Source organism: Cololabis saira, chromosome 23 (assembly GCF_033807715.1).
Source record: "Cololabis saira isolate AMF1-May2022 chromosome 23, fColSai1.1, whole genome shotgun sequence".
NCBI classification, from domain to species: domain Eukaryota; kingdom Metazoa; phylum Chordata; class Actinopteri; order Beloniformes; family Belonidae; genus Cololabis; species Cololabis saira.
In genome coordinates this window covers 8,220,785-8,291,195 of record NC_084609.1, presented here as the reverse complement: position 1 = coordinate 8,291,195, position 70,411 = coordinate 8,220,785, and the positions used below count along the sequence as shown (strand labels likewise).

At 43.6% G+C, this 70,411-nt stretch overlaps 4 protein-coding genes across 6 annotated transcripts in view; all 4 read right to left on the bottom strand.

Moving 5' to 3' along the window:
• Positions 1-797, bottom strand: part of si:ch211-244b2.4 (uncharacterized protein LOC541512 homolog) — a gene marked incomplete at its 5' end in the record, with an annotated part of 4,412 nt that extends 3,615 nt beyond the window's left edge. Inside the window, 2 exons of the mRNA XM_061715246.1 lie at positions 243-387; positions 620-797. Coding sequence (XP_061571230.1) covers positions 243-387; positions 620-797 — 323 coding nt within the window. The remainder of the gene's footprint in view (positions 1-242; positions 388-619) is intronic.
• A 9,049-nt stretch (positions 798-9,846) lies between these two features.
• Positions 9,847-37,746, bottom strand: epyc (epiphycan). 2 transcript variants are annotated; one of them, XM_061714735.1, is made up of 10 exons: positions 37,473-37,746; positions 31,052-31,247; positions 23,442-23,610; positions 20,832-21,302; positions 19,615-19,821; positions 15,799-16,023; positions 14,077-14,235; positions 13,792-13,994; positions 12,438-12,533; positions 9,847-10,600 (listed from the first exon to the last, which is right to left on the bottom strand). In XM_061714735.1, the coding sequence occupies exons 2-10, from the start codon at positions 31,238-31,240 to the stop codon at positions 10,430-10,432; spliced, it is 1,890 nt and encodes a 629-aa protein (XP_061570719.1). In that variant the 5' UTR covers positions 31,241-31,247; positions 37,473-37,746; the 3' UTR covers positions 9,847-10,429. The 2 variants fall into 2 exon arrangements, with proteins under 2 accessions (XP_061570719.1, XP_061570720.1); XM_061714736.1 differs by lacking the exons at positions 15,799-16,023; positions 19,615-19,821; positions 20,832-21,302.
• A 6,585-nt stretch (positions 37,747-44,331) lies between these two features.
• kera (keratocan) lies at positions 44,332-53,613 on the bottom strand. Of its 2 annotated transcripts, none has more exons than XM_061714303.1 (3): positions 53,467-53,613; positions 45,681-46,555; positions 44,332-44,526 (listed from the first exon to the last, which is right to left on the bottom strand). In XM_061714303.1, exons 2-3 carry the CDS (start codon positions 46,540-46,542, stop codon positions 44,357-44,359), a joined length of 1,032 nt encoding a protein of 343 aa, XP_061570287.1. In that variant the 5' UTR covers positions 46,543-46,555; positions 53,467-53,613; the 3' UTR covers positions 44,332-44,356. The 2 variants fall into 2 exon arrangements, with proteins under 2 accessions (XP_061570287.1, XP_061570288.1); XM_061714304.1 differs by lacking the exon at positions 53,467-53,613 and adding an exon at positions 48,944-49,032.
• A 9,340-nt stretch (positions 53,614-62,953) lies between these two features.
• Positions 62,954-67,807, bottom strand: lum (lumican). Its single transcript, XM_061714964.1, has 3 exons — positions 67,658-67,807; positions 65,259-66,137; positions 62,954-63,641 (listed from the first exon to the last, which is right to left on the bottom strand). The coding sequence occupies exons 2-3, from the start codon at positions 66,130-66,132 to the stop codon at positions 63,487-63,489; spliced, it is 1,029 nt and encodes a 342-aa protein (XP_061570948.1). The 5' UTR covers positions 66,133-66,137; positions 67,658-67,807; the 3' UTR covers positions 62,954-63,486.
• Between the last annotated feature and the right edge of the window lie 2,604 nt (positions 67,808-70,411).

Here is a 70,411-nt window from a genome sequence, read left to right as displayed (position 1 = left end):
CTTGAGTTCCAGTACACAGAGGTCCGACGGGAGGATTATGATCGTATAGTGTGAGCAGACGGGTCGCATCAGAGCATCGGGTCGTACAGTGTGAGACCATAAATCGTGGGCTCGGAACTTTTGAACTCAGCGATCTAGTCGTGCAGTGTGAGATGGGGCTGAATCAAACGATTTAAAATATCACACAGTGTATGCCCAGCTTTACGGTTTCCCTGGCGCCGGCGAAGCGAGGGACGTCTTACCCGTACGGCGTGTTGTAGATCTTGATGCTCCGGTTGTGCGGCAGCGAGAACTGAGCCTCGATGATGTGATCGTTGCTAATGTCCTTCCAGCCGCCGCTGGCGTAGAGCTGCCACTGGAAGAACCGGCCGTCCGTCAGCTTCGGGTCTGGTCCAGAGGAGACACGAGCTCAGAGGGACGACAAGACGGAGGACGAGACGGAGGACAAGACAGATGACAAGACGACCTCAGGCGGAGGACAAATACGAACTCAGATGGACGACAAGAAAGAGGACAAACACAACCTCGGATGGACTAACACGACGGAGGACAAATACGACCTCAGACAGGGGACATATACGTCAGACACCCTGAAACTTCGTTGCCAACATCTGCTCACCGCTGGCCGCTGCTCGGTCCGGACCGGTTCTGGTTGCCCCCGGTGACGGGCCGCCCTCCAGCGAGTGGCTGAGTTTGCACCCTGAGCCGTAGCGGCAGCTGCCAGACAGGAAGTACTTGCAGACGTGGGGGTAGCGACAGCTGGACCCGTCCCTGCAGCCGCGGCTGCTGTTGTAGTACTTGCAGGGACTCCCGCGGACCTGCAGGGGGCGACAGAGACCACCGTTAGAACCAGCACCGCCCCGGATCAGCGGTTTCACGGGAGGTTGTCATGGACACGGACCGTGTACTCGGCGGCGTCGGCCTCCACGTCGGAGTCATCGCTGTCGTCCGATCCACTTTCAGAGAAAGATTCCTCGTCAGATTCTGGAAGAGAGAATGAAAAAGCCGGAGGTCGGAGGTCAGCCAAAATAAGCTGCTGGTATCCGCCCCCAGACCCAGCGTTTTCTGGCGTCGACCTTCAGAAACACTTCAGACCTTTGTTAAAAAAGACCCGCGTTTCACTGCTTTTCCTTCAGTTTTTATTTTATTGTGTACAAAAATCAAACATTATTCAATTTGTGTTTTATCATTTTATTTTAATATTGTTCTTTCAGTTTTAGTAGACGTTGTTGTTATTCTTTTATTGTGCTTGATTAGATATATCTAATAAGCTTAATTTAATGTTGATTTGAGAGACGAAGACGGTTCTTAGGTTGACATTTATAGAAGTTATTACAGTCCCGTCTGCGGCACACAGAGATTTCTTCGGATTCTCTGAATCCTTTATCGATATTTATATTTATGTTATTGTGCTGCAGTTGAATACAAGCTCATATGGAAACTAGCTGAACTAGGATGCTGCTGATGTTTTACAATCACGCAGGATCAGGAAACAACTAAGTTTCTTTTTGGTCTTGGTTTAGACGGTCTTGACTACAAGTCTACCTATCAACGATGAGATATTTAAATTCTCAACAGTTTTACGTCGAGGAAACCGATTATTCTGCATTTTTTAGCCACAGTTCAGCCCGGATCGATGAACCGCGTTTCACTGCTTTTCCTTCAGCTTTTATTTAATTGTGTACAAAAATCAAACATTACTCCATGTATGTTTTATCATTTTATTTTAATATTGTCCTTTCAGTTGTTGTTATGCTTTTATTGTACTTTATTCGATATATCTGCTTCGTTTATTATTGATTTGAGAGATGAAGAAGGTTCTTAGAAGGACATTTATAGAAGTTATTTCCATCACAGTCCCCAGAGAGATTTCTTCAGATTCTCTGAAGCTTTTATCAATATTTTGTCCTATCAGTGATGAGATATTTAAATTCTCAACAGTTTTAGGTCGAGGAAACCGATTATTCTGCAGTTTTCAACCACAGTTCGGCCCGGATCGGTGAACCTCCAACCATCTTTACTTTAGAGACTCCGCCTCTCTAACCTGCCGTTTTTACACCCAATCATGAACCAGAACCAGGACCGGTCTGGTTCTGGGAGTTCTGGGTGTCTTTGATCTGTCCAGGTCCAATATTTTTTTATTTTTTTCTTGAAACATAGATACAAACAAACAAGGCACATAATAGTCGTATCAGAATTACAAACTTTTGCCTTGGGTTGAGCAACATCACTATTACAAAATATATACTGAGAATCTAATTATTGTACAACATGAAATAAAAATAAAATAAGAAATAAATAAAAAATAACTCACAAGGGCCATCTCATATTAAATCATATCATTCAAGTAAAGAAAACAGTTTAAGGGCTTTCTTTTCTCTAACAAGAGTCAAGGACTTACTCAAGAGCTTTAGGTAATTTCTCCAATGGGTCAAACACAGTTTGGTCTTAAAAAATCTACATTTGTGAATGAAGAACTTTCCCAATAGCACCAAATTATTAAGGACGAAGTCCAAATTCTTGTGCTCAACAAAAACACCAAATATAATCAATGTCTCAATGTCCTTGGACTGTAGCAGCTCAGCATCTCACTCCAGAAATATTGCACTGAATCACAATGAAAGAAAAGATGTTGCAAAGTTTCAATTGCCCTTTCACAAAAAAACACAATTATTCAATTCAAAATTAAATTTTAATCTTAAAAACTCGTTTGTTGGGTAAATGTCATTTAAAATTTTGAAGTTTACCTCTTATTTTCGGTGGAAGTGGAAATGAAATATAATTTGTTCTTATTTTCCTAATCTTTTCCACTTCAAATTCCTTTAGGATGTACCATCTTTTTATTGGTTAGGGTAATATTCTTCTAGCAAAATGTTTCCCTCTGCCGCCCCCTGCTGGTGTATTTATGTAAACGCTCATGAACTCGCGCCTGGACCGTCAGGGATCAATCAAAACTCGGTTCTGTCCTTGAAATGTGTTTTTAAATGAAAGGTTAGAAATAAACGACTTTGCAGTAAATTAAATAATTGATTTGAGCTATAAAACCTCAGAAAAGCAGGTAAGAGACGCTTCTTAGCTAAGATGCTGTGAATAGTTTCACTTTCAGTCATCTAGTGCGATGATTGTACAACTTTTTAAACATGTAAAGTACTTTGTGCCACATATATGTATGAAAAGTGCTTTATAAATAAAGTTTGATTTATTGATTGGTAGCATTAAATACAATAAAATAAATCAATAAATCATATGTCGGATGAAAGTCATTTATAAGACATATTTAGTGTACTCACGAAAAGCGGCCGCCATGGTGTATTTAATACATTTTCACTTTCGTTTTCATGAATATTATACTTAGAAGCCACGCCCACAAGTGACGTCAGACGCGAGGGCGGAGAAACTCTGTGGAATTTATTATTTTTTATTGATGAAGGAAGTCCTGACCTCAGGCTTCCTCTCCCTGTTCTCCAAATAACCGGCCTCTGTTTGCAATCTGGTCCTTCTTTATTTTACTTTTGCAAAGTTTTTCTGCTCAATTGCCAATTTTCAATTAGAATAAACACAGATTTCTATTTTTGTTGATCAGTTCTTCACCAAAAAAGATTTTAAATCCACTCATGAAGCATTTTTGCATCATGAGATCCTGTCACCCAGAAAGGTTTTGACGCCGTTGTTGTGCCAAGCCCAAGCTGATCATATTTTGTTAAATGATTTGTATAAAAGTAAAAAATTGACCCGTTATGGTGTCTGTTTATTTCCTGTTTCTTCATATTTTACGAAGTCAGTTTTACAACCACAGTTCTGAGGAAATGAAACAGAAGAGCAGCAGGCGGCTCCGGAAGCGTTGAACCGACAGACTTTTGTTCTTTATTGTTGTGGTTTTGCTTTCCTCTTTACAGACATTTTAAGTAAATCATGTCCTTAAAAGTATTTGTAAATATACCCACAAATCTAAGACTTGCATGAAAATCGTTTGCAGTGCAATGATTATGTCTGTGGTCCATGGACCTCTGCAGATCCTGTCCTCCTTTATCTTCACTTAAACAAATAATTCACTATATACCAAGTAATTACATCTATTTCAGTTTGGCTTATTTTCTACATTCACAGATTTGTTCATCATCAGTTTTTCAGAATCAGATTCAGACGACTTTATTAATCCCTTTGGGAGGTTCCCTCGGGGAAATTGACATCTCCATCTCACTCATACAGTACTGTCATATACCAATCACACACCCCAGAAACCAAGCACCCATTTAAAGGAGCATGAGGCAGGATTGAGGCAGGATTTATAAAAGAAATTTGTAAACGTTTTAAGTTTTCTAGTAATACTGTCAGATGAAGCGTTCCAAACCAAAAAGAATGAGCCCTCTAGCGCAGGGGTTCTTAACCTTTCTGACATTGGGGCACAATTTTTTCAGTACAGAGGGGCCCGGGGCCCATTAAATATTAACACTGTATAGCAGGGGTATTCAACTAAAACTTTAAGAGGTCCATTAGAGAAAATTTACTCAAGCGAAGGTCCAGAACATCATATATATATACATATATATATATATATACATATATATATATATATATATATATATATATATGTATATATATATATATATATATATATATATATATATATATATATATATATATATATATATATGTGTGTGTGTGTGTGTGTGTGTGTGTGTGTGTGTGTGTGTGTGTGTGTGTATTCAAGTAGCCTCATAGTTGTATCAACATCTGCATCTGACTGTTATATTGAAAAAAGTATATATTTGCCACTTAACATGTGTAACTTGAATTACACATATTTTTTTCTCTTAAAAATAAAATAGATTTTATTTTATTTTTCAAATGCTATCTTATTTTATTTCTTTACCAGCAGTTTGAATTTCCCCTTTTCTTTGTTAATTTTCTCAACACATTTTTATAATAAATGAATATAAACACATCTTAACAATTGAACAGTTTTGCAGTTTTTCTTTCTTCCCCTGTTATAATCTTATGCCCCCACTTTCTGTCGTTCAGTGAGAGAGGTGGATGGGACACGCACCTGTGTCCCATCCACCTGAGTGGCTGCCGCACCTCCACCCTGCCTGCCTTATAAGGCAGAGCTGGACAGCAGCAAGGGGTCCCTGGTATGCTGATCATGAGGTGCTGCTGGCGTGAGGTGCTTGTGCGCTGTGTCCTGGGTGATTTGCTGGAATAAAAGGGTCTGCACAAAACTCTGTGTCCTCTCCATCCTGTCAGGCCCCACGTTGGGAGCTAGTGTAGCAGTGTGAGTGCCACGGGGGCCCGACCAACAGGATGGAGAGGACACGGAGTTTAGTGCAGAACCCTTTTTATTTCACCCAAATCACCGCCAACACGTGCACAAGCACATCAGCATACCAGGGACCCCTTGCTGCTGTCCAGCTCTGCCTTATAAGGCAGGCAGGGTGGAGAGCGGCAGCCACTCAGGTTGATGGGACACAGGTGCGTGTGTCCCATCAACCTCTCCACCCTGCCACAAAAACTTATTTAGATTTTGCTTTATGTTATTTACATTAATAAGTTGTCAGGACTGCGCGTGTCGGATTTCATCCGACCCTGATCAGATGAGACGGGCAGAGCCCGCAGCTCTCATGGCTGTGCTGCAGCCGTGTCACTTTCCAAACGCTTTTGCGAGCCCGAACAACAGTCCAGTCCAGCAGACACGTCAGCCCACGCATCTACATCTACAATCCTTCAGCAGTAACGACGGAGCCCGCCGCCCGAGCGGCACCGACTTCCCCGGCCGCGGGGACACGTCGGGATAAATGAGCACGCCGTGCTCGCTCGCTCGCTCGGGGCACAGACCCAAGTAATCGATCCCTGATCCTGGCGGATCTAAACGTACTCTGTGCAAAATGAAGGATTTACTCTGTAACTACACACCATTTCTCTTACCATTACACGTACAGCTAGCTGAGTGTCTTCTTCTCCTCATTTGGTCGGGAGTTGCTATGCAGTCCCGCGGCCCCCGCGGCCCACATGTACAAAACTGATTTTTTTTGCGGCCCACTAGATGGCGCTCGCGGCCCAAGTGTGGGCCGCGGCCCTATGGTTAAGAATCACTGCTCTAGCGTATCTTTCCGTTGCCTTGAACAGTCTGTGTGCTGCAAAATGTGCTGCAGTGCTGGGCCCGAATTTCCCGCGCTGTCCTGCAGATGTGATGTCAAATGACGCTGCATGCGCGTTCTCCCCGTTCTCCCGTGCCGGCTTCACTGTTGGCTGCAGTACCCCCAACGGCCGTCGTGGCGAAGGGTGGCGCTAATGAGTCTCATTTCTTAAAAGGAGCCTCATGCTCCTTTAAAGATGAAAAGATAAAAAATAAAAAAAAGATAAAAAATAAAAATAAAAAGATAAAAACAAAAATGGAAATAAAAAGATACAAATAAAAATAAGTTTGCTACATGTTTGGGTTCAGTTTCTCTCTCACCGAGTCTTTGGTACCATGCAAGATCAAATTAAAAAGATAGAGACCAAATAAAGGAGTAAAAAAGGCTAAAATTGAATGAATTTGAATAAATAATGATAATAGGCCATATAACCTAACAGACAGGATGCTTTAGGAGTGACGATCGTGCAATACTGCATAGCAACAGTTCTCAACAAAACATCTTTAACTCCAGATAACCAGACAACAGAATCCAAATTCAAAGTTTGTTTGTGTAAATTCACAAAAAAGAGAAAAGAAAAAAAACAGCTTATAAGGAATAATTCAGTTAAAACTGAAATAATTTTTAGGGCGACGCAGCAGGTGGCAGCAGGTGAACTGCTTCCGCCGACGGTGACACGTTTTCTTTAAGTCGCGAAGAAGAATACTTTTTTAAAGCTTTTTTTAATCTTGAATTTATTTTGTTTTAATTGTTATTTTTCTGCCTATCTTGTCAACACAGTTACTTTATGTGAATTTAGTTTGAACGTGGCTCTTTTATGGTTTACACCGTTTCGTTGTTCGACGACAAACCGCCAATAAAACAGAAGAAGAAGAAGCACCTCAACAGAAGAACCTCGGAGGGAACATCAACATGACTTCACATGAAACGATTGCTAACATAGTTACATTTCATTTAAAAAACTGAAATTGTTCCTCAGTTACTGTATCTTCATTTAATGTAATTTCCTTTTACTGTAGATGTTTTACTCAAATAAGATGCGAAAACTTCACTTTTTAAACTTATTTTATTCATTTATTTTCTTCTCGTACTGCACTTTTATTTTTATTCCACTGTATATACTGTTTATATTTTGTAATCATATATTTTTTACTTTTTTATCCTTCTCTCGCTGCATGTCTGTGTTGTGTCTAGTGCTGCTGCTCAAAGCGAATTTCCCCACTGAGGGAAATCTAATCAAATTTTTTCAATTTATAAACATTTTTTTTTTTTAACTCTTATTATTTCAGTGAGCTATAAAGAAGTCGAAGAATTATGTCTTCCCCTTGTGGCATTTAGTAACACAGAAATACATGCTAAAAGCCATCAAACTTTAGAGGTCTACACACCTGAAGATGATCAATTGATGAAGCGCTGTTGCTTAGCAACGTCTGACTGGAACCTACCGTCTTAAATCCTGAGGATTTTTTTTTTTAATGAAAATGTATTTTTTTTTTTTTTTTTTTTTTTAATTACGTTTAAGTGTTTTTTTTTTAATTGCGTAATTTTTTTTTTATTATTACATAAATTGAAATTTGATTTCTTAGGAAAAAGGGACAGATACAATAAGCGTCTTGTTTCTGTTCCCTTTCATTTAAGGAAAGAGATTTGTTGTAATTATATTGAACTGTTTTGTTTTTCTTTTAATGAATGAAAGAAAGAATAAAATAAGATAAATAAAATAAAATAAAGGATGCTGTGGGGGGGGGGGGGGGGGGGGGTTTCTTGGGACTACCCACGTGATTACTTTTTTGGGGGGGATTGGTTTCTGTTAAATGAACAATGTCACAGTGAAATACTGTTTAAAAAAAAAAAGAGAAAACATGAAATAGGGCTTGGCCGTCTTGACGTCATCACCTGGCGGAGCCGCCATGTTGGAAGCTTCCTTAGCTGCTCTTCGGACCACTGCGCGCTGTGGAAGACGTGCTCCCTCTTCGTTGTGTCTTACTTGTAATCGCTACTTTCCGTTATTTCGTAAGCCATGGTAACCCGTTGCTGTGTTGTGGGGTGCAACAGCTCTACACATAACAGACGTGGGGAAAAGATCGCTAATGGTTTAACTTGTTCCCACTGTTTGCCGGCTTTTTGATCTGAAGCTCCTGCACCCATCAATTTGTGAACTGCACATGAGACTCCAACGACATATAACAACGGAACTGCTCCGAAGTGTAGGCGCTCACACCGCAAACAAGGCAGCCGAAGACGTCGGTTGTGCACAACTGAGGCAGTAAATCCTCGTCGGAGCTCCACTCTTTAGTAGGGATTTAATATGGACCCAAACTGTTAATAATCATTATTTTCTCCATATACCGGTCCCTGGCTTCCTTGTTTAAGGTATCCCGGTAAATTCCAGTTCCTTTCCGGTATTTTAACATATTTTTTTTTGCGTTCCGTCTGTTCACTTGGTGCTACTACACTGCTGTTTGTTTACACTCACGAGGCTGCCAACATGGCCGCCACGTCCCAGAATGCAACTTGGCGACCAAGCCCTATACGAACTTTTGCACTTTTGTTTGGTTCCAAAAACGCTTTTGCTCGCGGCCGCGTCCTCGTCAGAGGAGTTACATTTACTCCGTTACATTTACTTGAGTAAGTTTTGGGAAATTTTGTACTTTTAGGAGTAGTTTTGAATCACTATAGCCTACTTTTTACTTTTACTTGAGTAGATTTGTGAAGAAGAAACTGTTACTCTTACTCCGCTACATTAGGCTACGTTGAGCTGTTACTTTTCTTTTATCCCTTTTATCCACGTACGCGTCAATCTCATGACATCACTGAGTGATTCTTTGGGAAAGATGTTTGTTTTTGCATGTTTTGTCACATTTACACAGACTCAAACACACACAGAGTTTCTATGAGTTCATGGGCTTGTTCTAGTTCTGCCTAGTTAAAAAAGAAAAGTATAAAGGCTTGAAATTTTGTGCTACTTGTGCTAAATTTATTTTTTTATTCTGTTATTATTTTATTATTTATTAAAGTACTTGAATTTACTTTAAGCTTATTTTAATGTAAGCTATTTTTTATTTTTTTATTCATTTCAATTTATTTTATCTTATTGATTTAATTTGCCTGAAGATGATTATTTTGTACTTTTGTCTGTTTGAATGGTTGTGTTAAAAAAATAAATCAGGCGTTACTCAACAGTTACTCAGTACTTGAGTAGTTTTTTCACCAAGTACTTTTTTACTTTTACTCAAGTAATTATTTGGATGACTACTTTTTACTTCTACTTGAGTCATATTATTCTGAAGTAACAGTACTTTTACTTGAGTAAAATTTTTGGCTACTCTACCCACCTCTGGTCCTCGTGCACACGGAGGTCGTCGGGACGAACTGCGCATGCGTCTCTCTTGTTCCACCTCCACCTTTTAAGTCATCAATAAAAACGTTGAGCCACTCCTGGTTCAGAGAGGTCTTCAAAACGACTTTATTCACTTGTGGTTATTCCATACAGAGCACACAATAGCATTGATCTCAACCCCGCCCCCCCCTAAATACAACCCCCCCCCTCCCAACTTAAACAATAGTCTTCCTGGCTTTAGGCTATTGTGCACGATTAAAACACCTGTTTTTAAAGTGTAATATATCAGTTATTGCAGTTCATGTAAAAAAAAAACAATCTCATCAGAATATATATATTTTTATATTACAATACAGACTTTACAACCAATGATTGTGTTTAAATGCGTCTTTTATTGCGTCAGATTTACCTTTTGTTAAGCTCCAGCTTCAATAATGCAACTATAGGTCATATAAAAGGATTCGTCGTTAATCTTGATGTTAGTTGGTGTTTTTACAAAAACAATCATATTGTAAAACATTTAACTGGTTACTGGTTGGTTTAAGTTTCCAGTCACGAAAGACACTGAACAGGAAAAAAAAAGGATTTAATAATCAGTTTTCTCTCAAGTTGTGGAAGAGTTCGGCCTTTTGAGGAAGTTGTGTGTGTGTGTGTGTGTGCATGTGTGCATGTGTGTGTGTGTCTGAGTGATGGTTTCCGTCTGTAAACTGCACATCAGGAAGTAGATGACGCGGCGTCTACATGCTCTGTCTCCGTAATCGCGGTCGTATGTGGTTTTTAGGTGAAAAGTGACACAAATTTCTTAACAGTTTTGTACAGTTTTGTCCCCAAAGTCAGCAGCGTTTCCGACAGTTTTCTTACAAACACACTAAAATGCAGCTGAGGTTTGAGCTGTGAGTCTGCGTGTCAGTATGTACAGGTACGTTAGCGTGTGCGTGCAGGGGGTTGTGCGCGGCTAAATGAGGTCCCCGACCGGTATGCGGGGCAGGCAGATGTAGGCCTGGGGGGTCCGGCTGAGGTTGATGGGGTTCCCGTCCAGACGGATGTCCTCCAGCGCGTTCCGGATGTAGTTGAAGTCGTTGAGGTTGCAGAACGTGTCCTGGTGCATCGTTTGAATGTTGTTACGCTGCAACAGAAGAAGAAGAAGATGCTTAACGAGCTCTTTACGCTGCAGGGTAATTAGCACCTCTAGTGGGGGAAGACACAGAACCAGAGACCGTTACTTGTAGGTTTTCTGCTGTGACTGGTTCTGGACTGGACTTGTAGTCAAGACCGCCTAAACCAGGGGTCGGCAACCCAAAATGTTGAAAGAGCCATATTGGACCAAAAACACAAAAAACAAATATGTCTCGAGCCGCAAAAAATGACCGAGTCTTGTATAAGCCTGAGAATGAAGGCAACACATGCTGCATGTAGCTATATTAGTTATAACTGGGAGATGTTTTTTTCATTATGCACTTCGAGAAAAAAGTCGAAATGTTGAGAAAAAAGTCGAAATGTCGAGGAAAAAGTCGAAATTTCAAGATTAATGTTGAAGTACAATCTTGAGAAAAAAGTCAAAATGTCGAGAAAAAAGTCGAAATGTTGAGAAAAAAGCTGAAATGTCGAGAAAAAAAAAGCCCTCCTACCCAACCCCCCCCCCCCCCCCCCCCCCCCCAAACGTGCACACTCTTATCTCCGTCATAAAGCCTCCGGGTTTGTTTTTTTCACCGGATGAGACGAAATCTCGTCCGCCATTTTGAATCACGTGAGCCATCGATTTATCTTTTCCTAGACACTTATTAATAACTCTCTAATATCTCAACCAGCACACCCTTTGTGGCACAACAGTATCCAGACCAAGACCAAGACCAAGACTAGTTCAGCTCAAGACCGAGACCAAAGATAAACCTAGTAATGTCCTGATCCTGCGTGATTGTAGAACATCAGCTCCATCCTGGTTCAGCTAGTTTCCATATGAGCTTGTATTCAACTGCAGCACAATAACACAGAGAAGTGGATGATGATGTTGAACTCACTATAAATGTTTCCATCCATCAGCTGAGATCAGACATGTGTGGCGACTGCACTACCGCTATTTCTACACTATTGGAGGATTGACTCCAGTGCTTTTAAGGATTGACACGACGACTAACTAGTCCCAAAGTCCTCTAGCAGAATAACCAGCACCAACACCCCCCTCACCTCAGAAAAGGAATGAATAGTAAATGTTACTGTAAATTGTTACTGTAAATTGGACTTAATTTGGAGATGAAACCTGAATTTTAGATATTAAAGATTGAAATTACATTATGTACCATTAAAGTAAACAGATTACACTGAAGAACTGCTGATCACAGAATTATGTCACCTTGGTGTGTGCAACGGCATCTCAATTAGGCCGAGACCTGGCTAAACCGAGAGACCCAAGACCGAGACAAGACCAAGACCGAAGACTGTTGAGACTGAGACAAGACCAATACCACAAAAAAGTGGTCTCGAGAACTACAAGTCTACTCTGACTGGCCCGAAAGGCTCTGTGGGTGAGGCTTAGCCAAGACGCTGCCAGACAAAAGCTATCCAGAGGATAGGCAACTCAATAGCTTTTTAGCTCGTTAGCCACCAGCGCCGCCAGTAGCCGGAGCCGCCAACACCTCCGGGCGAACCTCCTTTGACGCCTTCAGGTTGTCTAACTGGACCCATAACCAAGACATAGCTGAGAACTGCTGGCTGCGATGCCATTGTGCACATCTGGGTTGAGCGGAGTCAGCTAACGCTAACATGGTGTTCCACAGAGGTTGTTGTTCAGTTCTTTTTTTTATACAGAATACACACACGGACGGACAGCGTAATCCCGGACATCTTATTGTGAAGGAGGGTCTCTGAGCCCTGATGTTGAAGTGTTAGCCATGAATTTCCTCCCACGGGACTAGTAGGCGTGTCCACCTGCGTTGTCTGCAGGTGAGCTGTCACAGCAGACGTACCTGTAGGTGTAGAGACCGCAGGCTGTCCGGTAGAGGCACCGGGATGTAGTCGATGTTGTTGTCCGTCAGGTACAGGTACAGCAGGCCAGTCATGTCCTGCAGTACAGAGAGAAGAAACACAAATCACTCGTGGCCGTTGGAGGCCGGGACACACCGATCCGACGGCCGACCATCGGCAGAAAAGCAGTCGGACTGAAATCTGAGTCGGTCAAAAACATACTCCCGAACACACCAACCCGATGTCGACTGGAGCATACGTTCTGCGCGTGCACAAGGCGTTATACATCCCCATAACTGGAAGCGGCGCTAATCTGTGATGTCGCCCAGAAAGAAACGAAAAAAAAACAACTGGGAATGACGTATAGCTCTAGTCTCGAGTTCTGAACTCAGCTGTTTTTACATTTTTTTCTTTTCACGAAAATAAGATGCTAATAATGAAAATGTAATACAATCAAATGGAAGCCAAATCCAAACCGATGCGATGATAGTGTAGTTAAGCATTTTTACCATCGCTGTTTATCTAGTAAGTTTACCATCGTCATTTCCGGTTAACTCTGATTCGCTAGTCGAGGGCTAGTTCTCCACCAGATTGGTAATAGAGGCCGACGGCTAGTGGTATATTGTACATGTTGAATCGGCCGAAATGAACGCCAACGCAGACGCCAACGGACAACAGCACGGGACGCACCAACCCGAGTCGAGTCACCAACGCCATCCGATGGCCGATAATCGGGTAGGTGTGTACCGGGCCGGCTGTTAGAGGCTGCTTTCATGACATATGACATATCTGAGGTACAACAAGGAAGTGAACAAAAAATAAGCTAAGAAAATTCTATTAGAGACCAAAACAAACAAGTTTAAGCAGCAACTCGAAGATCCTGTACCTAGGTAACTCGTGTAGTTGCTGTTTCTACAGATGTTCAAAGGGATGTTTGATCAAGATTTAGAGAAGGACACTTCAGAACGGTCCAGTGTATTTCTTAGCTGGTTTTTGTTGTGTGTTTTGGGTCGTCATCTTGTCGGAGGACCCGTGACCAAGCTTTCTGATACTTGTGGGGCACATTTGTCTACAGAATGTCTTGATGGTCTTGAGATTTCTTTGCAACCTGGACAGATTCAAGACCCCCGGTACCAGATGCACAGGATCACCGGAACCGTTTTGTTTTTTGTTGTGGCATATCGGCCGCCTGGTTCTTAGGAGAGTTTCTGTCTTAATTCTCTTTTAAATCATACTTAGAGCTTTATGCAGTTCTTGCATCTGGATAAAGTTGGTATATAATTTGACTGAACCAGACTAGACAACACCCTTAACAATAAAACTTGGGCGTAAGTGCGGTAGTTCAGCTTAACTCACCTTGAACGCCTCTTTATGAATGCCCTTCGAGGCGATGTTGTTCTGGCTGGCGTCAATCAGGGTCATGGTCTCTGGGAGAGACGGCAGCTGTGGGATGTGGTTTTCTCGGATCACCAGCTCCTCCAGCTCGGGCAGACCCATAAACGCTCGGTCCTCGACGACGGTTATCTCGTTGGCCGTCAAGTCGATCCTCTTCAGCTTGTCTGCAGGAAGGCGAGGAAACCACGTTCAATACACCCGCCTGCTCTGCTCGTCACTCCTTCACATTAAAAAGAGCAAACATACTCATGGAGGCGAAGTCGGACTTGTTGATCTTGGTGATTCTGTTGTAGCGGGCGTAGAAGTGAGTGGTGTCCTTGGGCAGCGGCGGCACGCTGTCCAGCCTCAGGTCGTCACAGTAGACCGAGCCACCGAGGCACGTGCACAGCAAGCAAGTGGGCATACCTGGAAAACAAGCCAAGAGAGATGTCAGCGGGATCCAAGAAATGGGAAGATGAAAGGCAGTAGCTTTGGTATGGAGAGGTGAAAAAGTCAGTATCTCCTCTGTTACCGTTTATCCAAGGTTGTAAGTTTGGATGCAGTTCATAGTTTTTACACTAAAACACATTATTTACTTAACAAAGAAGCCAAAAAGAACAAAAAACCACATGACCAACACCCAGTAACCCCTAACTGCCTTCATGAAAACTAAGACGATGAACTGGCCATCAGTAACCGTACAGACCTCTATAAAAGCTGAATGTAGAAGATTACAAGTGTGTGTTACGAAAACGCCAAGAAGGGACGATGTAAACAATGGTGTTGTGTCGCTCTGGGTTGTCAAATTATTTTCAAAACACTTTAAAGTTTAACGTTCTGCAGTGAAACATTCATGTTTCAACATCCACTTCCATTGTTATGCAGACGACACCCAGCTCTACCTCTCCTCTAAACCCACCTCCACCTTCCCGCCCCCTTCGCTTTGTGTCTGTTTACAGGAAATCAAATCCTGGCTCTCCTCCAATTTGCTTAAACTCAACACTGATAAAACTGAAATCCTCTATTAGTCACTATCAATCTTCAAATCCCATTTAAAAACCCACCTGTTCAAACTGAGCAACTCACTTTAATTTCTCCCCCTGTAGGCTACTGCTGATTCCTGATTTTATTTACGATTTTATTGCATTCATATTGTTGTCCTTTTTTAATCGATGTAGTGTGCACTGTGAAGGTGACCTTGAGTACCCTGAAAGGCGCCTTAAATACATTTAATGTATTATTATTAAGCACGACTGAGGTTCACAAGGGCAATGGAGTGTCAGTTTGCTTATTCAGTAGATCCTACCGGGTCAGTCACCGAGGAGAATGTCCGTCCTATCACAGTTCCAGCCTCCTAATTGTTATAAAAGACCCTTATTAATAGAAACCTGCCAATAATCTTGCTGCGGTGGGACCTAAGTTGAGCTTTGAACAAGTGAATGTCCAAAAAACCGCAATAAACTGAAGTAAAAGAACAGAAGAAGGAACAGAAGGAATATACAGGACTGTCTCAGAAAATTAGAATATTGTGATAAAGTTCTTTATTTTCTGTAATGCAATTAAAAAAACATAAATGTCATACATTCTGGATTCATTACAAATTAACTGAAATATTGCAAGCCTTTTATTATTTTAATATTGCTGATTATGGCTTACAGTTTAAGATTAAGATTCTCAGAATATTCACATTTTTTGAGATAGGATATTTGAGTTTTCTTAAGCTGTGAGCCATGATCAGCAATATTAAAATAATAAAAGGCTTGCAATATTTCAGTTGATTTGTAAAGAATCCAGAATGTATGACATTTTTGCATTACAGAAAATAAAGGACTTTATCACAATATTCAAATTTTCTGAGACAGTCCTGTATAAACTTTTGCATGACTTCAAGAAACAAAAATTGCAATGCATATAATCAAGGTCAGTATCCAGGACATCAGGTTTGGCCAGAGGAAAATAAGATTTGACATCTCGATCTTCAGTACTGACCTTTTCTGTCAGGCTCATCAGGCTCCTCTGGCTCTAGAGGCTTTACAGGCTCCACTGGTTGTACGGGTTCTACTGGTTCTACAGGCTGAACAGGCTCAACGGGCTGAACGGGCTCAAGGGGCTCAAGGGGCTCAACGGGCTCTGGCAGCCCAGAGCCCTCTGTCTCCTCTACACTGCCAGCCCCCTCGTGAGGGGCTTCTGTTGAGGTTGGAAGCAGCTCTTCCTCTTGTTAGAGACAAGATTAGGTGTTAGAGACACAGGTTAGATCAGCATGGACACAGGACGGGCAGTCGGCGACCCGCCGCCCGCCCAGGCAAGGTATTTTAGCAGGGTTATGGGTTTAAACACTTAACTGGTGTTAAATGAAAATGACTTTAACAACATGAAATCTTATTGGTGGAGTGGTTATAGGCAACAGGGTTGTTAGAAACACGTCACATTAGAACACAAATCAAGACTTGACATACACAGTATACACAACAGCAGATTTAGCAGAAAATAAGTAAAATCACTTCCTAACTGTCCGGCCCTTTTAGAGGACATGTCCCAATCATGTGAATCAAACTAACTACCCAATTGGGGAAAAAACATTTGCATATTAGTCGATTTGAATCGGGCCCAATCAGACAAAGTTAATGTGTCCTGCAGACAGAACATGGATCTACTCAACAGACAACCGCTGTTGGTCGGTTGTCCTCTGAGTTCACCTCCAGAGGGGTCCGGGACAACCAGGAGTTGTCCTGGACAACCCTTCCAGGTTGGAACCTGCCAGATAGGCTGGCTGGACCACAAGCTCAGGCTAACCATAGTGACTAGCGACAGGTTCTGTTGGACCTTGGCAGGGAGCTGCATGAACAGATTCAATCAGATGGCGCTTTTCTACTAGTACCTACTCGGCTCTACTCGACTCAGCTCGACCCGGCAAAGTTTCTTTTCCATAACAATTCAGCATCTGGAGAAGTGGGCGGGTTGGAGTGAAGCTGCTGTGACGTATTTGATTGTGTGATCTAAACGAAGAAGACAACAACACTGAAGATGTAGAACCAGGAGGAGATGATAAATGTGCTGCTGGGTCTGGGGCTTGTGTTCGATATCAAGTTAAAAAAATGAGGGTGAGAGAAGCTTCAAGCAGTGACGCTTTTTGTTTTTTTAGTTTGTCTCAGCGCTGCTGAAAGTCAGCTGGAGCCGCGAGCAGCTATGAAGTGACAGAGCTCCTGGCAGATCTGGTCGTTCCTTATCGCCCGTCTACATCCCTTTTTAATTCTCTCCTCAGCAAACACACTTCTGCTGCCGTTGCTGGTGGAATAGAATGAACAAGAAGCTGTCGTCACAGTGCTCTTTCGCTGATTTCCCAGACGTCTGACTCCAACCCCCCGACTAATCGGTGGCCTGTAGTGTGATGACGTCAGATGCCACCCGACTCAGCCGCTTAGAAACTCGGCAGAGTAGTTATGGAAAAAGTACCTACTCGGCACGTTAGACCCCTACTGGAATAGCGCAAAACCGAGGCGAGGCGAGTTGAGTCGGGCTGAGTAGGTACTAGTGGAAAAGCGCCATAAGAGAACGAAGCATTGAAGGTTAGCCGCGCTCAAAAAGAGATTGTGGTAGATGAAGGTCCAATCAAGGAGCAATTCGTTGGAGTTCATTGTCTGCGTTCAAACAGCATCCAATCTTATACGACCTACGAAATTTGGTTCGGGGAGATTGGAGTTGAAGTGGCCTTCAGTCTGGCCTGTAGCTGCGTTCAACCCCAAGCTGACCTTCAGCTCCCCACCTTCACCCCCAGGCCATTCAAGACCAACCTGGAAGGGTTCGAGTAGCATTTGGCTACCAAAGGCTACCAGAGGCCAGAGTTCCTGTGGTTCACGTTTCAGACTTCGTAACAGAAACGACTTCTGAAACAAGGACTGATTCAGTAAGAATCACTATGAGATAACAACATGGCTCCTGACTGTGATGGAAGTGTGCAGACTGGTAGTCTGCCCCAAAAAGATAGAAAGAAACACTGACCATAACAATGTTTTTGTCTCCTCGAATCGTAAGAATGAATCATCTTTTGATGCCTACGCAGGATAATGCATACTCACAATAATCTTGGGACTGGAATAACCTCACTATTGCACTTTACTGTTGTTTTATGTATTGTACTTGGTTATGTTTTTGATTGATTGCCATGTTTTTATTGTCCTTTTGTACGGCGACCTTGAGTGTCCTGAAAGACGCCTATAAATAAAATGTATTATTAGGGCCCGAGCACTTACAGTGCGAAGGCCCTATTGTATCTGTAGGAATTCTTATTTAATATTTAATGGTTTGCATTAATGGGCGTGGCAAAATGGCTCAACAGCGCCCCCTAGAAAACTTTGTGCCTCAAGCCCCACGATATCGTTTGACGTACATGCACGAAAATCGGTACACACCTGTATCATGGCGCAACTTAAAAAAAGTCTCTTGGCGCCATGGCCGAAACCGAACAGGAAGTCGGCCATTTTGAATTAATCGTGTCATTTTGGCGAAATGTATGCCATTCCTTCGGCAGTTAATACGGCCCGAACCGTAACGGGCACCCAGGTGTGTCTCCATCCTGCGACTACATGCATTACTTTTCTCTTTCAAAAGCGTTACCGTGGCGACGCTAGACGCCAAAAAGCGCGCCCCCCCTTCATCTGATTGGTCCATATTTGATAGTTCCCCAAAAGTCACCAAATTTTGCATGCAAGCCAGGCCTGGCGATAAATTTGATATTTCATGGTTTGCATTAATGGGCGTGGCCTAACGGCTCAACAGCGCCCCCTAGAATACTTTTCTCTGCCATAACGTTTGAATGGTTTGACATAAAGAGTCGTGGGTGGTGTCATGGGACTCAGTATTGAGTCCTTGACCATAATTGGTAAAAATTAGCCCCGCCCCTTCTTCTGATTGGTTGTCCCTATTTTCTGCTATAACTTTTGAATGGTTTGACATAGAGAGTTGTGGGTGGTGTCGTCGGACTCGGTATTGAGTCCTTGACCTTCATTGGCCTGCATTAGCCCCGCCCCTTCTTCTGATTGGTTGTCCCTATTTTCTGGCATAACTTTTGAATGGTTTGACATAGGAAGTCGTGGGTGGTGTCATTTCTGATATGCTTATGGGGGACGGTGGCCGTGAGTGCGAGGGCCCGTTCATCGCTGCTTGCAGCTTTAATTATTATTATTATTATTATTAATGTTGGCAGTAATCTGACAAAACATCCGACGATGTACCTTCGTTGTTGCCAAACATGTTGTAAAAACCCATTAAATGCTCTTTATCACGTTCTTTCCAACCGAGTGAAAGTCTGGACTGAAACTGAGTGTCTAAGTTACCAAGAATAAGATAATGATCCAGATTTGAGTCGATTTAATTAAACAATTGCATGCAAAAAGGACAAAACATACATGAGGCGTGTCGATGCAGAATGACAACGTAACAAAGGAAGCTTACTGATTTTAAGGCATAGAGAATGATTCATTCTTATATGATTCAAGTAGATTTTGCTGCTGTCAGCAGTTTTGGTTTAATCAAGTGGCCAAGGTTAAATTTTCCATCACACTGACTTTTTTGAATCTGGAGTTGTACTTTATGCTACATTGATGGTCTTATCTAACCCTAGTTAAGTAAAAAAAATAGGGATTAGTTGATGGAGCATTGACCCTGATCTTTTTGTTCTCCAATTTTTCTAACAAATATCTGCAAAATCAAGTTTTCTAATGATTCAGTATCTGAGATACAGGCTCGAGCTTCTACCCTTCCTTCAACATGTCTTTTTGTGTTTCCAGATTACGAACTGACCCTTACCAGGTTTAGGGATCAGAGTTACCACAGGGACATCGATGTCTCCGGAGGCAGAGACACCAGAAATCCCTGAGGTTCCAGAGATCTCTACATCTACAGAGGCTTCCGGATCCCCTGAGGCCCCTGAGATTCCCGAGGCTCCCGAGATCTCCCCGGAAGCTCCTGACACCTCCTGGGGGGTGGTGTCGGGAATGAGTTGCAGCTCCTCCTCTTGTTAGAGCCAAGGTTTGGGGTTAGGACGTGAAGGTTAAGAAGGACAATCAATCAATCCATGGACGATCAACATTTAACCACATTTAAAAAGAAAGCAGTTAAATGGAATTTAAGACAAACATTAAATCACATACAGAATAAAGCCGGGCATACACTGTGCGATTATCGTGTGCTCGCAAGAAAATCAAACGTGTTTGAAATCCTGGTCGCTCCTTGTGAAGGTATCGCACAGTTGAAGCAGCTACGACCCGATTTGCCTCATCCTTTCGCAGAGAGCATGCGCAATCTCTGATGTCACGTCAAAAACTATTATTTGTAATTTAAAGTGTTGCAAATTCACATTACAAATCATGTTTTAATAGCACAAAAAAAAGACTGCATTTCCCACGTCTGCCCAGCCAATTTCTTGTCCAATCACGACGTTGTCTAATCTTTTTTCATTTATCGCCACACAGAACGGCACAAATTGCTAAAGGCTGATTTATGGTTCCGCGTTACACCAACGCAGCGTACGGTGTGCGTCGCCGCGTACCCTACGCCGTAGGCTCTGCGTTGGTGTAACGCAGAACCATAAATCAGCCTTTAGTGTGCGCTCTGTTGTGCTCATTTTGCTGGGACGTCGGGTCCCTCCTCCGCCGAGACACAACTTTTGCGGTATGCGTTCATTGTTGTGTCTAAAAATTGGGTAGGCAGGACGCACGTTTGGTTGGGCACAGCCCACCCCTGCCCCAAAACCAGCCTCGAGTTCCAGTACACAGAAGTCCATCGTGAAGATTATGATCGTATAGTGTGAGCAGACGGGTCGCATCCGAGCATCGGCTCGTACAGTGTGAGACCATAAATCGTGGGCTGTGAACTTTTGAACTCCGCGATCTAGTCGTGCAGTGTGAGATGGGGCAGTCTCAAACGATTTAAAATATCACACAGTGTATGCCCAGCTTAAGTCATTGACAGATGGAAAAAAAGTAGTTGTAAGCTTTTACCAATAGCTCTGTAGAAGTACTAACCTCCAGGTAACAAAGTTGCCCCTGAGAGTCCGGACTCACCCGAGTCCCCGGACTCCCCGGAGCCTCCAGAGGCCCATGGGATCAAATATTCTCCAGAGGACCCAGAGCCAGACTGGTCTCCAGATTCTCCAGAGCCAAGGGGGATTTCTACGCTGATCCCAGAGCCGCCGGAGACGAAGTCTCCCGAGGCCCCAGAAGCAGCGGAGCCCATGGCATCTCCAGATCCAGAGAAGTCCCCAGATATCAACACGTCTCCGCTTAACAAGAACTCTGAGGGCTCCCCAGAGGTGAGCAGCTCCTCAGAGGCCCCGGAGATCAGGATAATGTCCCCAGAACCCCCAGAGGCTCCAGAGACCAGTATGTCTCCCGAGGCTCCGGACCCAGAGGCCCCGGAGGCTCCCGAGGCTCCCGAGGCCTCAAGATCCCCGGAGATAGGAAGAATTTCAATGGGCGTCAGACGCAGCTCCACCTCTTGTTAGAGACAAGATTAGGCATCAATAAACAGACGGATGAGACTGAAACATATAATTAATAAGGTTTGAGGACAGTCACAATGATGATTCAGGTAAGTGGACGAAGATGGACACAGTCAACATACAACATTGAACTGATTAAAAACGAGTTCGTTAAACACGTGACATGCACACGGAGAGGACGATGATGTTAGAGGACAGATGATGATGTTTGTGGTCGTTTTGGGCAATGCTGCTTTCACAACTCCAAAGACTAAAGGATGTGTTTGACCCTCGCAACAAACTGGCTGAACACCTTTACAGTCATGTGCCAAAGTTAGTTCCCTCTCAGTTAATCCCACATGGGAGGTTTTATAAATATGACTTCAGACAAATATATCTGATTATCACTGAAATGGTTTGGACCAAGCTTTAGCTATAGGACAGACGGCCTCACATAAGAGTCTCGAAGAGAGATAATTATAAACACTGTCATAAAAGCCCTATCATCCTAGTTAAATAAAGTGTTTGCATTTGGTGTATTTTCTATTTGCAGTTCCAATTTGCCTAATTTTAAGGGTCATGAAAACACACCCGATGTGAGACAACAGAAACACTATTTTGTTACCACCTCATGATCAGATAGTCTGCTACTTATGAACATTTGAGTTGTATCAGGAAGGAAAGTGATTAGGGTGACACGCTTGGTAACGTTTGTGTAATTTGTATGTTCAAGTTACCATTAAGTGCTGTCAAAATCTTTACTGTCCAAGAATCCTTGACAGTTTAAGAAACCATAACTGTCTAAGAAACCCTGATGTCTAAGAAACCTTCACCACCTAAGAAATCCTAACCGTCTAAAACACCTTGACCGTCCAAGAAACCCTAACCGTCTAAGAAACGTACACCGTCTAAGAAACCCTGGTCGTCTAAGAAATCTCCATCGTCTAAGAAACCCTAACCATCTAAGAAACCTTGGCCTTCAAAGAAAACCTGACCTTCAAAGAAACCCTAACCGTCTAAAAACCTTCATCGACTAAGAAACCTTCACTGTCTAAGAAACCCTAACCATCTAAGAAACCCATCCATCCATCCATCGTCCGCTTATCCGTTCCCGGGTCGCGGGGGCAACAGTCTCAACAGAGATGCCCACACTTCCTTCACCCCAGACACTTCCTCCAGCTCCTCCAAGGGGAGTCCGAGGCGTTCCCAGGCCAGCCGAGAGACGTAGTCTCTCCAGCGTGTCCTGGGTCTTCCCCGGGGTCTCCTCCCGGTGGGACATGCCTGGAACACCTCCCTAGGGAGGATCCAGGAGGATCCGGTACAGATGTCCAAGCCACCTCAGCTGACTCCTCTCAATGTGAAGGAGCAGCGGCTCGACTCCGAGCTCCTCCCGGGTGACCGAACTCCTCACCCTATCTCTAAGGGAGCGTCCAGCCACCCTGCGGAGGAAACTCATCTCGGCCGCTTGTATCCGCGATCTCGTCCTTTCGGTCACTACCCAAAGTTCATGACCATAGGTAGACCATAGGTCTAAGAAACCCTCATCGTATAAAAATCTTCAAAGTCTGAGAAACCTTTAACTGTCTAAAAGGCTCCACCATCCAAGAAACCCTGACGTATAAGAAACCCTTTACCGTCCAAGAAACCCTGGCCTTCAAAGAAAACCTGACCTTCAAAGAAACCCTAACCGTCTAAAAACCTTCATTGACTAAGAAACCTTCACCGTCTAAGAAACCTTGACCGTCTAAGAAACCTTGACCGTCTAAGGCTTGTTATGAAAAGATTCCAATTATAAGTTTGAAAGTCAGGTATTTCATTTTTCAGGTGTTTTTCTGATTGTCAGTTTGATTAAACTAGTTCGTGGTCAAATCAGTGGTATCAAGGTGACCACGTCCTGTTGCTGGAAAACAACCTCCATTTTGGTTTTCTCCAAACATGGTACATTAAATCCTAACAACTCTGTATTTGACTTTTTCTTTCATCCGATAAATTATGATAAGGTGAAGGACGTTCTATGTTCTTGTTCATCTGAGGTTGTATTAGCCTAAAACTAAGACTTAGTACCAGAATAAGTGCTAACCTTGTGCACATGACTGTATCGGGTAACTTTCTGGTTTTAGGGGGAACAGATCTACATTTGTGTACTTTTTCAGACCTTTTTGAGTGTCTGGACCCATGAGAACACCAGATCCCCCGGAACCCTGAGGGACAGGCTGGATGAATCTGGGCAGCTCTTCCTCCTCCTCTTCCTCCAACTTCACCTCCTGCGAGCCTTCAGGTTCTGGATAGCTATAGTCCGGTGGGTCCAACGTCTCAACCTCTATCTGAGAAAAAGATGGCAGCAGTGTGTCAGAAAGATACAACACATGGAAATGAAGCATAAAGTCGAGGTTTCTAAACTTGTTGAGTTTTTTTCCTGATTCACCAGTTCTTCAAAACCCTGAGTGAAAGTTTTACCCCATATAGTATCTCAACCATGTTACCAATCACAACTTTGAAGTAAAAAACAAACCAATCATAAAATCTTTAGGTGTCTTTCGTTCCAACAGAAACCAAAATGAAGGAGGTATGAAGAAAGTCCAGTAGTCCACCAGTCCAGCATTAGAAGTCCTGATCATCTACCAGGTGGAACTCCTCTGAGATATAAATGGACTGAAAAACTGCCTCACATGGTACTGTCTACCTCCCAGGGGAAGTGTTTCGGTGCCAGATGTGTGCTAGCACTGTTGGACCTGACTGATTTTCCACCAGTCAGGTGGACTTGAATCAAGTGGTGGTCCTTCAAGAACCAGTCCAGTTCTTTTCTCTTGTCTCTGGTGCAGGATGTTGCATAGGTGCAGCCATCACCGCCACAACGATGCGTCTCGCTGCATCAGCTCGTATCCGTGACTACGTTTAGCTCCTTTAGTTTCCTCAGTGGTCATATTTCCACTTGTCTTCCATCAGTCAGTATAAAACAAACATAAAATCGATAGTTTCCAGTTAATCAATAAAACAATGGTGCCCACGTGTCTCAAAGTCCACAAACAAGACTGGGTTTTGAGTCAGATGTGGCCCAAATAATCGTACGCTAGTGTTGAAGTGGGATGCGGCAAATGTTAGGTGTGGGCCCGACTTGGTCCAAAAGCCTCCAAAATAAATAAATAAATAGATTAATAAATGGATTGATAAATGTAATGTGGCTGAGTAAAGTCTGAGCTGATTAACTGTCAACATCTAATTATTGATACATCCTCTGCATTTAAATCTTTAGGATCGACATCAGATTCATTACAAGTAAAAAATTACATTAAATGTGTATTTTATTGCTTCAACTTGTGACGTTTCCTCTTTTTTTACTCTGTCCTTCATCCAACATATTAAACTATATACTATATTTTTTTTTTTTTTTGATTTTTTAAATTCTTTTCTTTATTTCATTCATTAAAAGAAAAACAAAACAGTTAAATATAATTACAACTCTTTCCTTGAATGAAAGGGAACAGAAAGAAGACTAAGCTTATTTTATCTATCCCTTTTTCCTAAGAAATCAAATTTCAATTAATGTAATAATAATAATAATAATAATAATAATAATAAAAGAATTACAAATTACGCAATTTAAAAAAAACACTTTCCAATAAACGTAATTTAAAAAAAAACAAAAGAAAACAAACAAACGAAAAAACTAAACCAAAACTACAACAAAGTTATAAAACAACACAAAATTGCTGTCGTCAAACACAGATAGTCGTATTAATTTTTGATTCAAAGAAAGAGAAAAAAATAAAAATAAATCAAAATATATTAAATCAAAAATCAAAATATAATTCGTGTTAACAGTTTTCAGTCGACCGCAGTCCAAGAGTTTAGGTGCAACTCATAAGTTTCACCACTAGATGTCAACAGACCGACAAAGATGGAGGACGTTAGTTTTTCCTCAGAAGGCCATATTCCTCCCTTTTTCCACCAAACCGGTTCCAGCGCTGGTAGTAGACAAAGAACCAGATATCAGGCGAATTAATTAAAACGTGGATTCACTTTAGCTGCATTTTCACCGCAGAGGTTTGAACCATTTGTAGCACGTGAGGGTGAGAGGCGTTTATATCTGTTTCTGCGGCATCCTTTTTATTGTGGATTAAAGAAGAGTTTTTGTTGGGAAACAGATGAAAACACTAGAAATCCTCACGAATTACAGTCTTTGAGTCCATTAAAAGCTTCCCGTTAATCCGCCTGGTGTTTTGGTTGCTCTGCAGCTCCAGCTGCCCCTGAACCTGGTTGGGCTTGTAGTTCCATCAGCGTCCACAGGAGGGCGATGGACGCCCACGCAGGCCCACAGGTGGGTCGTACCTGACGCTGCAGATGACTCAACCCTCCATAAAAGGGATGGTCCTTGTGGAACCAAGACACACATGGTAGCTGCAAAGGATCCACATCTCAGTTTTCTGCAACTGACTCCATCCAAACCGATCAGACGGTCGAGAAAAAAAAGAAAACAAAATGGAGAATAAGTGCAGCAGCGGTGAGATTTGGGGGTTTAATGTCAATCTACGGTTTAGGATACAAACAAGGTAAGCCTTTGAAAAGTCTTGCACAGAGTTGGAGTCTCCTTCACTTCCCCCCTTCTCCAAAGCAAACACCTAAAGGGGGGAAGAAGAAGAAGAAGAAGTGGAAAGCTGGCAACTTAAAAACAGAAAGAAAACCCTCTCTGGGAGCAGCAGGGGAGAACAGAATACAGCGATGAAGAAGAAGAGATGCACCAGGTGATGCTGCAGAGGCGTGTCGTAAATCAGTCGGCGAGCGCGTCTCATACGCGTTTGACACGGCTAAGACTAAAAGTTGATCAAACCTGACGCCTCATCGAGCAGCAACAGGCTAAATGAGGAAAAAAAACCCTGCAGTCAAGCCGTCAGCGTGGCCATAATTGTTCATCTCAAACTTCACGGAAAGTTTAAAGCTGCACAATTTCTGAAGCCGACTGCAGAGACGTGAACGCTAACGGCACCTGAAGAAATAGTTTGACACTGTGGGAGTTGAGATGAAGCCGGGGAAGGCTCCAGCGGGCCCCCGAGACCCCGAGTGGGACTGAGGAAGGTACATGTGATTAGACACGCCCCCAGACCAAAAACAACCTATCAAATGTCTTCATTTTCGCTTCATTTCGGTTGTCCAGACCTGCAGGTCCTCTACAGACCACTAGGGCCTGGATCTGGATCCAGACCTGCAGCTGATGGGTCTTCAGAGCTGCTCATCCTTCGCCGTCTTTCCGTGTATTTTGTTTTGTTGATTATATTATATTTCTGGTTTGCTGCGTACTGATAATTAAAAAGATTTATAGAAACCGTACGCACCTTTTCGTTACTTGTTCAACTCTAGAACTACAACATCTGACACAAGAGGAACTGTCAAAAACACCTCCTTACAGAAAATGATCCCATATTTAATAAAACAGCTTCCTGGGAAGGTCAACCGAAGGACAAAAGGCCCTGATTACCTTCAAGATTACCTTCAACCGGGACATCTGACACCACTATATATATATATATATATTTAAAAAAAGACAATGACTGAAATCGCTTTGGTAAATCAGTGAAAGCAGTTTGTTGTAAACTGAACTCTAACTCAGCACCGCCCCCTAGTGGATGGACAGATTAACAACCAAGACAACGCAGAGGATGCTCGGACGTATGAGGGCGGCGACGTAGGACGAGGCTGGAAACGCTGGCGGGATCTTTACGTGTTGTTTGGCTGATGGGGTAAAATAAAACTTTTCATAAATGCAAGCGGCTAATCGCTTAGGTGACTAGCTGAGGGGTGTGGCTAGAAAAGCTTTTTCACATAAAAGCAGCGCAGCGGTGAAAACAGAGATCCCCGTCCAGATTCCCGGGACTGAGCCAGCAAACTAAAAGAAGCGATCCTCCCGCTGCATGAAGAATGCTAAAAATTCCCATCAGCAGCTTAAAGTAAACCCGCTCGCTCCTAAACACACAACATTATTCAACTGAAGAGGGACAGACAGGAGCCGCTCGGCCAAGCTAGTAGCGTCCATCGCTGGCGATTTGAAAGCAGCAGACTGAAGATGATTCGCTTGGATAACAGCGCAGACGAGTGTCTATTCACTTCAAACAAGACAAACCCCCAAAGAGAAGAGGAGGAGGAGGAATACTGAACGAGAGCTGGACACGAAAAGCTGAGACTCAGCATTCCTGGAGCATGGAGCTCATCGTCGCTCCCTTTCTCCTCTGAGGTTTTGTATCTGTGCGTCTGAGTGGAAAGAAAAGAAAAGTTTCCATTTCATCTCCAGTCTTCTGAAGATCTGTCCTCCCTCTTCAACTTCCCCACCAACAAAACATGACAGATCTGTGAAATACTGTAATTATGAGTCAGGGCCGTGTATTTACTCGGAGCGGATAACACGATCAGAAGTATTCGAGTCGGGAGCCAGGAAAAAGAGAAGCAGAACCGACTCCCACAGAACTCGAGCCATGTCATAACGGGGCCCCGCTGAACATTATCAAAGCAACTTTCTCACAACGCGGCTGCACAATCTTATTCAACAGTTCTCGGCCCTGTTGGATAAGGCTTAAAACCCCAGCCAGCGCGGCCATGTGGGCTCCATCTGGATTAAAACCGGGCTTCTTTGGGTACACAATGGGTCTGGCTTCGAAATGGGCAAATGGCAGCGGTTCCTCAGTGTTACGGACCCCAGATGGGAACCATTTGTCCCACATATATGAAGTCATTGAGGCATACAAGTGGGTTAACCATCTAGATCCCACATAGATTCATAAATATAAAGCCCATCCATCCATCCATCCATCCATCCATCCATCCATCCATCCATCCATCCATCCATCCACCGTAAAGAGGACCGGCTACTCCCTCCAGGTCCACTAAGGTGTTCCTAAATCAACTGGGAAGTACAATCTCTCCACTGTGTCCTTGGTCTGCCTCGGGGCCTTCTCCTGGTTGGACATGCCAAAAACACCTCCCCAGGAGGCATCCTAGGCCGATGCCCGAATTACCTCAACCTGGCTCCTCTCCTGACCCTACCTCAGGTACCTCTGTACTCATAGATTTAGCAAGAAATCGGAGTCATCGTTTTACAGACTGCCGAAAAAGAAGCTTAAGAGAAACAAATGGATCGCTGCAATTCACAGAAACAACTGGATTCCAGGCACAGAAACGTGGATTTGCGGTTCCCCTTTTGTATCAGGAAATGATGGATTTTTGGGTAGCTAAAGTTAAACGGTCAAATCATAAAGTTTGGTGTCCTCATCACTTTAATTTTGCCAACAAATCCTGCCTTGAAGTAGAACCAAGCGTCAAGACTTTTGTAAGCCTTCAAGCTTTGCTCGGTGTATTTCCCCGGCGTAGAAATGAAGTACATATAAATATCAGAAACTTGATTCGTGGCCAAATATTAATGTCCATGAACCACTGGTTCTTGGGGTAACTGTACGGGTCACTGTCAAGTCCAACTGCCTTTAATTTAAGCCGATAATCAGCTGTTATCCCGTCTTCTCCACTAGTTGCAGCCATTTTTGCTGGATGTTTTGCCACTCAGTGCGAGTAAGGGAGCGTGGTCCAGTGGGAAAGTGACGTCAATGCATATCCTCTATACCCCTTTTCCACCAAACCGGTTCCAGAGCGTAAGTGGTTCTTTCCTCTAGCCCAGCAAACGAGTTTGTGCTACCTTGGAACGTTTCTTTCTGGCCCGGAGCCAGTTCTTTGTCAGTGGGAACAGAAGGCCGGGTTCCAAAATCAGCACTGACCCAGAACCAGCCTGGAACCGGTTTGGTGGAAAAGGGTTATCAGGGAGAGCCCGGCCACCCCGCAGAGGACATGCGACTGCGAGGGAGCACCTCTGCACCCCAGATGTTTCCTTCCATGCTGCCTGTAGGGTATACATTTGCTACCTGCCGATGGTGCGTGTGATGTCAACACTACGTCTGTTGCCAGGCAACGGATACAGAACTCCTAAGTATTCCAGATGATAAGACTTATTTATTTATCCCACTTGTTGTCCTCAACACTATATCTTCTTTCCCCCACATCTAAATCTCTCTAAATGCCAGTTCTCTGTTACTGTTTGGTTGAATTTAGCGAACAAAAAGGTTTTAATACAAAAATATAATTATCTGAATCTGCTCAGCACTGTGGGAACAGCTGTAGAGAGATCTTGTTCCACATCATGTTTAACTTAAATTTCTGGCTCGCTGAGGTCCAGCTGAAAAGCTCATGTGGATACACCGCCCCGTGTCATCTTGACCATCGCTTGGCCTCATTTCCTTGTTCTGTAATGTGAAGTCTTAGCCAGAGCCAGCTGCCTCCGTGTCCTGCGGGTTTGCCACATCACAGTCGGCTTGAACCCGATTCAAAATGAGCTCCGCTGCTGTCCATTCGCTGTGCATGTCAGGAACCTTCTTCCAAACTCAATTCTCCAAAATCCGCTGCGCCAATCAAAGCAAAAGTAGGCGAGTGAAGGAACGAATCCCAGATGGCCGGTAATGCTTGTGTTTTTTCGCTCACGACAGAGGCTGTTTGTTCGTCCTGGACCACGAGAAACGCCAAATATTTCACCTAAACAGAGATGCCATATGTGCTTCATGCCATAACTGCCTCCGAGTTTGCAGCCTCGTGGTTGATGGGAGTACACACGAATAATCCAGCATCAGCGCCGAGTTCACTTCTCTTTTCCTGTTGCATTTGGTTGAATGTGAAAGAATCTCTTGCCTGCAACAATACGTCCGTCCCTAAATCCATCTAAATACTGATTGTTTCCAAGGCTAAATCTCCTCCAGGTGCAAGATTCAAGTACATGGAACATTTAATGGTGGTTGGCAAACGTACAAAACTCAAATATTTTGGATATTACGGAGCTTAACACTGGAAAGAAATCTGTCTTTCTTCTGAGTCAGCTGTTTTACCTCAAAGCTGGTCACCTGTCTGCTCGAAGAACCTGATGACCTATCACAACTGGACTATAGGACACCTGAAATCTGTAGATGTGATATGAATTGTAGTTTCTGTCTTCATATTTACACAGCAAACAAACAAAATTATGTTAACTTGAGGTGTGCTTTGCAGCAGTACCACTACTGACCACATGGGGGTATTTCGATCCGGCACATCTTGTAGTACCACTTTGTCCCGCGAGACGTGCGCTTCATTGTGTCCTTAGACTATATATAAGAACCCTTTATGACGTCACCCATAGTCAACCCGGCAGGTCCGAGGCAAAGATCACTCAACCAAAGGACTTGGCTGTTCTGGCTCCTGCAAGAGGAACTAGAGGGCATCAAGCCAGACTTCCTTGGGTTCGTCCTCCATGGAAACCTGGTGCGAAGATGGCTGCCTCCACAGGGCCTTGAGCTGTCCGGCCAACTTTGCCTCTGTTTTTGCAGGGCTCCGTTCGTGTATCAACAACACAACAACCCGTGTTTAGATGATTTTGCTTGTGCACTACTCTGTGCAGGACTGGAAACATTGTTAACGCCAACGATGGCTGCAAAACTGATATGTCTTTCACCAGAGGACCAGGGGCTAGACTCCAGCAGACCCTTGACCGAGTCATGGATTACATACACTGCAATCCAAGTATGAAAGTGGTTTATAAGTTTGCCACGATACAATCAATAATTTTAACCCTGTTCAATAAACAGCTTTATTTAATGGACTCGATATACTGCACACTTTCCCAAAACCTTAAAAATGAAGTGGTCTTTTGAATGTCTAAGCTCGGCCAAAACACTTTAACAAACGAGCACCCAGAAATGTTCCTACCTGAGGTTCATCGATTGTCAGTCCATCTTCGTAGTCGTACATATTCTCATTCTCCACGTCGATATTGTCCAGGTCCTCGTCATAGTTGCCGTCATACGTGTCCAAGTCCGCTTGCCGGGAAAATCTGGGGCTGGCCGCTGCCGCTTTCAGGACGAGGAGTCCGAGTATGAGCCGCGCGAACATCCTCATAGTCCACCTGGACAAGGACAGAGAACTGTAACGTCAAACATTTAAAATATTAGATGTTGTACGTGCAATGCATTTGTTGAGGTGGTCATTTATTGTCATTTGTACTGTGACTGCAACAAAATGCTGAACTGAAAAAGGAACAAATCCATCAAAATTACATTTCTAGAACAAACTTGCAGGGTCGGTCTGAGAAAATCCACTTCAAGCCAGTAATGGATACTTTCATTAACTTGGCTGGACAACCAGGACAAAGTATTCAGGCATATCACTCTACAGAGCTGCAGACCAACAACAGATGACTTTGCTGAGGTCATTAAACTCATTAACGAGGTGCAGACAGCGCGACGTATCAGAATACAACCTCTCCAGCTTTAGCCTGAGGCTCACGGGTCCAGGGAGCAGTCATCTCGGCTCTGATCAGCACCCTTCGATGGTGAGTCAAGGGTCAAAGCTCAGAGATCATCTGACAAGGAACCAGGGAAACATCTTCCTTAGTGCCATTTAGCCTCAACACACGCTTCATAAGTGTGTGATAACATTGTAGACTGAGCTCCTCCAGAAGGAGATGGTGGGACATGATTCAGCGAAAGCTGCTGACACGAGACAAATGGATTCTTGTCTCTGAACCGTTCAGTTCAGGTCACGACAGCACCGCGAGCATCGTGTTAGAAAAAGTAACACCTTTTCAGAAATACATCACTTTTAAAAAAAAAAATGTAACACTTTTAAAAATGTTGCCCATATAAACACCAGTTAATAATCTCAGTAACATGTTTGTAAACTGTACTGTTTTTTTCCAACACCAAAAAAAAAAAAAAAAAAAGGTTCTTTCCTTGTTGTTGCTGGAACTGGATGGTTGAAATGACGTCGCTAAAGAGGTTAAACGTGTCCTGGCCAAGGTCGAGCTGGACAATTAATTGAATCTAGTTGGCTTGTAAAGGAGAGCACAAGTGCAGACATGGCCAAAGTAAGGTTTAATAATAAATCTTACAGTGCGGTAATACGAAACAATACTACACAGAGATCTGGGGGCTGTGCAGGGTATTAGTAGGCATGAGACCAGGTGAAATGGATGAGGGTGATGAGGGAACAGGTGCAGCCCATGAGGAGAGAACCGGGGAATGCTGGGAGTTGTACAGTTAGGACCAGTGATCAGAAGGCTGGCGATGCTGACCGTGGTGGCGTGGGAGGAGCGGGCATGAACAGGCTAAAACCAAAACTCTAAGTGCACTGCAACATGCCATCTTTGAAAATAAGATGGATTATGGTCTCTTAACTGTTCAGTCACAGCTCAGATGTTTCAGATCCACTGAAAAGTAAAGTCCAAGTAACTGAGGTTACGAGAGCTGAAACTAATGTTGGATTACAGTTGTAACTCGGAAATACCATGTCCCTAATTATGCATCTATTTTATATCAATTTTACCCGATTAAGTTTCTCAGTTTCTTTTCACTAATCCAAGTGAGCCTAAATGTGTTGCATACATTCTTATTGATTATTGCTCAGAGATGCAGGAATAAAAAAGATATAAACAAGAAGATGTTTGTGAATTGTGGAGTATATTAGAGTACTGTTTGTTTCCTAAAACATATACTTTATATTTAGTTGTTATCCTGATGGTTCTCTTACTCTCAGGTGCACTGGAGCTTCAGAAGTCAAAGAAACAAAACAGGGAAAGAGTTTATGCGCAGATCAGGGTGAATAATCCTGTGGGGGAACTTAGTTATTAAGTTCTTAATTTAAATTATTAATTTAAACAAACGTTTACATCTATCCTGTACGTTAAGAAGCAAACAAAACCAAGTGCAGCTTTAAGTTTCTTTGTTTTTTTTACTTTTCTTGCAATTTATATAAGGACCAGCACCTGCGATGAAGCACCTGTAATTTTGTTGTTATGAAATATGAACAATGACAATAAAGAATCTTGAATCTTGAAGCTGTTGACATATTAGCTGCACTGTAGCATGTTAGCACAATTTGCTGTAACATGTTATCATATAAGTTGCACTGAGGCATGTTAGCTATAAGCTGAATAATGTAGCATTTTAGCTGCACTGTAGCATGCTAGCATATTAGCTGTGTAGTGTAGCAAGTTAGCATATTAGGTGCACTGAAGCATGTTAGCTGTACTTTATGTTAGCAGACTTACTGTACAATAGTAACTGTGGGACGTCATTTTAAACTAGCTGTAGCATGTTAGCTGTACTGTAGCATTGCATTGTGCTCCTGTCATAGTAGGAACGTTTATTCTGCTGACGGTTGATATTTCTTTGACAAAACAGGAGATTTTCTTTCATTAATCTCATTAAAAAAATCATTACACATTCTTTTCTATTAATATTCCTTAGCTATCATTGGCTAATATTCAACTATTTACTTCTATTCCCAGTAACCCGTTTGTTAGGGACGAAGGAGTGTCAGCGAGCACTTGAATCCTGTAAAGAGGCTGGATTTAAAATCAGTGTTTGGGCACAATAATAATGGACAACTGTAAACCATTTAATTGAGCTCCACTTTAATTCCACAGAAATGAAAGCCTTTGCTTAATTTAATGGCCCAAATCCAGTCATTCCAGGCTGTCTGTCCTGTTTTGGTTCTGAGTCCATTCTCACCAGGAGGACAGCACTAGCGTGCACCAGTAACTGAACTGGAAACCAGCTCTTTTGGTTTGGGTCCAATCCATTTGGTGTGTGATCGCTGCGATTTAAAAACTTGCAGTTCCTTGTATGGCCACCAGGGGCACCACCTAACCTCATGTTAAAATATTTTCATATTCATCATATTAAAGTCTGGAATTAAAAATGTGCTTTGGTCTCCATAGATAGATTTAACGACCATGACAACTGTACAGTTGGATTCATTTTTATATACCTCGTCAGGTAATTTATGCAGAATTAAGGGCGTGGATTTTTATGTGACGGCTGCATTTCCATTGAATAAAGACCTAATAGAGCATAATCACTCTTATTTTAAATATATTATGCTTTGATTTGGGCCTGGAAAGGTCTGAAGCCCAGGTAAGCAGCAGCCACCAGACTTCACACCAGACCAGACAAATCAAAGCAGAAAAATGAAGCTGAGTTTGTTACAGTTGGACAAAGATGTGAAAATACCTCAAACAAATCACTCATTAAAGAGTAAGTGAGGTTTTGGAGTAAAGTTCATCACAGAAACATACTTCAGTCCTCGTTTATCCCATCCAACATTTTTATGTGGGGCCCATCTGAGATATAAATGGGGCCCCATAAAACCCTTTTCCACCAAACCGGTTCTCAGCTAGTTCGTAAATTGAACAAGTTGTGAACCAGCACCAGCACTGGCCCAGAGCCAGCCCTGGAACCGGTTTGGTGGAAAATATGTAATATATGATTGTAGGCCTGTGTTGAAAAAATCTATTTCCCAATTCTAAATCGATTCTCATATTAATTCCTGAAAATCGATTCATATGTCCAAAGATCAATTTTTTTTTCTTTTATTTATTTATGTATTTTTTTTTTTCATCATTACATTACAACGTTTGGTTATTTTTTTGTTTATCCCCAAAAAAGGAATGTTTTGTTGGACACGTGCCATGTTTTTGCCTTTAAATATGTTTAAAGGTATGAAAACATTAAAGTGTTAGGTTATAATTGCATAAATTGTCTATATTTCATTACTTTATATACTGTCTTGAGGTTACATTTGCAAAAAATGCTAAAAACCAAATGCTCAAAAATTAAAAACCAAAATAGACCGAAAATGGAACAAATAAAAACGGAATGTGGGAAAAAATAAAACCGATTTCATCCGTCTCTGTTTGCTGCTCTGGATCTGTTTGATAATTCTGACCCACATGATGTTTCTGAAAGCAGTTCTATCAGCATTCTGGGAGCTGATTGGTCCTTACAGCATCATTAGCTGCAATACTTGCTGTTTATTCTCAATATAATACTAGTAGTAATATTTTGCATAACTACAGTCATATAATTCATGCAACAGCTCAAAAAACAGTTTTAATAACACTAACCCAAATCAATATCGGAATCAAATCGAATCGGATCATATCTTGATAATCGATTCTGAATCTTAAGAATCGGAATCGAATCGATTCTTGACATTTGAATCGATCCCCAGCCCTATAGGATTGTGTGCTGGTTTCATGTTGGGCCCATTTGAAAGCCCCACTCGGGTTTACTTATAAGGTCGGCTCAAGCGGGACCCAGATAAACCGCTTCGCCATCAACCTCAGCAGAACCACTGCAACCAATTCCCATGGGGCCCAACTATGACCCCTGGGGAATCCCTTATGGCACCGCAACATTTCCACATGCGATCATGAGGCCAGTTCTGTTTCGGGCCCTTGTGAATGTTGAGGTACATGAGTGATGGGTTCCACTTGTGCCAATCTAGTAAGGGAACGCAGGTTCTCAGTATGAATCCACGAACATCTCAGATGAGACCGGCCAAGACAGTTCTGTCCAAAACCAGGCCACACAAACCCGTTTGTGAACTTTCCATCATTGTTCTTGCAGGGTGGTTGGTTTTTAAAAAATTTTGTTGCAGTGGGGTGAACGAGTTGACCTAAAACCTCCAACCTGGTGGCGTAAGGACTCGTTACCGTGGTAACCGAGCTGTACACTGATCTGGACTTCCCGCTTGGGCTTATTTCACATAGAAGGTTCTGTCTGACTTGGCAGGTTAAAGTGGCATTTAAATTCTGGGGCAGGGGAGGGAGGGATGGAGGTCGGGGGGGGTTGGAGGGGTTGATTATTTTCCCAATCAGTCCAAAAAGCCTTTGGCCAAAACACACAGCTACATTCTTGGCAACAAACCTGAAATAAGCCCAGACAAGCATCTCTTTCTGCTTGGATCTAAAATTAGCATGAGCCTGCGAGATCTCCGACCCAGTTAGCCGTTGTTCATAATCTCATCCGCTTCCTCTGCAACACACATCTTTGGAGTTCATGTGAGTTCCTCCAAATTAGGCGACCTGGACAGACACTAATGGGGGGTGGGGGGGCTCGGTAGCGACAGGTGAGCCGCGAGACGCGAGCAGAGTCGAACCAGAGTCCATCAGGCCAGGACAGAGAAATGGAGAGCAAGGGGAATCGAGGAGGTGGGGGGGGGGCGAAAGGAAGAGGGGGACAAGATGTTGGCCCTCAGGGTTAGATGGAGAGAGTGAGGAAGAGACGGAGCGGCGGAGAGCAAGTAAGTGAGAAAGAGAGAGACCCCGGGGCCCTTCACAGAGGGCCTTTATGAGGCTCGGTCGCCCGCCTGTTTCAGCACTCAGGCTCCAAATTCCACCGAGGTTTGTGGACAGGATGGCAGCTCTCGCACACACACACACACACACACACACACACACACACACACACACACACACACACACACACACACACACACACACACACACACACACACACACACACACACACTAATACACTAATACACACACACCTATCTCTACTATTCCGGGACGGGGATGGATATAAAACAAACAAGAACAAAAAAAAGACACAACACCCGCAGGTTTTTGCAATGAATGAATGCGATACCTGTGGATGTGCCGATCCGAGATGCACGCCACCCCCCCCTCATCCTCACCCTCCATCCCTCCCTCCGCCCCCCCACTCATTGTCTACAATGTGGACCTGTGTGCTCCCAGGACTTGACCCGCTGCCACTGCAGCTGAAATAGACTTCCTATCATGAAAGAAGGGCTATGCAGGAGACAGGCACAGAGGTGCGCCTTCATACGGCGTGTGCAGCGCGGCGCGTGCACGCGTCGCATCCAGACTACCTCCTTGTTGCATTTGGCTTGGCGCTGGACATTCCTGACATCCAGGTATTCTACCTTTTCCCCCCTCGGAAAAAATTAAAAAAACACAAGCAAACTTGAAATGCAGGTTGCAAAAGAACCTTAGTTGCAATTTTATAAATATATACACACATATATATATATATATATATACATATATGCATATATATGTCTATATATATAAAAAGCATTTTGACGAAGCATCTCTGCATATCTGAAGCTTTTAGGTCCTGAAAGCTGCAGCCGAGGAGGTGAGGGTCGCCTGGTGTAACCCCAAATCTGAAGGACGCCACGGTTGAATGGGAAGCAAAAACCAACAAGCTGACGGACGTCTACAGCGTATTTAACTTCTGCAGAAGAAGAAGCATGGAAGCACCCCCCCCACACCCGCAAAACCAGCCCCGGTTTGTCCACCAGCACCTCAGAAGGACCTTACCTCTGTCTCCTGCTTCTCCACGAATGCTCCCGTCAGCCGTGATGGAGATGCTGAGGGCTCCGGGACTCGGCCAATGGCGAGGGGTCGCCGGGGCGGCTGCAAAGAGGGGAGGGGAGGGAAGGAGGGCTGCGCCGCCTGAAAATGTGTGAAAGGTGTGCGCTGGTGCGTGAATGCGACAAGTGTCTAGGTGTGTGTATGTGTGTGGATGTGTGTGTGTGTGTGTGTGCAGGTCTGAGCTCCGGCAGACCCGAGCGCCCTGCCGCCTATGTGTGAAGGTAGGCACTGAGGCTGATTGGACCAGAGCAGATTGCTTTTGGTCACTCTGAGTGCCCCCCCCCCCTACACTGTACACCCAAGCCTCTCAAACCCTCTACACACACATACACACACACACACGGACACAAAGCCCCCCCCTTCCCAATGTCCAAACAGCTTTTTTATCCCGTACAAGAGGAGCTTTTATTTTTTTAAGAGTCAAATCAGAGGCAAGCATTTGTCCTTTTCCTGAGGTGAAACTCTGGCATGTGTTACTTTCATGTTTGGGGGGACCTGCAGGGGCCCCTGGTGCACAATGGCCCCTCTGTGAGGAGCCCCTGTTAGCTTGGTGTTGGGAGGAAGTCCCAGCTCGGGGCCGAGGCCTCTGGCTTCTCCTCTGGATCTGGATCTGGATCCAGGCACCGGTTCTGGCCTGCTGGAGAAAAAAAAAGATTGTAAAAATGAACGGCTTTAGCTCAGGTTTCGTCTCGACCTGCCCTCCTCTCCCGCTCAGCTCGCCCTGCCGCAGGTAACTGGAGACCTTTTGATGAGTGAGAGGCGACGGACGTGGTGGGAAGCAGGAACTCCGTCTGCACCTGCCGCACGAGCCAAGTCGGTCCAGAGCTGCTTCCTAAACAGCTGCATGAAAATTCAGCGAAACGACACCAGATCATCAGGTGACGACTGATACGACACCTGACAGGAAGTACCTGAAAGGCCCGGCTGCTGAAGCACAAACTTATCCTGTCAGGTGCAGTTCTGGGGCCTCATTTATAAAAGAGTGCATAGGATTCATACTAAAAGTGCACGTAAAAAAAAAAATCTGGATTTATAAAACTTGCACGCAATGTTCGCTTTATGAATCACAGTCCAGCTGAAAGGTTGCGCAGGTGAATTGGCCTCACATCCCGCCCTCTACACGCCCACTTCATACCATAAATGGGCAATGCAAAGTAGTTTATGACTGTATTTGCATATGAATGAGCCTGCTGAGCATGCGCAGCGGCTTCCTGCAGCCTGTTTGGCATCAGGATGAATGAACGTGTCGAGCCACCGTGCCACTAAATTTCACAGAGACTGAGATCGAGATGTTGTGGATGAGGTGGAGGACAGGAAAACAACATTATGTGGTGGTCACAGTAAAAGTAGAAAAAGTATATAAATAGTATAAAATAAAGCGAGTGAGTGGCAGCACGCCGTTGCTGCCAGTGAGTGCCACGGCGCAATTTCCACTGGGGACAGGGGGGACATGTCCCCCCCACTTTTCAAAATCATGTTTTTGTCCCCCCACTTTTTACAGTTTAAAAACTAACGGTAGGCTTAGCCTGTGATTGCAAATCATCAAGACACTCTGTGCGAAGGCGATGCGAAGACGGCTCCCCCCTCCTCCCCTCCCCTCTCCCCTCAGAGCTGCTCAAGTCTGATTTATGGTTCCGCGTTACACCAACGCAGAGCCTATGGCGTAGGTGCGCGTCGCCGCGTACCCTACGGTGTAGGCTCTGTGTCGTTTTAACGCGGAACCATAATTTAGGCTTACGCCCGTGCGTAAAGGTTTCACGCGCACGTAAAGCTCATTATATATATTAAAAAAAATCAGTGTCCCTTTAGGGGCTCCGTAGAGCCCGTAAAAGGCTCTACGGAGTCCCTCATTTGTTCTGTCCTCTGTCAATCTGTGGTTGTCGCGGTGGGTGATGAGGAGGTTCCTGGCACGGCGTGTCCTGCACCGCGGCTGCAGCAGCAGCACCAGAGTCCTGACTGACGCTGTGCTTCAAACACAGAGGAACACGATCAGCACTATTATATTATAAGTCTGATATGTGATGACATTATTAAGAGTATGACATGAATATGGCTTCATTTCACCACCTCACCGCCTGCGTCGCCAGTTCCCCTTATCTTAAGTAGGGATACGCAGATTTTTCGGTTAGTTTTTTCTTTTTAAATCCCAACCTTTGCGTAGAAGGTGGCTTCCGCATCTATCAAGCCCTGTTTTGTGCGCAAGCAAGCTTTATAAATGAGGCCCCTGATCTTTTCGGTAGGGAGAGGTTTTTTACTCCTGCGGTCATGGACTCAACGTTAATGTCCGACGATGTTCTTACTAGGGGTGTAACGATACACTAATCTCACGATACGGTACGATACACGATATTGAGGTCACGATAATGATAAGTTATTATAGCAGTAATATTAATAACCCAATATCGCGCTAAAGTTTGTCACCTCCACGACACGTATCGTGACGTTTTTGTATCGCAAAATTTCATGGCACGATATATTGTAACACCCCTAGTTCTTACGTCAAACCACATCTCTGGTCGTTGCACACCCTTACTTTGCTGCAACATTCACGCCTGGGAAGGGTGTGTTGAACGTACAGAAGAGGGTATGACGCTAAATTGTGAAGCTTTTAAGTTTTTACCAGAGGGCGTGACCGTAGTGATCCGGCGAAGTTTGAGGTCATTTTTAAGGCTCGCCATGAAACATCAATTGGCTGTAATTCAGCAATACATTATTTGATGTGGTCGAAAACGTATGTGCATGATTGTAGACTGAGCCTGAAGACATCTATGGTGGAATATTCAGGATCAGTTGTAGCGCCACCTGTTGGCACCAGGAATTGTCATGTCTTCTAGTATGCATCTGTGCTCCAAGCAAGATGAGCGGATGTTAAATCAATAAATTTGATATGTCATGGTTTGCATTAATGGACGTGACAAGATGGCTCAACAGCGCTCTCTAGAAAACTTTTATCTGCCATAACTTTTGAATGGTTTGACATAAAGACTCGTGGGTGGTGTCATCGGACTCAGTAGTTGAGTCCTTGACCATAATTGGTGCAAATTAGCCCCGCCCCTTTTTCTGATTGGTCGATATTTCATAGTTCCTATTTTCTGTCATAACTTTTGGATGGTTTGACATAGAAAGTTGTGGGTGGTGTCATTTCTGATATGGTTATGGGGGGCGGTGGCCATGAGTGTGAGGGCCCGTTCATCGCTGCTTGCAGCTTTAATTGTAATATGCATTTTTTGCTCAAGTCACTTTAAACTCAAGTCACTTTTTAAACAATCCATACTGCTTTTAAATGCTGCTAAATCTATTTTGCTACTATGTATGTTTTATGTTTGTTCCCTTGTTTGATTGTATTGTTTGACTGAATAGTTTTTATGTTTTCTGTGGGGACTGCGGGTGGAAACTAGCATTTCTGCTAAAATGCGGTGTATTTGCACTGCTTAATGTAGTGTTCATTAATATTAATTGTCCCATCTAAATAAACTTTGATTTGATTTGATTTGACGTTTTTCCCTCATGGCTTTATAATAATACACACCTGGATGCTCCAGACCAGCGAACCGCCGAATCCTCTGCTTTCATGGAAGTCTGTTAACTGGCTGATTGACAGCTGCAACCAACGCTCCCAAATCCTGCAGAACCAGGAGGAGGGTACTTAGTATTGCTCTCTTCCTGTTGAATTCAGTTTTGTTGTTGAGTGAGTCAGAGAACACACACACATCTACACAGACATACACACCTGCTCACTCACCTACATACCCACCCCACAGTTTTGGGGGACAGATAATTGCAGTAGCCTAGTCTTGATTTAGTTTTAGAGACTGGTTGCTGTTTGTGTCTCTGCCTGTTCCCGTTTCTGTTTGTTTTCTCTCTTGCAGATTCCAAAGGCTTGTGGGCCCGTTGTGTGTTTTCCTGTGTTTCTCTCATTTCAGATTTGCAATGGATGCCCCCCTTTGATCCCCCTCATATATATGTTAAAAAAAAACAACAAAAAAACATCATACAATGGTGAGAAAACTGGCTTATAGGTTTCTGGCCTGTTATTGCTGGTACCTCTGAGTATTAGAAAAAAGAAAAAAGAAAAAGAAAGAGCCAGAGAACATTGTGGCTAATTGATGGAGATCAAAGAGAGTTTACTGCAGGTTCAGATGCATGAGGAAACTGAGCTGCGTTTCATGGAAATGTCCACTAGGGGGCCGCCAGCAAAACCACGTCAATCTCCCCGAGATCCACGATTGCTGCTGCATTGTTGAAAATCTTAAAGCAGCACAACGGAACTTTCAGCTTTTGTTGAGTTTGGCGGCATCTTTTGGACAAAAGCGGTAGTGCTTTACCAGAAAGAACACTACGTTTCCCATGAGCACCAGCGCGTACTGCAGGAAAACTCCTGTCCCGTCGCGTGCATTTGTTTTGATAATTAATGAAGACGGGACGGACTTTTCTGTTTCACCAAGTGAACAGACGGAACGCAAAAAAAAGATGTTAAACTGCTGGAAAGGAACTGGAATTTACCGGGATACCTTAAACAAGGAAGCCAGGGAGCAGTATATGGAGAAAATAATGATTATTAACGGTTTGGATCCATATGAAATCCCTACTAAAGAATGGAGCTCCTTGTCGGAGCTGCACTCTTAAGAAGGGATTTACTGCTGCAGTTCTGCACAACCCACGTCTTAGGCTACCTTGTTTAGGAGTGTTTGGCAGCTGCTTTGGTAAATGTTTGACTCGCCATGTGTTTCAATACATTTGTATAATAGTACAACATACAGTACATGTTTTGTATCCCTCTTACTTCTCTTTTCTTTTTTTTGACTGCTATATTATGCTGAAGAGGCTCAGAGGCGTGAGCATTATTTTTGTTTTCCTCGTGAGATTATTTTTTTCCTCTGCAGCTAAAAATAAGAGTTAATATTTTTTCCTCAACAAACTAGTATTATCTGAAGATTGGGGTTAATTTACTGCAGAGAGCTGGCCAGCAACTGCGTTTAGCTGGCGAAGTGGGGAATAAAACCTGTGTTTTGATCCGACCCGGTCTGTGTGAGTGTTTGTGGTTTACTGTGTGGAAGGTGTTTGGTCGTTACAGCCGCGATCCAACCGAGCCGACGATTCTTCTACTCTGTTACATCAGATACTTGGCCTCCGTGGTTCTGCCTCCAAGCAGGAAAGCGGTGAAAAGTTAAACCATTAGCGATCTTTTCCCCACGCGAGCGCTGACAGTGCGAAGGCCCTATTGTATCTGTAGGAATTGTTCTTGTTCTTGTTCTCGTTTTTATTTTTATTTTTATGTTTCCGACGAAATGAGGGCCTTTTTGCCCCCCTAAACGTGTCCCAAAAGTCACCAAATTTTGCACGCAAGCCAGACCTGGTGAAAAAACAGCGCCCCCTAGAAAACTTCGTGCCTCAAGCCCCACAATACGGTTTGACGTACATGCACAAAAATCGGTACACACCTGTATCATGTCGCAACTTAAAGAAAAGTCTCTTGGCACCATGGCCGAAACCGAAGAGGAAGTCGGCCATTTTGAATTAATCGTGTAATTTTGGCGCAATTTATGCCCCCCCTTCATCTGGTCCATACAGTATTTGATAGTTCCTACTTTCTGCTATAACCTTTGAATGGTTTGACATAAAGAGCCGTGGGTGGTGACATCGGACTCGATTTTGAGTCCTTGAACATAATTGGTGAAAATTAGCCCCGCCCCTTCATCTGATTGGTCGACATTTGATAGATCCTATTTTCTGCCATAACCTTTGAATGGTATGACATACAGAGTCGTGGGTGGTGTCATCGGACTCGGTTTTGAGTCCTTCATGTGCTGCTAGGTAAATTATGTTTTAAATAACTACAGTGTTTATTTTTGAATCAAAGTAATTAAAGACTGTCTTTGACAAGACTGGGAAGAAATATTTAACGGATATAATTAATTTATAAATAAATAAACCCGTTTTTTGTCATCAAAAACAACAAAAAACACCATGAACTTGTTTATTTTCAGTTTATTTTATTCAAGTTGTCGTCAATTTAAAGTGAACTCCCCCAGTGAGTTTATCCAGAAAAGAATGTTGGCATTTGTGTAAGAATAAGTATTCACATTTAGTACAAAACATTAAGAAATGATGGTCATGCACATTTACAGGATTCTGCCCAATTTGTTTTCCAAATATTAAATAAGAATAAATTACCTAAACTATATTTGAATATTTGCATAAGAGAGAAAAGTCAATAAAAACAAAAAAAAACCTACAACACAAGACCTTTGGCTTCGAGCCTACAAATATAAAGTAGTCAGAGAAAAATAAAAATATATCAAAGGTGATGTTTTTTGCCTTTGCATCTTCGTCAAAGGGGCCAAATGGCTCCAAGCTGTCCACATAAATACATATTGTCCCTTTAATCTTTTACTTTAGCAATAAACTGCAATCAAATTCAGGTTTTTAAATACCTGACGGGTTTCGGCGATTACTTCCGCTTTCACCAGAGTCTCTGATGGACTCTGATGAAGGAGACAGAGGACTCTGATGAAGGTGGAAGTAATCGCCGAAACATGTCAGGTATTTAAAAACCTACATATTATTGTCAGACGAAAAGAATCAGCAAGTTAAATTGCAACCAAATTCGCTTGAGAACTCTACAAGGCACAAGTAGCATTCAGCAGATTGCGATAATACCAATCTCTAACCGTTACTGTAATTTCTTGTTTTTTTTGTTGACAGAATTCAAATTCCACTTCAAACACAATGTTTCCAAGACGCCACAGTAAAATAAACTGATGCCAACTATGGTCACGAACACGTAAACGCTTCATAGGTCGAGTCGCACAACCGGCTGACGTCACGGTTTAGATGACGATGGACCTGAGGAGGCGGAAGCACAGGATGACGTCCCGGGGGATCGGCGGGTTGATCTGGTTGCCGTCCAATCGGAGGTAGCGCAGCCGAGGCGCGCTCTCGTTGGAGTTGTCGTCCATGGCTTCGATGGAGACGGGACAGACGTTGGAGCCGCTGACACCTGTGAAGGAACGAAGGGGACTCGGTGAGATGAGATCTGATCAACAACCGCCGTCACACCGCCCTCTTTTGGCCCTCCGTGGGGCGGCTGGTGGCCCGGGTTCGGGTTTCTTCCTTGTCGGCTTCTGGTCTCTGGGGTGGCAGGGTTGCACCCTTCCTCCTCCACTATAGTTACAGTTCAGGTATAGCATTGTTTTGACTTTACATACACACAGTTACACAGACATACACACCTGTTCACTCACCTACATACTCACTCTGCAGTTTTGGGGGAGAGATAATCGCAGTAGTCTAGCTTTGATTCAGTCTCAGGGACCTGAAATGGTTGCTGCTTGTGTCTCTGCCTGTTCGCGTGTCTGTTTGTTTTTTCTCTTACAGATCTCCAAGGCATGTTTTTCGCGTTTTAGACTAGCAGCGGATGTCACCTGACCCCCAACATGGTCTCCAACATGGATTTAACCATTAATATATGTGCAGACAAAAAAAAACAACCGCCGTCACAGACTACGTTTACATGCAGTCAAAATTCGGGTTAATGCTAATATTCCGGTTACTGAAACATTCGGAATATTCCGTTTACATGGTAATTAATAATTCGGGATATCTGGATCAAACCAGCGACGCACGGAGAACGTGATGACGCAATTACCGTAATTTCCGCTTCTTCTTCCTGTATCCAAATTCAAAACAAATCCTGTTTCGCGCAACTTTTCGCTCACCTTCTTTTAAATCTCGCTATCCCCGTACTTTCTATCGTCTACAAATGCCAAAATGTTCAAATAATTAGTCTCCTACTCACTCCAAAAGTGTGGGGTGGTCTTGCGTTTCTCCGTGTTTATAAGAACTTCCTGGACTCAAAAGACCAAGATCCCTTGCGAACAGAGCATGCGCAGAAAACAAATTCATGTTCCGTTTGATCAGGATATCCCGTTAAGCGTTTACATGACCGAATATTCGGGTTTTAAAAGGAGTAACCCAGGGGTCATTTTCGGGTTTTTGAAAACCCGAATATGAGCAAATTCGGGTTATTCAAAAGGGGTTATTGGTGTTTACATGGCCGTGGAAATTCGGGTTATTGCCAATATTCGGGTTTTAAAAGGGTTATTGATGCATGTAAACGCAGTCACAGATTCCCTCTGTGACACCAGGACTTACTTGCGATGTTGTTGTGGTCGAGGTAAAGGTGTTCGAGGCCTGAGGGGATGAGAGGAACCTCGGTCAGCTGATTGTGGGACAGCTGTAAATCCAGAATGCTGGAGACGTTGAAGACGTCTTTGGGAACGCCGGTGCTCTCGAGCTTGTTGTGGTTAAGCCTCAGAAAGGCCATTTTTGGTAAACCTTTAAAGTAGTCGGCTGGGATCTTCTCGATGTTGTTTCCATCGAGGAACAGCTGGGTGGTGGTGGCTGGCAGTCCCGGAGGCATGCTGCTCAGCTGGTTCTTGGCCAGGTTCATCTGCACCAGGCCGCTGAGACCCTTCAGGCTCACCTCCGTCACGGCGTCGTCCATCAGCTTGTTCACCTGGAGGTCCAGGAGGTTGAGCTTTTCCAGACCGGCGAAGACGCCGGCGGGGATCTTTGAGATGCGATTGCGAGACAGACGGAGTTGCTCCAGGCTGGCCGGGAGTGGAGACGGCACGGCAGACAGGAGGTTGTCGTCCATGTACAGGTGCGCCAGGTGTGTCATGGCGCCCAGGACACCTGCGTCCACTCCTTCGCTCGTGATCTTGTTGCGGTTCAGGTTCAGCCAGCGCAGCTGCGTGGCGTTCTTCAGGGCGCTTGACGGCAGGGTTTCGATCAGATTGTTCTGCAGATAGAGGTACCACGTGTGTGGAGGGATGTTGGGGATGCTCTTCAGGCTTCTGTTGTCGCAGTAGATCGCGCGAGGGAAGTCTGGGTTGCAGCGGCACTCTTTAGGGCAGGCTTTGAGCTGCGCCAGAAGCTCCTCATAAGGCATATCCTGGCCGATGACGAACCCCGCCAGGCAACAGATGCTGAGAAGACTCCAGAGAAGGGCCATTTTAATGCTCAACCTACGACGGAGACAGAGGAAAACAGTTGTCAGTTGTAAAAAGTAAACAACTCCAGCAGTACAGCCTATTTGCTTTCGTACAGCCATGGATATCGCTGATAATTTTCGGTCTTGAAATGCCTTTCTACTTTCTTAACCTTTTCTTTTAATTCCAGTTTTGGAGTTGGTCTTCCGTTTTTTTATAGAAATATTTTTTTTTTTTTATTGAATACTTTAATATTATTATCATTATTATCATTATTACATTTATTATTTTTTCTTATTTTTTTAGGCCTTCTCCACTGCCATTAGGTTAGGAACCACCAGGTTCTTCTTCTTCTAGTAAAGACAGAAAACCTCAAAAGCTTCGTCACATTCACATTCTGTCATTCCATGATGTAATTAGGGTCAACAACTATTAGGACTGTTGTTTACAGGAAGTCTACGATGCTATGGCATGCACTAGAGCGCCTCCTGTCAGGGTGGCGTAAGGAACGACCATTGGTCAAGTTGAGGTATGAGGAGCGAACCAGTAGCAAGGTATTTTTAGCTTTTCCAGCTGCTTTTTTAATGTTTCTGGATGAGATTTTGGGCAACTATCTGGGAGAAGGAACCCAGCCAACATTTGCATGTGGGACCCATTAGAGATATATATGGGCTTGTCCAAGCGTCCCATGTTGGCGCCATCTGAATTGCTTGCAGTGGTTCTGCTGAGGTACATGGGTGATGAATGGGCATTGGTCCAAAGTGGGTGTCCTCTCTTTTGTCAACCGCATAAGCAAACAAACAATGGGGGATTCGCATGGGGTCACTACCAGCAGACGTCTTTTTGAGCCCATTTTACCATCTTAGGTGGCCTTTACATACCAATGTTGGTTTGGAAGTTATGGTTCGAAGGCCAAGGTTCCCTGGTCCAGTCCCCGGCCTGGTGATGTCCTGAAGCGATCTGGGGAGTTAATCCCGCCACTAAGGTGGCCATAAGCCAGTGTTCCCATGGTGGTCCACAAATACACGAGGACGTCATGTCAGGAAGGGCATCCAATTTAAAACCCATCGAATATCCAGAACACGATGATCTGCTGTCGCGACCCACCTCTCTAAACCTCTACCTACAATCCTGTTCCCAGTCTTTGCAAAGTCTTAAGTCTTAAAACTCTGGCTTTAAATGTAAATCCTTCGGTGAATGAAGGACGTTGCAGTTTGTGAATCACACAGCCACAACTGAATCACCTTTGAGTTGCTGAGTTCCTGAATGGGCGTCTCCGGTTAGCCGTCTTAGGTAACCTACTCTACCAGTAATGCCATTATCTCGTTTCCACTGGTGTCCAAGATCAGCGGTTTCATGCCACTCCTCTGCGTGTCAAAGTCAGGTAGAGGTCAGAAGTAGGGATGGGAATCGAGAACCTGTTCTTGTTCAGAACCGGTTCCCAGTGTTTAAATTCCTTGGAATTGTTTGCATAATGTTCAAACAATTCCCTCTTCGATTCCAGTGAGCATAAATGATGTCATCACGCATTTAGCGCAACGTGCGTAAGCCAGCAGTCGATAGTACTGTAAATATGGCACCGAAACGATACAAACGCTCGAAAGTCTGGTTACATTTCAGTAAAAAAGACGACAAGAGACTAACTTGCAATACTTGCTAAGTGGATATTTCATCAAAGGGAGGATATACTACCAACATGCAAAAATATTTGTGCACACAGCAGCAATAACGATCAAGGAATGTTGCGTTTTCCAGCAGCATCAGCAACGTTAGCATGTCCTTGGCTAATAATACTGCAGGTTACTAATTAAATAGTGAACTAGGGAATTGATAAAGAACTGAATCGGTAAGCAGAATCGAAAATGGAATTGGAATCATGAAAATCACATTGATTCCTAGTGAGAAGCCAGGATGCAGAGTCAGCTTAAAACCCTTCAGGCCAGCCCCAGAGGTTTGTTAGTTTTAACCTGCGCATGGTTCAGCCGGCTGTGCTTGCAGCACATCTTCTTCCACTTGCTTTAGTTTGTGCAGCTGTTACAATGATGCACGCAAATAACCACATATGCAATTTGTAGGGATCAGAGAGCGAGCAAAGGAAGACAGAAGGAGGAATATAGATGCACATAAACACACAAGGAAAAAAAGCAGAAGAAAGAACAAAATCCATCTCTGAAAGTGCCATCTGGTGCTTGTTTAAATTCTTGATGCGCTCCACGATTGTCTGGAAGTCATTTTCAGAGGGCCGTGCGTTTCCAGAGATGGGCGCACTTCAAAGACATAGCAGATCACCTCCCTTTTAAAGATGTTGCCTCGAGTTACAGAGGCCAAACCAACATGTGGTGCAAGTGGTAGATATATGACAGGGATACAGCTGCAGGGCGAACGCCTGCTACCGAGTCTCGTCTTCCCAGCAGTCCCTCTTACCTTCAGGCTCAGAGAGTGGCTCTTTCCTCAGCAGGTTACCAAGCAGTGGATCCCAAATGCCAGTGATGTGCGTCTCGCCTCCCTGTATTTGTACCACTCGCCGTTTCATTCAGCGTGTGCCAACATGTTACTTAGATGACATCAAAGCTTCTCTCGGCCAATCGGATCCTCCCAGCATCGGGGGGTCATAACGAGGTGTGTAGGTGGCAGAGCCTTTTTTTTTTTTTCTCAGCGGTTGAGACATGGCCTACTTAACACATTAGTACCTGTTGAGGTCCACATGTACCAGACCTTCTCCCTCCGAGGTGTGATTGATCTCCGCCCACAGATCCTTTAACCAACATTTGCACTAATTTTGTGTGTCTGCCGTCAACAGTTTGATGGGGATTAACTATCCTGCAGCGTTACAAAGCAATAGGGAGCATGAATTGTAGAAATACAAGGCAATAAAGTGGATAATAGCCATATCAGATTCACAAATGCACTTTGTGGAGTTGAAATTGGAGCTTGAAAAACACCCAGGGGTGATTCTTGCTCTGATTAATCCCTTCACAAGAGTTTACTTTACTTTACACCTACAGGCTTGCAGGGAAGGCACGTTGTTTAATAATACCACCAGCGAATGAAGCACAAAACATTTCCTGCAGATATAAGAGGTAATGGTTTTTACGCCGGGGGGGAGGTCAGGCGTAAGCTCTGGAGATTTTGCTGCAGGTCAGCCACGCAAATTTGTTTTCGCACAGGCTAGCTAATGTCAGGATTAGTGACCTCTTAGCAAGCCAGTGTGGGACCGAGGCCAATTTTCTACCGATGACGGCAGAGGCCTGACGGATTATCGCCGCTCACTTGTGAGGATACCAGGGGCGCTTATCCCCTATCAGCCGTGCCAAGGCCATTAGAGCTCCTCCGGTGTTTGGGATAAGTGCCCTGCACATGTTTGTGGGCTTGTGGGATCGGATGAACATCCAGTAACTGCAACTTCCCAGCCGGGGTTTGGATGCGCGGCTGCTCGCAATGGTTTATGGGTGATGAGTGGACATCAGGGATCAGGGGTCCCACTTGAGCCAACCAGATTAACAAACACCAGCGGGGGAAAACCCCATATTGGTTCCCATTTTTCAGCCCATTTCCATCAGATTTGACGGTCCAGCCATCCCAGAGTTCTTCTTCTTTGGTGTATTTACTGCCCTTGGTTAACAAACTGGTTGAAAAGCAAATCTTTTTTGATCTCCATAGCTAGTTTTTATGTCCGTTACACCTGCAGAAGTTTTTAACATTAATGCACAGTTTTGCAACCTGCCCAAAGCTTCAAACTTTTTGGACCAATGTATTTGAGTATCTTTCCAAAGTACTGATAACAAAAATAACTCAGAACCCATTTCTTATTATTTTTGGAATTCCTCATCAAATGGGAAATATAGATCCCGCAAAACTCAAGCTTATATCATACTCTTTGATAATGGCAAAAAAACTTATCCTGCAATTCTGGAAAGGTAAAGATATTCCCTCATTGAAGTTATGGATTACTGAACTGACAGATACCGTACACTCCACCTGGAGAAAATAAGATACACTGTTAATGACAAACTACCAGAGTTTGAAGAGATTTGGCATCCTTTAATCTCTTTTCTTAAAGGAAATTGACCTGTGCAGTCTGTGGGTGGATATGGGAGGGAGAATGGGTGGGTATTTTGTGTGCCTTGGCTTTCGGTTTTTTGTTTTCCCTTTATTTTTTCATGTTTTGTTTCCTCAGGAGTTACTCTCACAGCTCGGTTCGGAGATTTGTAGAATTTATTTTTCCTTTACACACAATCGAGCCCAACTGTGCTTTGCTCCCTTTTTTTGTGAGTGTGTTTTTTTTTATTATTATTTTTACGATTATTTTTATTTCATCTACTGATATCTATTGTTCTTTTTTGTGTAAAAAAAAAAACAAACAACAAAAACTGATTATATGTCTAAAAATGTTGCAATTGAAAATTATTTGTTCAATAAAAATATTTGAAACACTTGCAGGAGTTTTTGTATACCTGATCAGGAGGTAAAATAACAAAGTAAGGGGTGTTTTGATTGACAGCTGGGATTGTTAATGGCTGAATTTTGAGGTGTGAATAAAGAATTAATAGGGCATAGTTTTATTCGCTTACACAACCGACTGTGAGTTGGCCTTAAGGGATCCTAGTATGACCCTCAGCTAACCAACGGGTGGTAATTACCAACCTGGGCTAACCAGGGAACCATCTCCAGCTAATTGGCTGTAGACATGGCAGCAGCCGGCTCCTCCAGCCCAGCCACCCCCCCCACGTTGGTCTGCACACTCTCAGACTGATTAACTTTGCCTGGACCTCTGCCGGTGCCGAGCTCAGAGAGGCTCAGTGGACCCAAAGGCCGCCGGTGAACGACAGTGGTCCAGTAAAAACCTGTTAGGTACAAAGGTACTGTTGGCTGGGTGTCTAAAAACAAGTCTTGCAGATGCATGCAGACATGTTTCAGGTCTATTAGCTGTCCTCCGTAGTAGTTGAGTGTTTTTTGTTTTCCTCCAAACTTTAAGTCAAGTGCTTTTCTTGAATTTACTTTAACTAGTCACCGTAAACGACGTAGGAAACATTGAGCGGTAGTGATGTTGGATACCACCGACTTCCTTTTCCGATACGATATTGAGTAAAATTAAGGCTGGTATCGGCGATACCGATTCGATACGATACATTGTGCAAATACACCTAATGTGCCCGATAAATCTAAAAAAAATTGTGTATTTTAGATAGTTTAAGAATAAACGATGTCAGAGTCACTTATTTAGCCATTTATTTTAAAGTCATACCGTGTTCTAACTGCATGCGATGCGAGCGAGCGTCAGCGACCAAATCAATTCCATTGATTTATTTTCTATTGGACTGTCCTAACTGGCCGCGAGCGACGCAGCGCTGCGATGCGGCGCTGCGGGGCTGCGATGCGGCGCTGCGATGCGGCGCTGCGACGCGGCGCGCCGTTTTGAGCTGAATATTTGTCGGACGCCCTGCTTCTATTTTCTTCCTGTCGCTCGCGTTGAAAGACAGTTGAAAGCGCTGTAGGAAACAGTCATGGATGAGGAACGACTGATCCAGTTGAAATGAGAAGTTTTCTCTATGATCCCGCCTCATTTCACTGCAAAAACCTCAATAAAGTGAAAGCTGGCTGGAGGGAGATGGACAGGGAACTGGAAGTTTCACAACTTATTATCTAAAGCTTGTGTCTTTTTCATTTACCTTAATGTGATAGCCAGTCTCCGCTTAGCGAGAGACTGACCAATGGGAGTCGCGCTAGCTTCGATAGTCTTCCAGCCAATCAGCGCGTCGCGAGGTGCTGCCACTTTAGGAGCGCACGCGGGTAGTACGGTGGGTAAAAGGCGAGTTTCAGCTGTCAATCAAAATAACGTGGGGACCCATAAGGCTTTCAGTGTGGACAGAGAGCGTCTGATGTCACGCAGAGCGACGCGATAGTCGGACGCTCGCGTGCAGTTAGGACACGGTATCAGAAGGATACTGATGTAGCAGCCTCATTCACAATACATCCAAGCTGTTACAACAACAGAAAAAGGTGTTTCCATCACTAAAAAAAGATCCTAAGTTAAATAATAAATCCATAAAAATAAATAGGAGAATAACATACAAAAAAAAGTAGTTCCTACCAGCTGCGTGTCATTTAAACAAAATCTGAATAGTTTAGTTACTTTCCACCATATTCCTATTAATGGTATATATCACCACAAATGACTGAAATATCAGTATTGATCCGCACATCACTCTTGAGCAGTCAGATTGGCTTCAGCCGAGGTCTCTTTTGCCTTTCTAACAAGCTTGCGGACAGTGACAGCAACAAAGCATTCCTAAGTGTCAGAAAAATGTAATAAATGACTGAGAATATTACAAAGAACAGTGACGAGCCATGTCCAACTGTCACAGTTCTCCAATCGAAACATGAGGTTTGACTCTGCTGGTGAAAATGGTGAGTCAGGACTTCACAGATGTCTGTAAAATGAAACATATTTACTGCCTAAGGAGACTAAGGAGAAACACATGCCGAGGAAAATGATGGTGCTAATTTCCTGCCAAGGGGTTTTATACTGATCCAGCCATTTTAATTACAAAACAGCTTGTATTTGCAAAGCATTCGTTTGTTGGATTGTTTCCACTTAATAGCTTTACCCAAATCCATCTCATGACTTTGAAACTTTTGGAAGAGTTAGCGTGGCTTATTGTATCCAGAAACTGAGGGTAACTATGTTTATGGGTAATTACGGTGTTATGTGGAAGAAGGTTTGGCAGTGAGAGTGAATTTACAAGACCCTCTTTTAGTTTGGAAACTCACAGAGCTATAGGAGCACTTTTTAATGAAATGCATTTATTTCACCTTTTTTTTTTTTTACATTTGGGAATGTAAAAACCAAACCAAATCAGAAGATGAAAATCTTTCCGAATTGGACGCAAACCATCTCAATCTTTCAAGCAGATTTATTACCAGACAAAAGACAAAAGCATCTTTACCTGCTTCCCCGACTGGTGTGAGCCGTCTTCCAGCAGCCAATCAGGTTTGGTTTTTGTAGCTCGGTCTGGCGTGGGCTTGACTCGTGTCGTCGTTCTCAGTTCTGCACCGGTCGGACGCCGGTTGGACGGAGAGGATGGAGCCTTGGTTGTTGGTGGGTGGGTGGATGATTGTGTGCGAGCTGGGATGTCCTTTAAAAGACCGTGTCACATACTTTCTTGCCAGCCCAGCAGTTTTTATCTCCACCTCTTTCATTTTGTATGCTTCTTTTTTTCTCTTTTGCTTTTTTGAACCGAAGTTATCAGCGTTTCTGTTGAGGGTTACGCTTCCGCCAGCCCCCCCCAACTGGACGAACTCGACTCTACGCCCATGACTTTGAAGGATGGAGGGGGGATGCTCGGTTCACGGTTCATTTCACGGGCCTTCGGGTGTTATTAGGCCGACAGGTAAGGTCACATACCAGCTTTAGGGCATAGTCAAAACTAGTTTTGTCCTGGATCTCTACCTCGTAGCTTTCCCCCCATCAGGTGAATCTTTAGACTCTTTGAACAGAACTAGACACACCTTCCTGGGCTCTGGGGCCGGCTAGGACACACCCACCTTGGCTGACTTAGCTTATGCTAAGCCTTGATGCTGATTAATATGACTTTATATTCATTCAGATCAAATCTCACCTTCATTTCAAAATAACATCTGGACTCCAGCTGGACCGTCTTTAGCTCGCTGGCTTTTACCTCTCGCAGCAGAACTTCCCCCTCGGGTCAATTCTGGACTCTTCCAAGTTGATTTACCAGGCCGGTAGCCAACGGCAACCAGAGCAACCGCTGCCAGAGCTGAAGTGAGGACCAGCTGAGGTCCGGAGGGACATCTGGTCACTCTGAGGGCCGAGGGGCCAGTAGCAGTCAACAGGTTGACCGGCCCTACCAGCCATTCCTTGTGAGCATGTGAGTTACCCTAACACCTAACTACTAACCTCTAACACCTAACTACGAACAACTAATCTCTAACACCTAACTACGAACAACTAACAACTAACCCCTAACTACTAACAACTAACCTCTAACACCGAACTACGAACTAACCTCTAACATCTAACCACTAACCACTGACCACTAACCTGTAACCTCTAACCACTGACCCCTAACCTCTAACCCCTAACCTCTAAACACTAACCACTGACCCCTAACCTCTAAACACTAACCACTGACCCCTAACCTCTAACCTCTAACCACTGACCCCTAACCACTGACCCCTAACCTCTAACCTCTAACCACTGACCCCTAACCACTAACCTCCAACCCCTAACCTCTAACCACTAACCCCTAGCCACTAACCTCTAACCACTAACCCCTAACCACTGACCCCTAACTCCTAAACTCTAACCCTTAATCCTAACCACTAACACCTAACCCCTAACCTCTAATCACTAACCCCTAACCCCTAACCTCTAACCACTAACCCCTAACCCCTAACCTCTAACCACTAACCCCTAACCACTAACCTCTAACCCCTAACCACTAACCTCTAACCCCTAACTCCTAACCACTAACGCCTAACCACTAACCTCTAACCACTAACCACTGACCCGTAACTCCTAACCACTAACCTCTAACCACTGACCCCTAACCTCTAACCACTAACCCCTAACCCCTAACCTCTAACCCCTAACCCCTAACCCCTAACCTCTAACCACTAACCTCTAACCTCTAACCTCTAACCCCTAACCACCAACCTCCAACCCCTAACTCCTAACCACTAACGCCTTACCACTAACCTCTAACCACTAACCACTGACCCGTAACTCCTAACCACTAACCTCTAACCTCTAACCACTGACCCCTAACCTCTAACCTCTAACCCCTAACCACTAACCTCTAACCCCTAACCACTAACCTATAACCACTAACCACTGACCCCTAACCTCTAACCTCTAACCCCTAACCTCTAACCACTAACCCCTAACCACTAACCTATAACCACTAACCACTGACCCGTAACTCCTAACCACTAACCCTTAGCCACTAACCTCTAACCACTATCACTAACCTCTAACCCCTATCACTAACCTCTAACCACTATCACTAACCTCTAACCCCTAACCACTTACCTCTAACCCCTAACCATTAACCACTAACCTCTAACCACCAACCTCCAACCCCTAACCACTGACCCCTAACAACTAACCCCTAACCTCTAACCACAAAACCCTAACCCCTAACCATTAACCACTAACCTCTTACCACCAACCTCCAACCACTAACCACTAACCCCTAACCACTGACCCCTAACCTCTAACCACTGACCACTGACCCCTAACCTCTAACCACTAACCTCCAACCCTTAACCACTAACAACTAACCCCTAAGCTCTAACCACAAAACCCTAACCACTAACCACTGACCCCTAACCTCTAACCTCTAACCACTAACCACTGACCCCTAACCTCTGACCACTGACCCCTAAACACTGACCCCTAACATCTAACCTCTAACCCATGACCTCTAACCACTAACCTCCAACCACTAACCCTTAACCACTAATCTCTAACCACTAACCTCTAACCACTAACCACTGACCCCTAACCTCTAACCACAAAACCCTAACCACTAACCCCTAAACACTTACCTCTAACCACAAACCTCTAACCACTAACCACTGACCACTAACCTCTAACCACTGACCCATAACCTCTAACCCCTAACCTCTAACCACTAACCACTGACCACTAACCTCTAACCTCTAACCCCTAACCCCTAACCTCTAACCTCTAACCACTAACCTCTAACCCCTAACCTCTAACCTCTAAACCCTAACCACTAACACCTAACCCCTAACAACTAACCACTAACCCCAGGTAGATGAGCTAAACTAAACTAACATTTTAGAACCATTGACCTGTGAATGTGTTTATTTCTGCCGCAAAGTTGAAACGCAAGCCCCGATCCAGAGCCTAGTGGTCAGCAGTGGAAACACAACTCCAGATCCAGATCCTAGTGGTCAATAGAGGAACTGCAACTCTGGATCTAGACCTCATTGGTCAGTAAAGAAACCACAAGTCTGAATCCAAATCCTAGTGGTCAGTAGAGGAACCGCCAGTCTGGATCTGTACCCTAATAGTCCTTAGAGGAACCACAGGTCTAGATACAGATCCTTGGGGTCAATGGAGGAACCACAAGTCCAAATCCAGACCCTAGTGGTCAGCAGAGGAACTGCTGGTCCTGATCCAGATCCTAGTAATCAGTAGAGGACCTGCAGGTCTCAGGCTGACTCAGTATTTAAAACCATTTTGAGGTTTTCCATATACCGTATTTTCCGCACTATAAGGCGCACTGCATTATAAGGCTGTACAGTAGAGGCTGGGGTTACGTTATGCATCCATTAGACCAAGGGTCGGCAACCCGCGGCTCCGGAGCCGCATGCGGCTCTTTCGTCCTTATACTGCGGCTCCGAGTGGCTTGGCAAAATAAATTACAAAAAAAAAAAAACTAAGTATTTAATTGAAGTGTATTTTATTTGTGTTAGTTCTTTAATATTTTAGTTCTAAATTGGAAGATTATTGTGATCTTGACATATTAGAATAAATATATTTTATTGTTTTTCATCGCTCAAAATAAACGTCATACTCGTGAAAGCCGGTATTCCCGCCAAAACGCCATCCATTCGTCGCGACTTTCAACCCCAGCAAGGCCAAGTATAGAGAAATGTAAGAAAAAAAATATCTGAAGAAAACATTCAATGATGCCTGGGCAGATTAATTTGCATTTACCTCTGATGAGAGTGGCCTACCAGTAGCCTATGCCTAATTTGTGGAGAAAAAATGTCTAACAATAAACGCTCAAATGTTGCAAGACATTTCAACAATACACACAGAGCCTTTGCTGAAAAATATCCAGAGGGAGAAGAGAGAAAAAAAGCTGTTTCGGAACTGATGCGGAAGGCTGATCTGACGAAAAATCACTTCAGGAAGTGGGTGAAGTTGCGGCTCAATATTGATCCATATATAAGGCGCACCGGATTATAAGGCGCATGGTCAGCTTTTGAAAAAATGTAAGGCTTTTAGGTGCGGAAAATACGGTAGTTTGTTTCTGCTGCTGTTGTTTGTGCTTCATAAATGAAGTTGGTATATTATGGGATGTTAAGATGAAGACCAGCCCTGATAACTTTGGTGACCACCTTCTCTTCCAAAATGTAGTAGACATGGATATTAAAAGACGCAGGGGAGCTCAAAGCAACGGGACGCCTCGGCCCCGTTAAGGTGGAACTCTGCAGAGGAGCAGGAAGTAGGACGAGGGTGATAATGGATGGAAGGATGGATGGATGCCAGAGACGGCTGCAGATGGTCTGTCTGATCCCTGGAGTCCCGCCGCCGGTCTGCAACAGCTGATGAGCCTTTCACTTTTCCACCCAAACGAAGAGACTTACAGCTTACAGCATTATGAAGGACTTTATTGTCTAGACGCAGGCAGGCGGAGCGCCGCTCCTGGGATTTAAACCAGGGCAACACCTGAGGTTCTAGATTAGGGATCTGTCTACGGACAGGAACAGCTGTCACCGCAAATGTGGTCCAGTTTCTAGTGGAGAAGACCGGTCTGGGTCTGGGGTCAGACCTGCAATGGAAACCCTCAAAACGGACCGCAGGGTCCAGTAGTGTTGTTTCTGTCAGCCTGTTTCAATTTTAGTTTTAGTCTAGTCTTTGGGTCCAGCTATCATTTTAATTTCTAAAATGACATCTCCCCAGGTCTCCCCAGGTTTCGCAACGTCTCCCCAAGTCCCCTGAGGTTTCTCTCAGGTCTCCCCAGGTCTCTGGTCTGCAGAGGAGTCCATGGTCCATTTATCAGATAATTGCCTGGTCTGATCTTGGGGTGAACTTGCTGGGACGTCCACTCCTGGGGAGATTGACCACCGTCTTAAACATGTCCCACTAGTTTTACTGAAGAATATTGAAGTCCAGATGTTTTGGAAACGGTTCTTTACGGATTAATGTGCGTCACACAAAGGACCAGTGCTGATGTCTTTCCCTTTTAGCACTGCATCTGAATACTCTGGACCGACAAACTGCTGATGAGGATCTGATGAAGGACTGAGTGTCAGCATCACCAAGCTGCAACCTGCGCTCATACATACTAGTGTAGCAGTAGGGGGGTACTTAGTATTGCCCTCAAACTGAAATGCAGACTATGATGAGTTCATTTTTAATGTATAAGTGATTATTTATGTGTTTTGGCTCATATCATCCTCATGACTCGGTCCAATCAGCTGGTTCCGGTTTAGAGTTTAATCAGGTTGCTAAAGTCCTCAGGTTTCATCCCCTGTGAATCATGAATACTGGGACTCAGAACTGGAAAAATGTTCCCTCTGTATTTGTCATTCGAAGACTTTTGTTCCTTGATAACTCGGATGAATTATCATCTTGGACACTTTACTTACATTTTTTAGATAAAAGCTGTCGTCCATCAACAGTTGACTTGGGATGATTCTCTCTTCGTTCTGTTGGGATTGTCACGTTTGTGCGGCGGCTTCCAGCGTTTTATGGACGTCAGTTAATCTCACTGATAACGAGAAGCAGATATCTGACAGTTAACCCACATCTAAGTACAGGAATTTACTTTGAGAAACTGATCTGATGCTGAGATGCAAAATGGACTAAAGTAACTGTCAATAAAACAGGAACTACAAAATAAAAGATGCCCACATTGGTTTTATTTGTCATTTTTGACCACAAACAGTGGCACACGGGGGACTTAAGAAGATTAAAGTTAAGCTCTTGTTCCCTATAAAACTGAAGATACTAACAGTTCAAGGTCATGGAAGAAAGAATGTGATTTATTTCGACACGTTTCACTATTCTTTTAACCGCTTGTGAGTAAATCTTTACCGAAATCCCTGATCTGAAGTATTTCAGTCGTATTTGTCGGCGCTCAGACTTGGATTCTTCAAATCCCTAAAAACAATATATCTTTTACCTTAACTACAAAATAAATACTTCTTAATACTTCTAAAAAATGTGTATCTGTTTTAGAAAGCTAATTCAAATACATGAATATGGTTTTGCCATATTTTTTTAATACAAACATATGGACAAACTCCTGTTTTATTATGTTATAATTTATTATGTCCAACAGTACTGCTGACAAGGTAACATGCTACAGTAACGCTAACAAGGTAACACGCTACAGTACCGGCAACAAGGTAACATACTACAGTACTGCTAACATGCTACAGAACCGCTTACAAGGCAGCATGCTGGCAGTTTTTAAATTGTCTCTTAAGACCCACATTTTTATGCCAGGCTTTTAACCGAGTATGAGATTTTAACTTTAACTTGTTACTTTATTTCTTTTAATTTTATGTTTTTGAATATGTTTTTTAGTGGTGTAAAATGAATTTTATGTTCAGCACTTTGGTCAGTACTTGCTGTTTTTAAAGTGCTTTATAAATAAAGTTGGCTTCAGTACAGCAGCTACTGAAAAAAGGTAAGATGCTGCAGTACTGCTAACATGCCGCAGAACAGCACACATGCTAACATGCTACAGTATATCTAACAAGCTAAAATGCTACAGTATTGCTAGCAAGCTAAAATGCTACAGTACTAACAAGCTAACATGCTACACATGCGAACCTACTACTATACAGCTAACATGCTAACAGTTTGAGTGAAAAGCTGAGGCATATATTTTAACGTACAGAATTAATTTAAAATCAATAACATAAAACTTAAATGATTTTTAATTTGGGATGAACTGTCTCTGATAGTGTTGGATGTGTAGAACCCAAACACAGGAGACCAAGGAGGCAGGAGTTCCAAAAAGGTGATTTATTATATAAAAAACAAACCAAAAGCACTGCAGAGCAGAGTTAACAAGAAACCACAAGAGCTAACCAAAAACCCTGACGGGACACAAGGAAGGTGGAAACAGTACAGACCAGCAGGGGAAGAAAAGACAAGATATAAGCAGAAGGCTTGACGAGACACAGGTGCAGACAATCAGGGCAGATGAGAACAAGGGAAGTGAAGACACAAAGACATGCGGTGCACACATGCGGTGTGTCCGAAATGCCATACTAAACAGTATATACTCAAAAAGTATACTTTAGTTCGGCAAACTTTTGAGTAAATATCAGTAGTATGCATTAATTGGGACGTACTACTCAGAGCCACACGGCACTTCCTGCCGTTGGGAGGGGGAGTTGTTACCATGGTTACAACTCCTGTCACAGCAGCAGTAGCAGCGCTCCGCTCTTCCCGTTTATCCTGGCCCAAACAAGATGACATTATATAATATTATTATATACGAATATTATAATATTAATATTATATAATAATATGATTATACTTAATATTATACTTATGACATATACGTATCTGCGCAGCACTTAGAAACCAAACACCGCTGCATTGCATTGTGGGAAGTGTCTGCTTAGCTAGTGTCCATCAATCCATACTAATAAATTTCTCCGGAATGAGTATGGATAGAGCATACTATTGAGTACGTACTAATGTTTCAGACGCACTCAGACTGAATTTCTCCTCTGGGAGATAAATAAAGTCTTCTATTCTATTCTATTCTATTCTATTCTATTCTATTCTATTCTAAAAAATCTCACATACTGTTTTTGCAAGTCATTAGGGTGTAAATATGGAATTTCGGACGCAGCCATAGAGTTTCAAAATAAAACAGGAACTAAATACCAAAAACATGACAGACAGTACAGCTAACAGGCTAACAGCCTAAGTAGCAGAAGCTGGAAATCCAGCACGCAAAAGCAAAATTATGAGATTAACAACTAAACCTTGAGAATACCCAATGAGCTGTGTTTGTGCGGTTTTAAGCTAGTTAGTGAACTTTCGGGTCAGCAAGTTGAAGACTGTCTGTGACAGTACAGCTAATGCTAACATGCTACAGTACATCCCATGCTAACAGCTGGAGCAAAAAGCTGCCATCTCTGCCGTTGCTTCAGTCCAGAATATGATTTCAGAAGAAAGTCTGAATCCCGACAGCGACCAGATTCATAGACAAACATCTGTCTCTCAGCTACGCTTGCTGAACGTTTCTTTATCCAAAAATCCCAAATGAAATTAATTTAATTTATGTCATTCAGTTTTGTGTTGTTTCCAAACTATTGACCGATACGTGTCGTTTTTTTAAAAGTACATGCCGTGTGTTTCTATTTTTCTAATCTCTTCCAGACTTGTTTATTTGCTTTTGTCTTGCTGGAACATTTCTTCAAACAAACAAAAACAGTACAAGACACCATGTTCTTTAAAAAAGCTTTTGTACCAAGGGCTTTTTTCACCATTTTCTTCTCTTTTTTGCTGTTAACTTCATGGTTTTCCTACAAATTATCCCACTATGCACTAAAATAAGTGATTTAATGATTTCTCATAAATTATTTTGAAAGAACACCGTGTCAGGAGAAAAAAAAACAATGTAAGATAACATTTGAATAAGGGGCCCAACTGAGACATAAATGGACCCATATGTGCTTTCATTGATTCTGCTCAGGTGATAAACGTCTTATCTGGGTCCCACTTGGGACAAAAAACCCATAAACAAACCCATGAAGCCGATTAACATGCGGGTCAACATGAAACCAGGTGGCAACTACATGCCGGGCTCCATTTATAGCCATTTATATTTTATTTTGATGGGCCCAGAAGTTGGGCGCTAGAGTTTGGTATGCAGCAAGTTTCCCATGAGGACCAAAGATAAACAGTGATGCCGTAGAAATAAGATGGAAACAGTTTATTCAGCTGTGTGTTAATCCAAGAAGAGTTACCCCCCCAAACAATTATAGACAAATGACAGATACACAGATCAATCAAAGTTGATGCAAGGCTGGCGTGAAGCATTGATCACTCATAGTGAACAGGGTTACAATCAAAGCTGCAGAATCTGTGCTATACCGTCAATGAATCATGCAAGGACAAATGTGCACGACATCTGGACAACAACATTGTCAAACACATTATGGATAAATGAAGCACAACAGTCGTATCTCTTTTGGATTTTATTGAATTAAGGAATGTGAAACACTAGATTTGTTAGTGTGCGGTCAAAAGTTAAGTTGTTTACACCATTAAATCCGAGTCAACAAAACAGTCCTGCATTGCCCGTCCTCTGAACAGGAATGGATTAGTAACTGCGGCCTTATACATGCTAGACGCTGGAACGTAAAAGACAGACAACAAAAATTACACTACAGCCACATTAAGACGATAGACAGCTCAAGCCTTTTCCTTACTCCACTGAGTTTATACTTAATGTACTCAAATGGAAGTTTGGAATGATAAAAGTGTGTGGTTTTATGCAACAAGAGTTTTTGTTTTCCCATTAAATATTTGATTTACATTTTATTCCTTTTGCATCGTGTATTATGTGTTTCTGTTATTTTCATGTATTCAGAAATTACAGAATCAAGTCATACTTGAAATCCTACCCAGATAGTAGTCACATTTGGGCCTAATCTGGTGCCGCGTTTGACTCCGTTGGTAAGTGTCATGTGGGGTCAGGGTTCATGAACTGGGCCGAATTTGGGTTTTACAAGCCAGACATTGCCCAAATTTCAGTTTAAAACCCTTTACTTGCTCTCGAATTACAGGTAATCACCAGGTTGGCAAGTGCTGTTAGGGCCCCACACTCTTGTCAAGTCGACGTTGTCACTCCCAACCAAATGTGGACCAAAAAAAAGAAAAGAAGTACAGATATGGCCCGAGTTTGGGCCAAATAGTCTTCGCTATCTGGGTAAGAACAAATATCCCGAATGCTCATTTGAATGTGTTAATTGTATATATTTGCAGGATACACTGAAAATAGAAAAACAGTTGACAAGTTGCCTTCTGCTGTATCTTAAAACATATCTACCATGATCAACATGAATAACATTACAGATTTGCATACTAGTTTTGTCAGAAGTGCAAAGACGTGTCAGCTCATTGAAAGGAGTGATATGGCGTTTAAATCCAGACGGGCTCAGCTCTGTCACGGCAGTAGGAAGCGGAGTCATAGGTCTGACGGAGGTCCTCATTCAAACATGATATCTACAGCTTGGCGGAGGCAGTTGGCGGACTCGGGCGGCATGCTGTTGTGCGTGACGTTGTTGGCGTCCAGACGCAGATGCCTCAGACGCGAGTAGTTGAGGGGTCCAATGAACTTGCAGAAACTTGTCAGTTCGAACTCTAGGGAAACAGAGGAAGAGATCGTCAGATCCGCTAGAAACGGCATGACAACAATTTAGTAACATTGTACCTGTTTTTTTAACCATTTCAGACTGATGTTAATCACATTTAAACATTCCTGTGGCGTCGGGAAAAGGTTATTGGTTACATTTTTAGGGGAATGGAACCAAAAGCATCTTAGAACTCAAGTTTTAGATTTCATCCGGTGAAAAAAAAGATGTTTACACTAATTTAACAGTGCTGCTGTGTCAAACTCTGTGTCCCGACGGACCTCTGGAGCGCCAGAGAACTGTAGATTTGCAAACCTAAGCTGACCTTCCAACAACAAATTCAAATCTCTCCCTCAAAACCAAACTTTGCTCACATTTATGTGTTTTGGAACGGTGGATGTGCACGTATTGTTGTGCCAGCTCCATGCTTTCATTGTGGGGCTCCAACTGGGCTTTTTGTTGTTCAGTCCCCCTTAACAGTCCACTGACCCTCTCACAGGCAGATTTGTGGAGGCCTTTTATTGACGGCACCAATCCCTTTGAGCTGTTAGTAAACGCTTCACAGAGAATAATCATGCTTAAGATAAGATGGTATCGCTTGTTGTGGCGTCATCTGTACGAAGAGACTGTTGGGACTGGGGCCTCTGAAGGGTTTGGTTTTAAGGGTTTAAGGCAAGTAGCCAGGACTAACCAGCGGTCAGAGTAGGTAGGTCCTCCGGTCAAGGGTACTCCTGGGCTGGACCATATCAGGACCCTTTTCTAAGTAGACTAACTGGACAACTAGTCAACAGGTAGCTCATTGTTGGTTTTCCTCTAGAATGCCATCCAATGGCGCGTAGGTCGTTTACTGGTTTAGGTCTTCAGACTCCTGCGACTGGCAGGCCTGGTGGCCACCTGATTAGATCCTAATACTCTGTCTTTTTCCTCTCGGACCCTTTCAAGTTGACTAACTGGACCACTAAGGAATTGGCCACCATGTTTGGCACTAAAACTTTTGAGCTATGAGTAAATGCTTCACAGAGCATAATCATGTTTAAGATAAGACAGTTGTAGCGTTGTTTGTACTAAGAGGCCGTTGGGACTGGTTTTTGGTGGCCCTTAGAAGGGTCTGGTTTTAAGGGTTTAAGGCAAATGGCCAAGACTAACCAGCGGTTGGAGTAGGTAGGTCCTCTGGTCAAGCGTCCTCCTAGACTGGACCATATCAGGACTCTTTTCTAAGTAGACTAGCTGGACAACTAGGCATTGGTAGCTCATCGTTGATATTCCTCTAGAATAGAGTAGCCGACAGTTTCAGCGGTTGTTTTGTTCGCCACATTTGAAATCAAAATGGATGAACAGATTGGATAAAATAGCTAAATAGTTGACATAGCTGTAATAACTGAAGGAAGTTGGGTTTGTTCTGGACGGCTTCCAGGCATGCTCGTTCCGCCCATTTCTGTTTTAACCGGAGTCGGGAAAAGTCACTTTGGGCAACCTTGGTTGTTTTAAATATCTCAACCCCACCCCCTACCTGTTCTCCATCCATTATATGATCTAAACAATATAATAAACAATCTTTTGATCAATTAAAATTATGGCTATTGACTATTGGCTTATTGGCTATTGAAGACCAAACTCTGTCACTCACTGTTGATCTCATTGGCCTGAAGGTAGAATTGCTCCAGCTGCTCGTTGATTTCAGGAATAGACTGCAGTTTGTTGAAGGAGAGGTCCAGCTCAATCAGCGACGTCACGTTGAACACCCCGGCAGGGAGCCCGCCGTCCACCAGCTTGTTGTGGGACATCCTCAGGTACTGCAGCGCTGGCAGCTTGTTCAGGTATCCTGCTCCAACACCCTCAATGTCATTGTAATCAGCGTAGAGGATTTCCAGCGACGCCGGGACGCCGGCCGGCAGCTTCTTCAGCTTGTTGTGGCTCACGTCCAGGGACAGCAGCTTCTTCGGCCCTTTGAAAGCCCCCGAGATGGCGTCAGAGGTCAGCTCATTGTGCTGGAGGCTGATGGAGGTCAGATTCTCCTTATCAGTCAAGAGTCCAGAGGGAAACTTGGTCAGCTTGTTGTTTGTCATCTTCAGCTCATCAAGGGACTTCGAGGGGGGAATGACTGCGTCCGTGATCTCGTTGAAGCTGAAGAACAGCTTCTCAAGGCCGGTCAGTTTGTCGATGGTGCCCTTCTCTATCTTGGCATTGGTGATCTGGTTGTTGTCAAGCACCAGCCAGCGCAGAGTATCAGTGACATTATCAAACACTCCTGCCTTGATGTCTTGAATCAAGTTGTTCTGGAGGTACAGGTACTTGATCCCCGTTGGGACGACGGGGACAAACTTGAGCTTGCGGCTATCACAATACATCGCACTGGGGAAATTGATCGGACAATCACACTCTTTGTTGCAGTTTGGCCCTGATGGCCCCAACATGGAGACGGGCCGGTAGTCATAGTCATCATACTGGCAAAGTACCATGCTAACCAGCATGGCCAAGAGGGGCACCTGAAGAGGAAACATGGCTTCTGTGGAGGGGAAAAGCGACAGGAATAGACGGGTTAGAGAATCCCAGAAGAACATTACGTAAACTTCAGTCAGTCAACAAAGACGTAAAACACTTTTCTAAGTGACAAAACCATTTAGTTTCGGCATCTTGGCCCCAATCTAGTCAATCCTTACTGATTGATAGGCATACTCAACTTGCGCATCGCATCACATCGTAGTCTCTAACCCGAAACGCTGTCAATGGTCAATGCCAGTCTTGGCAGAGCTTCATGTTTCCATGACAACCCGCCGGAGGCGAAGATCTGAGTTAGCATTTTTCGGAGTCGTCTGCACATCTCTGTGCAGACTACTTTCTAAAGGAGCTTGAATGCGGCTGGAGGTTGTTCGACTGCGACTGCTAGCGGGTTTTCTTTTGTCGGACCGCATTCTGTCAGGATTTCGTCTGTCTTTTTGCACGTCACCTAAAACTCTTAGTGTTTTGTTTGCGTTGCTGTTTTTGCTCATCTATAACCTCCTCTGCGTTTTTTTATATCAGTAGTTACTCCTCACTGCCCCCTGGGGTTGATGTGTTGCTCAAGAACCACATCGATTGATGCACGGAGCTACGTGGGGTACGGATGGAAACAAAGTCTGTACGAACGAACAAAAATGAAGGATAAACTAGGCTCTACGGATATTGGGGGTGATGAACATAACTCCACCCCCACTCCTTATAATCGCAGCCTATAGGTGGGGAGGAGGCGAGGCCTTCAGACGTCAGAAAGCACCTGAGAAAAAGTGTTTTTTTCTCCTTAAATAGACCTATATAACAATAATTGAGTAATTATAAACCTCTTACGGTGCTTGAGATGTTTTTCCTGAAATGGCTTCAAGTTGTCACATCCTTAACAATCTTTAGCAGATCAAACAAACTTATTTTTACTGAGATGTCAGTTTTAGTTTATAAAACTCAGAACAATCAAATCCAAGCCTTCATTTATTAAAAACTTGATGTAAAAAAAGTTGTCAAACCTGCGGGCCCCCCAACACAAACAATGGCCACACCCACCCGGGAGCGACCCAGACTACATCCACATCACGACCCCGACTACTTGATAAATCTTCAAAGTGCCATAAAATCAGCAAATTCTTAGACTAGACATAACATAACCCCGACATAAGTGAGTTCATGTACAACAAAGAGCCGACCCGAACTGCTGCTGGTGGAAGCCTGCTGACAACGGCATTCCCAGATTGATTAAATCCAGATCCAGGAAAAATGCAGAAAGACGAAGGATCCAAGAGACATTTTTAATCTTCCAAAGTTCACAATAGTTCTCTATAAACCTGCATGGTTTGGGCTAAACCCCTGAAATGCAAAGGATGAAATTAATAGTCCTTTTTCTTTTCATTCCATGCACAAGTATTTTCTTAATCTTTTTTTTTTTATTTTCTTTGTTGCAGCTCCAAACTCGTGCCCTCAAAACCCGGAGCTTGCGGCCGGAGAGGAAGCGCAAAGAGGAATAATCAGACAGGAAATCTGAGATCCGTGCAAGCTTACCTGTGCTTCTCTTTCTTCGTGTCTGTGGGGTGGCGGGCCGGGAGGTAAGAACAGTGTGGTGTTCAAAAACCGGAGGTCTCAGGAGAAAATCAGAGAAGGAATGAGGGGGAGGAGAGAGGCGAGTTGATGGAGAGACAGAGGTGGGGGGAAAGGGGAGGGAAGGAGGCTTAAGAAACGGGAGTCAGGGCGTCATCCTTAGGAATATCGAAGGGAGCATTGTTGAAAAAGTGCTGTTTACTAACCGACATCAGGTGCAGTTTAACTTATTTCCACTGATTATTTTTTCTCTCTACAAACAGGATCTTCACTCCATCGTCTGTCAGGAAGTGAAACCTCATCCCAAGGTTTGGTTGGTGCTTGTGGAAAAATGTCAATGAGCAGAACTGTGGAAAAATGTTAAAACAATCTCTGGCAGCGCCGAGCCCAGACGCCGGTTCGGAAGGAGAATAAGTTAAGCAGCGCCTCGCGACCTTTGGAAAATCTGACAAAAGGGATAGGAAAACAGACTTGCATAACAGTTGACGCAAACATTTCTTCTCCTCTCGCTTTTGACCTGAAAACTCAGTCAAGGAAAGGTTGAAGCAGATCCAATTGATCCCATATGTGTCCACTATGAAGTACACGTAAAGGTTCTGCAGCTACTGTCTTTGTGATACAGTTTTATTTCACACACAAAAAGCGAAAAACAAAGGTAGTTCTTGGATGAATGATCGATTGTTTCTCCTGTTTGTTGGTGGACGTCCATCGAAACGTGAGCGCAAGCAGAAAACTGGCACCTGGATTTGATTGGTCGCGGTGGGATCTGGTATTCTACTCACATACCATCCTCAGACGGCGGCCCAGACACGCTTCTCCAATGTGGAAAACTTTTATTCATCCCTTTTCTTTTTTTCATTAACAAAATGTATCCAATATCTATCATTTCTCCTGTTTTTCTCTCCCACAACAGACTCATTCCTGGAATCTCATTGACCTGAAGCAGAATCGGGAATCGTCCAGTCTGGTTTTTGGGCTCTATGTTTACAACATAATAACATTTTAAGGAGGAAAAACTAAACTAAACATGGATTTAACTGATTTAAATGTCTTGAAAAATGTTTTTTTTGGAGCTGTTACAAACGTGCTCAGGGGAACTATTGACTTCAGACTTACAGACTTCAGACTTTTATTGCCATTGTACGAGGCATACAACGAAATTAAAGCAGCACGGAGTGGTGTTTTCCTTCAAAATTTGAAGTAAAAAAAGTAGAATAAGTATAAAATAAAATAGTACAAAATAAATAAAGTACTCTGTATTGCAGTATATATACAAAATGTGCAACAGTGCAGCAGTGCAAACACATGACCTCAAGTAGCATCAGTCCGACTGTGGGGGGAGGTTTGTGTGCGTGTGATTGATTTTGCAGATCGATTGCAGTTTAGCTTCAAGGCAAGTTAATGTCAAATGATTGACATGTTTTTATGTTTTTGATTATGAGCACCAAGCAGAAGAATCTGGTTTACAGAAATGTGAGGATGGAGTAAAGGACGAGGTCTGAGGTCTAAGGATGGTGTCTGAGGATGAGGTCTGAGCAGGGTCGGCGCCAGAGCAAATATTTAGAGGGGGCACGAGGCTTATTAGGGCGGGCACAAAATCAGTCGTGTAGGACAGCATTTTAAGGAAAAAAGTGCATTCTCACTGCTTTCCTATTGATAATCTGTCTAAAACATGTGGAGAAATAAAATCACTTAGGTGTAAATAATGCAAGGAAGCGCACATTTTACTTTGACTGAAAACGTTTTACTCTTAACACACAACGAGGTCACGTACATGTTTTCAATATAGCATATAGAACAAGAACAAGAACAACTATGCATTGATTTATGTTTACATTTTGAGTCGCCAGGGTCGGCGCCAGAGCAAATGTTCAGTTGAGAATTACCGCTGGCTGAAATAAATCATTTAGGAAGATAAATGTTGGTTTAATAGATGAAATCTAACAGTTGTAGCTACGCCTGTTAAGAAATTTTCCGCCGGTCCGGGGCGCAGCAGCAGCAGAAGCTCACGTGATCGCCAGGTCAACCTGCGCCGTCCCGGGGGAGAAACCTGCAGCTCTGTGGAGAATTACCTCTGGCTGAAATAAATCATTTAGGAAGATAAATGTTGGTTTAATGGATGAAATCTAACAGTTGTAGCTACGCCTGTTAAGAAATTTGCTCTGAAAATTTCGAGATTTCTGCCTGCCGGCTCCGGAGCTGATTTATGGGTCCACGTTAAATCGACACAGGGCCTACGGTGTAGGGTACGGTACGGTATGGTGTGTGAGGATGAGGTCTGAGAGTGAGGTCTGAGGATGAGGTCTGAGAGTGAGGTCTGAAGATGAGGTCTGAGGATGAGGATGAGGTCTGAAGATGACTGAGGATGAGGTCTGAGGATGAGGATGAGGTCTGAGGATGAGGATGAGGTCTGAGGATGAGGATGAGGATGAGGTCTGAGGATGAGGATGAGGATGAGGATGAGGTCTGAGGATGAGGATGAGGATGAGGATGAGGTCTGAGGATGAGGATGAGGTCTGAGGATGAGGTCTAAGGATGAGGATGAGGTCTGAGGATGAGGTCTAAGGATTATATCTGAGGATGAGGTCTGAGGATGAGGATGAGGATGAGGTCTGAGGATGAGGTCTAAGGATGAGGATGAGGTCTGAGGATGAGGTCTAAGGATTATATCTGAGGATGAGGTCTGAGGATGAGGTCTGAGGATGAGGATGAGGTCTG

Excerpts from the sequence above, each read along its gene's own strand:
- epyc (XM_061714735.1), bottom strand. The coding sequence starts at position 31,240 with ATGAGGATGTTCGCGCGGCTCATACTCGGACTCCTCGTCCTGAAAGCG. Across the intron at positions 14,236-15,798 it reads TGATGAGCCTGACAGAAAAG|GTATGCCCACTTGCTTGCTG; the intron begins GTCAGTACTGAA and ends CTTGTTTTCCAG. Across the intron at positions 12,534-13,791 it reads TTCATAAAGAGGCGTTCAAG|GACATGACTGGCCTGCTGTA; the intron begins GTGAGTTAAGCT and ends TCTGTACTGCAG.
- kera (XM_061714303.1), bottom strand. The coding sequence starts at position 46,542 with ATGGCCCTTCTCTGGAGTCTTCTCAGCATCTGTTGCCTGGCGGGGTTC. Across the intron at positions 44,527-45,680 it reads CGACCACAACAACATCGCAA|GTGTCAGCGGCTCCAACGTC; the intron begins GTAAGTCCTGGT and ends GTTCCTTCACAG.
- lum (XM_061714964.1), bottom strand. The coding sequence starts at position 66,132 with ATGTTTCCTCTTCAGGTGCCCCTCTTGGCCATGCTGGTTAGCATGGTA. Across the intron at positions 63,642-65,258 it reads TCAGGCCAATGAGATCAACA|AGTTCGAACTGACAAGTTTC; the intron begins GTGAGTGACAGA and ends CTGTTTCCCTAG.